We start from the raw sequence: 66,335 nt of genomic DNA, 5'->3' as shown, positions 1-66,335 counted from the left end.
AGGGAAAATGCTATCAAAACATCTAAAAGAACACAGCATGGGGCAAGTGTTCTGATGAGGTTAAAAGGATCATCTATTTCTGTTCTCCAGGTATCCCTCCCTGGGCAAACTCACAAAGGGCCAGTGTCAGATTTTGGAGAACAAGAGATCATCATGATAGTTCCCAGAGCCACACCCCCAAGAAGAGTCCAAAAAATGCAGCTGTGTTGATCCATTAATACACACACGCACACACCCAAAGAACGGAGATCCGTGACATAATAGTCATTTTATTTGAATCATGTGACTGCAGTCTTACACATAGAGACTCAGTGGTGCTTATTCCTGTGAACACACACTTTTAATTTGTAAAAAACAAAACAAAAACCCTGAGGTTTAATGAAAGATCTTCATCCAGCTAAAATGCAAGCTTTTGCTTTGAATTAGAATTGACTTCCTGGTCTATGTTTATCTGTTCATGAACAAATCTAAGCATCTCATCACCTTAGTCCAGAGCTTTCCAAACTTAGTATCGCGACACATTAGTTTGTCGGCTGCAGTGTATAGATGTGTCATGCAAATGCTCCCTGTGCTCCTCTCAGGGCTGGAAAGGGGTTAGTTTAACGTCTGGTTTGCTAGTAAAAGTGAATTACTGTATTCTGAAATGATGCATGTCTTAAAAGTGTGTCACCAACATGAAAAGTTTGGAAAGTTCTGCCTTCCTCACTTGCCACAGCAAGGATGCTCTGTCGGTTACCCTGCACTTCAGCTTTTGACACCATCACTGTTGCTCTGAAAAGTCCTGGAGCTGTGTTCTCCCTTGCACCCCTGTTCCACTACACCATTCCAGGCACCATCTAACTTGGGGCCATTGTCAGTTGGTCTGTCTCCAGCTCCTGCTAGCCAAGAGGGAGATAGCAACTGTTTGTGTAGTTTCCTTTTCATCATTATGCTGGAAAGCTGCCGGTGGACAAATCTACAGCACCAAGGTCTAGTTTTGCACGCTACTTTGGATATAGTTTTCTATCTAGAAACATGTCCCAGGTTCATTTCCCAACATCCTCAGGTAGGAGACCCTTCTCTGAAACCCTAGAGAGCTGCTGTCCATCAGTGTCAACAGCACTGAGCTAGTTACAGGTAGGTAGCCGTGTTGGTCTGCCATAGTCAAAACAAAATAAAAAAAAATTCCTTCCAGTAGAACCTTAGAGACCAACTAAGTTTGTTCTTGGTATGAGCTTTCGTGTGCATGCACACTTCTTCAGATACTGAGCTGGTTGATCCAATGGCCTGACCCAGTGAAAAGGAGATTCCTGGGGCCACCACTGCTGTGCTTCTGGTGGGCAATTCAGTAAGCTAACTATGTAGAGAAAGTCCTTTCGTTAGCCCATCCCCCGAACCTTATAGTAAGTGATTTGAACTGGGTGGCAAGTGTTGAACTACTGAATAAGTGGAAGTCGGGTGTGGGGTGTACATGCTTAGGAGGCCCTGCTGGATTTGATTGTGCAGGAGAAGCCTCCAAGATCTTGCACCTCCAATGTTTTCTTAACCACTTCCTCCATGCAATGCAAAAATAATAACCCTGGCCTACCTTATAAGACTATTGAAAGGAAGTTCACGTGTGTTTTAACCTGTCTTTATCTTATTGCTGACTTTTGTTATTTTTTAAATGTTTTGAATTATTTTTATTGATAGTTTTATTTTTATTTTTTCCTTTTTGTGAAGTGGTTTGAAGGATGGGGCTTTTCCCCAATCAAGTGATACGTAGATTATATTAAGGATGACTGCAAGACAGACATCCTCCCTGTTTTACACGCAATTGACTTGTGTGCAGCCGCATAGATGTGCAGCACCGGGAAATAAACAATTCAAACCTGGAAATGGCAGGAGATAGGTGGAAAGTCCTTGTGGCTTGTGAGGAGACTCTCCCCAGAGCCTGAAGTTGATGACACTGAGCCAAAAGTTTAGAAATAAAGGTTTTTTAAGACTTTTAAAAAATGTTGCTCTTGCTGCTGCCATGCTACCCTGCTCAATAGTTGTTGGGCGAGAAGCTGTATTGCAGTGGGCTCAGAGGCAATGTTCCCTGCCCTTTCTGGAGATCTGGAACTAAAGGTTAAGTATGGGTTGCTTTTTGTTATGTCGGGTTTGGAAGAGCTCTGACTTTTTTGTTGTAAAAGAAGGAGAAATCACCCTCATTCCCCACTCTGATGTGGCTCTCCACTTACACACATTTTGCTTGTGCGCACAGGAGCCTGGAACATAACCCCTGTGTAAGTGGGGAGTTGCCTGTAATGTGTACAAAAGAACATAAGGAGAGCCTGCTGGATCAGGCCAATGCCCATCTAGTCCAGCATCTTGTTCCACACAGCAACTGCCTGTGGGAAACCAACAAGGAGGAATCAAGCACAAGAGCCCTCGCTCCTCCTGTGGTTTCTAGAGCTGGTATTGAGAAGCATTACTGCTTCTGTCCATGGAGGCAGAGCCATCTAGTAACCATCAATATCCGTCTCCTCCACAAATGTACACAATCCTCTTTGGCAGCCATCACTGCCTCCTATGGGAGCGAGTTCCATAGTTTAACCATGCATGAAGATTTCCTTTCTTTTATCTGTCCCAAATCTTCTAACATTCAGCTTCATTGGATATCCACAAGTTCTAGTGTTCTAGTTCTAGTGCAACATTCTAAGAAGCCTTATTTACTCCTTTCCATCATCTCAGCGCCATCAACCATGTGTTTGTATAGAAGTGTGTGTGTGTGTTTGTGTGCGTGTGTGTGTGTGTGTGTGTGTGTGTGTGTGAGAGAGAGAGAGAGAGAGAGAGAGATGCAGATATTACACTTCATGTATCTGATGAAGTCAACTCTAATCCACAAAAGCTCATGCAAGACTCCTTGTTGATTTTGCTGCAGCAAATTTACGTGGCTTCATCTCTGGAAGCAATAGAAATTATTTTTACCAATGACAAGATGCACCGTCTTACTAAGGATTTCCACATACCAGTTTTTCTCTTTGGGACTGCTACTGTCTCCTCCCCCCACTATAAGGAGGGAATGCCGCCTTCTGCACTCAATGCAACCACATTAGTGGAAGCATGGTTGCTTAAAAGCATTGCTTCTTGCTGATCAATATTGCTAATGAGTTTTGTCTGGTGCCATTTAAAGCCTCCTGCTCTAGCCTGGAAATCACCCCACCAGCAGCAGACTGTTCCAGCAGCCATGGGTTGTGTCTGTACATGAACTCAGCTCTCCACAAAAGGCATGTTTGCTCCCTTATTTGGATGAATGGCGGGCATGTCATCCTTGCCAACGAGCATGCCAGTACCTGCAAAGACTCACCTATAAAATGTTTTGAGCTTGCAACTCAGCAACAGTTGAAGAAATTATGATGATGTGGCTGTAGTTTTGATCAGAAATATCCCTGAGCTGAGATGGGTGGGAGGCTCAGCCCTGCTGAAGAAAGCACCCCAAGCCAACCAGTGCTTCGTTCTTTACTGGTATTTGAAGAACTTGGATTTGGAGGGTAGGTCTGGCAAGGAGGAATGGAAGCATCAGTAACCCATGCTTCCTTTCCTTGTGGTTAGCATCTGCAGTGATAAATGAAATCATTGTCTCAGCAATAAGAGCCAACTGTATCTGTAACATTCACACAGTTATGCTCTCCCCTCCTCTCTGAGAAAATCCAAGGACTTTGTGGTTATCTGGCTTTTGTTTCCTTTGGAAGGAGGTCACTGGAGATTTACTGGCATTTTGTAATAGCTGTGTTTTATTTAGAAATATAGATGTTGAAAATAGACGGAGGCACAAAACTTACATCCTCCAACCTCCAACCTCCACTGCTTCTGCAGGGTGACAGCCAATACCTTTAAGATGCTTCCAGAGCCCTGAATTGGCCTCTCTATCCTTAGCCCTGCGCAGAATCCATTGGGATGACATCATCCCCAGCCAAGGAAAGGGGAAGGGTAAGCCTTGATTCACAAATGGAGCTTTCCTTCCAGAACTATGGTTTATGACTAATTATTTAGTTCCCATCTACATATCTCCTGAATTTGCCAAGCAAAGAAAGATGCTAGGTCAGACCTGGCCAACCGGTTAAGACTGCTTTAGCAGTCCTCTTCTCGTCTAGACCCCAATATAGCAACCATAAAATTGTAGAGTTAGAAAGGACTTGCGATCATCTAGTTCAGACCCTGAAGTTATTATAGTTACTAATTACTGCTTTATTCCAAAAGACTTTTGTTTTATGTGGCCCATAAAGTTTTATGTTTGGTTTTTACTGCTGATTGTGTCTCTTTGTGCAGTTGCTTTGTACTGCAGAGGTTTTTGTGTTTTTTTTAAATCAAGTTGTAATTTTAAATGTTGTAAATTGCACCGGGAATGTTGGATATTAAACTTTTAATAAATGACTAAAATAAATTCAAGACACTACATTGAAGCACAGAAAAGGACTTACATCCTGCACCATATTAAGGTGTGTCTGGCACCTTCATTGTATTGAGAGGTATATTTTTAGGACCCACCTTATTTCTGTGCTTGTAAGTTGTTTTAAACTGTTTTCTTCTACTGTTGTAACCTGCCTTGGGACCTTAGAGTAAAGGGCAGGTTAATAAAAATAAGTAAATCACTCAGAGTCTTGCTGCTTTATTGCTGGGGTGGAGATCGCAGCACGTTTGGCCATATTTGGATTCTGAGTTTTGTCAGTCTGCAAAGGATGGAAATAGTGGTGGGAGGAGGACACGACTGACCAAGGCAGAAAAAAGTGGAGAATAAAAACCAGCACCACATTCACTTAGAACAGTGGTGGCCAGGGTTGGCAAGATCCCTTATGAGCAGAGTTGTGGCAGAGCACCTGCTTGGCATGCAGAAGGCCTCATGTTCAATACGAAGTGGCATCTCCAGTTAGAAGAATCAAGTAGCAAGTGATAAAAGAGAGCCTTTTACTGACAAATATCCTCACCTATAAGGCAGCTAGCTGCTTATGTCCCTTAGGACATGAGGAGGGTCCTGCAGGATCAGGCCAGTGGCCCATATCATCCGCATCCTGTTCTCACAGTGACCAAACAGATGCCTGTAGCAAACCTGCAAGCAGGACCTGAGCACAAGAGCCCTCTTCCCCCCTGTAGCTTCCAGCAACTGGTATTCAGAAGTATTACTGCTTCTGAATATGGAGGCAGAGCATAGTCATCCGGGCTTGTAGCCTTCTCCTCCATTTATTTGTCCAATATTCTTTTAAAGCCATCCAGGTTAGTAGTCATCACTCCTATGGGCCTGAGTTCCATAGTTTAACTATGGCCAATATATCTAGCAGTGGATACAGGAGCTGTTTACAAGGGGAATAGGTGTGGCTCTCCTTGATTAACACAAGACACCTGTGATTGGTGAGGGAGCCAAAGTTGGCTGAGCAGGTAAATCACCTCACCTTCCATCCAGTTTCCCCTGGCAGGCAAGGTGCAAAAGCTTGTTCTGGCAGCACCTAAGCTGATCTGCAAAAACAAAACAAGCCTGCAGAGCTGTTGCCTAAAATCTGCACAAACTCAGGATGGAAAACGTGGCACTTTACCACCCCATCACTGCCATGAGTTAATTCTGGCCTTTGTCCCATGTGTCTGGTCTTCATGCATTGCAGATAGTTGTGGCTGCCAAATCACACCCCGCACTGCAGCTTTAAGTAGCAGCCCCACTTGTATATGTCTGCAATGGTTCTATACCAGTTTAACTGTCGTGGCCACCTCCAAAGCATCATGGGAACTGTAGCCTGGTGGAAGTGTAGAAGATTCTGCTAGCCTTTGCCCCAACCACAGAACTCTGCTTTCTCGGCAGAGCAATTAAATCAGATCAAATCTGAGTATGTCCACGGTTCAGCTTGCTGACTAAAACCTTCAAACCTTTGGGTAAGCAAAGAAATAATCATGCATGTTTGCAAAGGAGCTGAGCCAGTTTATTTAGAATAAAAGAAGCATATCCTTTTGAGAGATTTACTGTTGCATTTATTGTCTCCAGCAATCGTTTAATCTCCAGTTTGTTTTTTGCCTGGGCTGAGTTGGAGGGAGATCAGAATCTTTTATTTTCTTAGCAGTCACTACTGAACGTTCTGTCTACTATCCATTTGTTCATTCCTCATATGAAGGATCTCACTGAAAGGCAGCCGTTGGACCAAACTATTTGATTTGATTTGAGTTTTGCACTTTAGCACATTCCCCAAACATTTCATGAATGTTGTCTTTCCAGGGGCTTTGGTAAGGTGGAGATGAGTCTATATTTCCACCCCTCTGGCACAGACCAGCTGTTTACTCCAGCCTCCCAAATTGCCTATACAGAGTGAGTCATGACACTGGAAAATTATCTCAGGGAGAAACAATGGAACAGAGAACAATGTGACTGCTTCTCTGGAAAGGAAAATAAAACTCTGGCCGTTGACACCTTCCCCCACTCACACACCAGAGTCACTTTTCTGTGGATATTGGAGGCTTCTCCCATAACTCTCTGAGCCTGTGCAGGATCAGCCCTAAACTAGCCTCCTCCAACCTATCGCCCTCCAGGTCCCATCAGCCCCATGCAGCATGGCCAATGGGCAGGGAGAGTTGCAGCCCAGTGTTTTGCAGTGCATGAGGAGATCACTATTTGGTGGGCAATCTGTCTTTCTGGAAAGTTTGTCCACCATTATTGATCTCCTTATTGAAGAATGTTGGATAAGCTTCCTTGGAAACCACTCTATCGTGGGATTCTAGTTTTCCATACCATATTTTCTTCCCTGTTTCTCCTGTTATGTTCATTGGATGAGAAGACGCAATCCACGACGCTTTGCATAGCATCTGCAGGATGGCTTCTAACCCGAGTGTCATTCGTCTTTGGGACTCCATTGCATCTGTATTTATACATTTGAGAACTGCTTGTGATCATCTTCCATGCTGGTGGGAACTGCAATCCAGAATGTCCAGAGGGCACCAAGCTGGGAAGGCTGCCCTAGACCAACAAAGAGTGTCCATCCAAAGTGATGTGTGTCTCCATGGCCCAACTTTCAAAATTATAGATGCCACTTTCTTATATATGCTGCCCTGAAATCCATTTTTGAAGAAGGTGGGGTGCAGTTTATAAATTGTTTGAATCCGTAAATAAATTTCAACCTTCATCCAAAAACATGAAAGATGTATATATAATGAATAAAAGATGAAAGTACCCAGCCATCTGAAGATACAATGATTTTATATGCCTGTGCAAAATAAAAAGATCCAGTTACAGGTGGGTAGCCGTGTTGGTCTGCCATAGTCAAAACAAAATAAAATAAAAAATTCTTTCCAGTAGCACCTTAGAGACCAACTAAGTTTGTTCTTGGTATGAGCTTTCGTGTGCATGCACACTTCTTCAGATACACTGAGACAGAAGTAAAAGATGTTAAGCTGGTGCTGAGAAAAAGACAATGTCAGTGCCAGCAGTTCTTCTCGGGGGTGGGGGGGCATTCCACAGTTGGGGGGGCCAAAACAGAAAAGGTTCTCTCTTGTGCAAATGAAATTTGCACTTCTCTAGCAGATGGAACGTGAAGAAAGACTTCCTTTGGTGATCTTTATTTACATATGTTGCCCATTTCACAACTTTAATATATTGTTTGCATGCACAATTTTGCTCTGTCACACAAGGAGATAAATTTTCCTCACACGTTGAACTGATCCCAATTTATCTCATGCACACTGTTTGCTGAATGGGAACCAATACTGTACATTTCCTGTGAATGAAGCACAATAAATGTTGGCTGAATGCTGGCCATGCTGGTGAGTGTTACCAACTTTACATGTGAACAAACCTAGCTGAATGGCTAGCAGATGACAGGGACCTGCCAAACCCAGCATCTCAGATGATTTAGCTGTTCCTAAATTTGTTCCTGACTCTGCGAACTGTGAGCTGGAGTTATGGCTGGGCTTCAGGAGCTGCTAACACCTATTGCAAGAGTAGCACCAAAACAAGGTGCTGGAAGGGCCCTCAGCATTGGAACTCCTTCCACAGAATGTCTGCCAGATCCTTATCTCTGCTTTGTTTATGAGAGCAGTTTAAACTAAAATTAAGGGGTGGGTCAATTTAAGCTCCCAAGTATTACTACAGTGCTTGATAAAGAATTTTAAATCCAAATGCAAACACCCTTTCGCATCTTATACATGCCTACTCGAAAGTAAGAGCTGCAGTGGCACTTACTCCCAGTCCAGATAGGTTTGTAGATTGTAGCAATAGCTAATTTACTATCTGGATTTTAACTGATAAGTAATTAATGGATTAAGAATGCTGGATCAGGCCAATGGTGTACGTAATCCAGCAAGCTTTTCAGATACCTGTGGGAAGTTGGAAAGGGTGACCTGAGCCCAAGAGCCCTCTTCTTCCCACCCAGCAGATGGAATTCAAATCGTCCTGCCTCCAAGTGTGGAGGCAGGGCAAAGCCATCCTGGCTAGTAGCCACTGAAACACTTCTCCATGAATACCAAATATCTGTATATTGCATCTCTTAAAAGTTGGTTTTTTAAGGGTGAGGGATAAGGAGAGCTTTTCAAAATCATTAAGTCCTTAGTCTGCTGAAATTGTTGATTTCTGATCTTGCCTCCTGAGGTCTGTGCATTTGATCAAGTTTTTTAATGGTAAAACAAACAAAAGCAAGTGTAAAGTTGGGTTTACAAGTCGGGCTGACTCTGAAAACAGTTGAAGACGGCTGATTTTGTGGTCTTCACACATTCAGAAAATAACCTGGTTCCTTTTTGTTTTTTTCAAGTGCATCAGGAAATAAGCTTGGCCTACGCTCCGGATGCTGGGTCAATGTATATCCTGCGACTGTTTCATTGTCTTTGTTGACACACGTTTCATTCATGTAGTCAGCACTGTGTGGCTGGCAGGTGTGCTATTTATCTCTCTTTTGTGGGTGTTCCTAGGCAACCTCTAATGCTAATAGTACAGTAACTTGCATCTAATGTGGAATTTATTCTCTTTGCTAGGTGCCCAGAATTTTGGCTACATGCTCATGGTTTACCAAAGACATGAATGCTGCCTTTTCTGTGTTGGTCCCCAGATTGTGGAACTTCCACCACTCAGAGATGTGTGTTGCCTTCATGCCTCAGATGTTTAAATGTACTTTAAAAGCCCATATTTTTTTCGAAACACTTTAGAAAAGGAAAATGTTGTTTTCCAGGGAGCTCTGTTAGGTGCTACATCAGTTTCTGCTACATCTTTTTACTGGCCTATATTTTTTTTTTTTAAACTGTTAAATATTGCCTTTAGTTTGCTTGTATTTATTATACTTTTATGATATAGGGAGTTGCCTTGAGTGGACTATGTATAGGAAAGCAACCTATAAATAATGCTATAAATAAATTAAATAAAAGAAGTTGGAGTGTGTGTGTGTGCTTTTTTTTAAAAAAAGTATTTTGTCTCTTTTTTAAGTACGTAATGTAAAATATTTTCTAAAACATAAAAAATACCCAATAAGTCATGCTGTCAGGGCAGGTGTTGGGAGCAGGTCAGCAATAACTCACAAGGCATCAGTGAAGTTAACTCTTTATTCAAAGAAACAAAAAAGCTCAGGCCTAGTGAGCATTGCAACTCTTCCCAGTAGGTCTTGCCCCAACGAGGCAGTTGTGAGGACTGACGGTCTCCACCTTTCCACGGCTCTTTAAGTCTCCTCCTCCCCCAGGTCCTTCCCAAGCAATCTGAGACTCGAACACCTTGTCTCTGCTCTGCCCTCTTCATACCTCTGTGGGTTCTGGGAGACCAGTGGGGAGGGAAGCTGGTCACCGCAGGAAGAGGGGGGATCCCTGGCTTCTTCAGCAGCCTGACTCCACTCTGCCTCTTGGCCCCCACTCCTCCCCAGCTTCCACGGCTGCCTCTGATTTTGGGCTGCCCTCTGACAGCCTCTTCCTGATCACTAAACCCTGTTACCTCTTCAGCTTCTGACACCTCTTCCTCCCAGTCTGCTCCCTCTTCTCCCTCTGACCACTCATTGTCATCTCACCCCCACTCCCCGGGCTCTAAGCCTTCTTCCCTTGGGGGGTTCCCCAGCTGTCCAGTCCATGGCACATGCTGAGGTGAATTGGAGCTTAATGTGCATAGTAAATGGGGAATAGAACAGTAGCCTTAAACACCCCAAAGGAAGGAAGTCAAGAATTATTGTGACATCAAACATGAGGTTAATACAACTCTAGGACTTCCTGTTCAGGCACTAGGTGGGGACAAAAAGCATTAACGAAATGTGACATTCTTAGCATTTACTACAAACGGTTTGCCTCATCTTCACTAGGGGTGTGGAAGAGATTTGTATGAATTCTGCATCGAGAAGCAAACTGTCCTTACTTTGGGCAGATTCAAGGTTTTCCTGAGCTGAAGTGTGATCTCTCCCATGTGGCTAAACTGAAGCGAGGGCCTCCAAAGTCCATCGGGTGCTTCAGTAGTTCAAATGTAATAAAAAAAATGCCACAGGTACCATTTCTCCCCAAGATTGCCATGTTAAGGAAATATCATTGGGGGTGGGGTGGGGGGCCTCTTTGTGACTGACAGGCGTCTCTAATCAGAGGGAATTTACCCTGTCTTTCAAATCTCAGTGGTTTGCTGAAGGGCTGCTGAGGCTTCACCTTGTTGTCTGTTCTGGGCTCTTGTTTCTGCTAACAGCACTTGCTAGGAAAATGTTGGATATTCAAGTGCTTCTGCCTCTGGGCCATAAACCCCCAGCTTTGCAGTTTATTTAGAGTTTATTTAGAGTTTATTTAACTTTTGAAGCTGTTTTTTTATATAAAAAAAACACATTGTAACTCCCTAGCCCCTGCCCTCAACATTAGAAACTTCTCAGGTTAATTTTCTTGATGGACCTCTGTGATGTATGACATTTTTATAATAAAACCACCCACAAAACCACAAGCAGAGAAGCAAATCCCTTTCAGATCTCCCCTCCTCCTCCTTCCAAAAAAACAACAACCTTCAAAAGTGCCCAGTGCGAACTAGCCTGGACCTATTTTTCTACTGTCTTTTCAGTCCAGATCAGAATGTTCAGGAAGTGTTAAGGCCAGAGGACAACCCCTTTCCAGTACACACGCTCATCAGGAAGGTGTGGAACTGCATCAGAACTTGCATGGATCACATTCTCGATACATCCCTACCTCAGTTCACATATATGTGTGGCTTTCTTGTGCTTGACCTGGAACTGCAGTTACAGCAGAAGGCTGCGGTGTGATTGCTGGCAGGAGTGAGACCTTGTCAGCACACAACACCTGTGCTCAGAGATCTGCACTGGCTGCCAATTTGCTACTGGGCCAAGTTCAAGGTGTTGCTCTCAGGATATAAAGTCCTTAACAACTTGGGGCCAGCTTACCTGTGAGATTGCCTCACCATATACAACCACTTGACTCCTTCGATCTGTGGAACTGGCACTGCTACAGGTGCTACATATTACCTGCTCAGCACCTGAAAGAAATCCAATATTTTAGCATGGCAGCACTTGCACTTTGAAACTCCCTGCCTATTGACATTGTTTAGACCAGCCTCCCCAGATAGACTGGGTGCTGGTGTGTGTTTGTTTTGAGTTTCTTGCTGAATTAATTTGTTTTTTTAATGTTTTAAGTAGTTGTTTTCAACTGTTTTTACATTTTATAGTAATGTCTTCAAATACCGCTTTGAGCTGTTTTACAATCAAGCAGGGTATACAGTACATTTTATGAAAGAAAGAAAGAAAGAAAGAAAGAAAGAAAGAAAGAAAGAAAGAAAGAAAGAAAGAAAGAAAGTCACTGAAAGGCAACACTGTCTAGTGGAAGGCAGATGTAACACAAATGGACAGGAGGAAGGGAACTCTCAGCTGGAGCACAGGAAGATCTAGATATTGATTAGATGTAATGGGAACACTGTGGGTGTAGCTGAAAAAGTTTCCAGGGTGTATTTCATTTCCAGGCTCCGTGGAATAATTTACATCCCTTTGAGTACATTCTGAAGAAGCAAGGTGATGTTTACATGTCTTTTTTTAGATGGTTACAGAAACACGCACAGCTTGTTCAGCAAACCCAGAGAGCTGCCTCCTGTTGCATCAGAGCATTGAGCCATCTAGCTAAGTTACACTCTTCATCAACTGCCAGCAGCGCTCCAGGATCTCAGGGAAACGACTTTCCCCTACCTTGTCTGGAGGTGCCAGGGAATGAACCTGGGACCTTCTGCATGAAAAGCTGATGCTGTGCCACTGAGCTGTAGCTCTGGTGGTTGGCTCAGCCAATGGCTCTATTGCTCAGGCGCCTTAAGACACAAGTAGCTGCCATTAATGCCAAGAGAACACATTGAGCTGCAGTTTGTCACTTCAGTGGCTGTGAGTTAATCAGAGAAGTAATGGACTCTTGCTCCACACAGACAATACATAAATGGAATTAATTTGCTTACTAAAGAATAAGGTAGCAGTGTCATTTAACACCATTGCGATAGTGCTGTGATGTGCTCTATGTTGGTTGCCCTTTTAGTTGTTGTTGTTCAGTCGTTCAGTCGTGTCCGACTCTTCGTGACCTCATGGACCAGAGCACGCCAGGCACGCCTATCCTTCACTGCCTCTCGCAGTTTGGCCAAACTCATGTTAGTAGCTTCAAGAACACTGTCCAACCATCTCATCCTCTGTCGTCCCCTTCTCCTTGTGCCCTCCATCTTTCCCAACATCAGGGTCTTTTCCAGGGAGTCTTCTCTTCTCATGAGGTGGCCAAAGTACTGGAGCCTCAACTTCAGGATCTGTCCTTCCAGTGAGCACTCAGGGCTGATTTCTTTAAGGATGGATAGGTTTGATCTTCTTGCAGTCCATGGGACTCTCAAGAGTCTCCTCCAGCGCCATAATTCAAAAGCATCAATTCTTCGGCAATCAGCCTTCTTTATGGTCCAGCTCTCACTTCCGTACATTACTACTGGGAAAACCATAGCTTTAACTATAAGGACCTTTGTCAGCAAGGTGATGTCTCTGCTTTTTAAGATGCTGTCTAGGTTTGTCATTGCTTTCCTCCCAAGAAGCAGGCATCTTTTAATTTCGTGACTGCTGTCACCATCTTTTTAGTAGGGTTGCCATATTTCAAACAGTTGTTGAGTTGTTTTTAGTTTTGCCAAAAGTTGTTGAGCTTTTTTGGCAAATTCACAAAAAAAAATTCTGAGCTATCTTTAAGGAAAGTCACCAAAAACGACACTGCCGACAGCCATATGTCCGAATTTTCCTGGACATTTTAAAAAAGCGATTTCCATCCAGACACTACTTCCAACTGCAGTATTCCATATATGTTCAGGAAGCTCTGCATGTATGGCAACCAAAACACCATCTGGTGCACACATCAGCAACCAGGTGCTACCAGGCCACGTGGAAGGCTCTTGCGATGGTAAACAAAGCCCTGGACAACTTGGGTCCAGTATACCTCAGGGATGACCTGAGCCCTTAGACCCTACCTCAGTCACCCAAATAATCCAAATAATCCCGTGTGTCACAGAGGCCCAACTGACTTCAGCCAGAAGCCATTTAGCATTATTGGTCCCTTCAGAGATTTGGCAGGCATCCTCGCCTTTTTCACTTTCTTGAAGTCTTTTTCATGCCAACAGGCCTATTCAGCTGTTTAAACATTCAGCCAGTCACTAATTTTGATTAGTCACATTCTTGCTTTTCCAATGCAGTGCAGTGGTGAGAGTGTTGGACTCGGAGCTGGGAGACCAGGGTTCAAATCCCTGCTCCTTCAGGAACCTCCCTGGGTGATCTTGGGCCAGTCCCTGCCTCTCAGCCTTGCTTGCCTCACTTACCTCACAGGGTTGTTGCGGGAGGTGGGGACTATTATATACACTACCTTGAGCTCCTTGGAGAAAAATGGAATACAATAAATAATAATGGTTATTTTGTACTGCTTTTAATTGTGTTTTATATTTTATAATTGTACAGCATCCTGAAGTTTTATGATATTGTAATATATACCTTTTTATAAATAATTATTAAATTTGTTATGTGAAGTCATAATCATTTATCAATACTCGGAGTGCAAGCTTTCACTCAACTAAAGACTGAATTGATTAATTGGCGGGCAAGGAGTGTGAACTGAATTGTTGGTAATGAGATGTAAGAGCATATTTATTCATTTTGAGTTTGCTTTTTAGGCATCTTACTCTAACAGGAATTGAAACAATTAAACTGTTAAAGATGGCGCCAATTAAAAATTACTTAATTGTTCAGTAAGAGACTTCTTCTTCTTCTTCTTCTAAATCAGTGGTTAGAGACTCCAGGGGTGCCTGCACTCAGCCAGGGGTTGGTATCCTTGGAATGAAGGTGTAGACAGTGGTGTCTTTCGGATGCAAGCTTTTATTTACACACACATGTGACCTGAGCATAGGATGGAGGGGCTCACAGCAGATCTTGCTTCTCCACTAGGCTCGGGTGAAGCCTCAAATCCAGCACAAAGCAAGACCCTACAGCCTCCAGCATCAGCCAAAACTCCCATACCAGCTCTGGCTATTGTTGGTCTACCTTACAAGGTGGGGTCACTTCCAGCAGCTGAGAGGGGTAGGGGGATTCCCCCATTGTCTCTAAGGCAATAGGGCAAACTCTTCCTGAGGTAAATGGCTGGCTAAGGTCTTTACCTAACAAAGGAACTGGTTGGGCTGGTTTCCTCTTATAGATTCTATTCTCACCTATACAGGATCCCCAGCCACTCCAAAAAACTATAGCAATACTTTTAAAAGACAACTGGACTGTGTCCACTTGGGTCGTGGAACACAGTTTGATCTTCTCCCAGGAAAGGAGTTAGAAAATAGAATACAAACCATCCCAACGTTTTGTGCACCAATCAATTAAAAAATCACATTTCTAATTTTAATGTTGAATAATAAACCACTTTTCCATGCAAAACGCTCAAAGGGATGTGCAAGATCAAAAGAAATCACAACCCCAAAGCAATAAGCATCACCATAGAACACTTAAAGTATCAGCAAAGCACACGATAAATCAGATCCAAAATCCGTTTACACCAGCCTTGGCCAGCCTGGTCTCTCCAGATGCTTTAGGCCACAACTCACATCAGCCCCAGGCACCTGCTCAGAGTTATAGTCCAAAACCTCTGTAGGGCTGCAGGCTGGCCAAGGCTGATTTACACCAAGCTAGGTGGGGAAACTGCTGCATCTGAATCATCCTAAACTTTGAAAGAAGTAACTTCAAATCTCCGGTAGGCTGATGGTGGCGACTGAAATGGACAGTCTGGTTTCTGGCTATGTTGTTGCCACTCTCCCCTTAGGGTATGTTTAGCTGTGCAAAAGTGCAGCAGTTGTGTAACCACTGTAAACGGGAGTCATGAGTGATACCAGTAATATTCCAGAGCGCTTACGTAACTCCTGCTTACCGTGTGTGTCTATGAATGATATTCTCGGGCTGTGATCACGGTTAATTATACATTCCAATTGCTCGTCTTTATCTGGGACAGCCCTAACGTTCTGAAGGCTCCTCTTCCAATGTCCTTCCTTATGGTTTTGGGGTGGTTTTTTTTTGGGGGGGGGTAGGGTGGGGTGTTAAAAAAGATGTTTGGGTGAATGGCCAGAGGTGCCATTCTACGAATCTCAGCTCTGTTTTCGGGACTCAGTAACAAGGATGGGGAACCTGTGGCTCTCCAAATGTTGTTGGATTCCAACTCCTGCCAGCCTCAGCCAGCATGACCAGGAAAAGCCCCAGGAAGGCTCCCCATCCCTGTCCTTCAGAGTTCATCCCTATAGGGCAGGAAGAGGCAGTCCCTGGTCTCCAGCAGGGCACCACTGGCCAGGTGGTCACATTCTCCAGTTGATTAAGGTTCATCTTGAACTGTTGATAGTATATCATATGCTATTCTGCACACCGGGTGAGGCCAAGCTTTCATTGCTTATGGGGCATTACCCTTAACCTTGTCGCACAGCACAGCAGTGGGCTCCCCCATTTTTTAGCTGCAAATTGTTTTCCACAATGCACTGAATTGTGTCATTCCAGTGCATGAATGCTGGCATCTGTTTGTCTCGGGAGACAATGGTGGAGTGCACCTTTGGGGGGGTCAAACTGTTGGAGAGTAACAGCACCTGCTGTGGCTGAAGAGGTTGATACAGGAGAGACACATTTTGTTGCAGCTGGGGCAGATGCAGATGTCTGGTTGTGCTGCTGCAGATGCACCATGGCGTTTCTTCTCCCTCTGCTTCTCCTAGTGGTCATTCCCCCTCTGGTTCACTGCTATAGATGCACGACCTGTCTCCAGGTGCTGCGACCATCTGCAAGGGATCCCCACATGCCAGGATTGATGTTGCCAGCCTTCAGCCGTGTTTGCAGACATCTTTGAAATGCAGAGTTGGTCTGCCAATGGGCCTGGTTCCCCGTAGAGCAAGTCCTTAGATGGGCATGACAGGAAAAAATAAAATGGTGGCCACAACCAGATTTTGGCATGCAGGACTCAATGGTTTGGGAGTGGAAGAGGCTATGGACAGGCAAGAACCAGTGTACTGAACCCTGCCAAAAACAGGGGGCCTGACAGCTGCCTGAGGAAGCTGTATATGCTGATGCCTGATACAGTTGCCTCCAACTCCCAGCAAACCCATCCAGCATGGCTAGGGAGATTGTGGGAGTTGCAGCCGAGCAACATCTGCAAAGCCACTGGTCCCCCATCTTGTAGGAGGCCAGTCTTTGCCAATCTGGTGCTTTCCAGCTGCTTTAGATTACAACTCCCATCAGTCCTAGCCAGCAGGGTCCTGTTCCCATCAGTCCCAGAATTACCCAGTTGCACAGTCTGTGACTGATGGGAGTTTTAGTCCCATACAGCAGGCACGCACCAGGTTGATGAAAGCTTCAGCAGGTGGAATTGAGTCTTTAGTGATATGTCCATTAATGGACACTCAAGGAGCCTGGAAGTAATGTAGGAATTGAGTGTGGCAAGTATTCACTTGCCCTGTTTCCTTCCCTTGGTGTTCTAGAGAGAGATAAATATGCTTCAGACTAGGCCTAGACCACGTTTGCGTTTACACCCCAGAAGCACACTCAACTATGAAAATAAAACATTTGCAAGCAGTTTTTCCTCCCTCATGGGCAATGATGTTACTTTACAAAGGATTATGGAAAGCAAACAAAATTTTCCAAACGTGCATGCCGAGTGCTGGAATGCAGTGTGTGTGTGTGTGTGTGTGTGTGTGCGTACATGGAAGTCCAACAGCAAAGAAATCCTTGATGCCAAGGATTAGTTTGCTAGGTGGAGCACCTAACAAGATCTGCTCGGTCTGCTGGATAAAGAGCTGGCTGTGGTGTCCTCACATTTCCTGATGTTGCAAGACTTCTGGCATCTGATTCATGATGCAGGCAGCCCAGGCCTTTTCAGCTAAAGCTCTTCATTTTGCAAACTAAAGAGGGAAGGGAGAAAATATGAAGGTATTTACCAAGTAGCTTGGGGGTAGGGTGGAGGTGTCCACCGAACATTATCAACTGAGGGCCCAACCGATTCATCTCAGCAGGGCAGGGGGCATGGGCATAGCCAGGATTTTTGTTAGGGGGGCAGAACCGACATGGTTGGAAAGTTAGTTATGTATTTCTATTGTTTTACTTGATCGGGGGGGGGGGCAGCTGCCCCCTTCCCCCCGGCTACACCCATCCCAGGGGTGGGGGAGAAAGCACACAACTGCCACCCACCCACCCACCCTTTTCCAAATCAAGTTTTCTCCTTCTCACTTGCCACTCTTTTGGCTACTGGTGGAAAATATTGAATTTATATCCCTCCCCAAGGAGCCCAGGGCAGCAAGACAAGCAGAAGCTTGGGGGGGGGGGATTTTAATTGGAGGAAATGACACTGAGGAAATGATTAAGCATCCCCTTCCTTTCTGTCTCTGAACAAATTTCATACCCACCAATATTCCTCAGATAAAATAGGAACATTTTCATCTGAGGAATGTTGGAGAGTCTGCTGCCCCTTCAGCGTCTGCTGTTTCTCCCATCCCCAGGAGTTCTCACTCACCCCAACTGACCCTCCTCTATCACCCATTTTTTTGTCCCAACCCCTCAGAGCATTTCCTGTCAGAAGAAGGGCAAATGCCGCCACCATTACACCATTGGGACACAGCACACGCTGTCGTGAGAAAAGCCCTTAATTCCGATTTTTATTTTATTCTTTGGTGTATTTAAAAAGAAACCAATAAAAAAAATTAAGGGACAAGATTAGACTTGGAGGTGGATTTTTTGATTATTTTTTTTAAATGAAGACTCCTTGAGCTCCACTCCTCCTTTCCTCCCGCCCAGGGTGGTCCTGCCCTCTGCCCACATCTCAAGGCTGGCACATCACACGGGGCTGGGCCTCTGGGGTGGCGGCCTCTCTTCCTCCTTTCCCACTCTCCAGCAGTCATTACAAGCTGCCCAAGAGAGGAGGCCAACAGCAACGGCCATGGAGAGGTCATGAGTTGCTCTTTCGCAGCTACCACTGCCGCTGCTGCTCAGAGCAAGCACCGGCTCATCTTCTTCTCTGAGCTCAGAGGAGGTGAGGGAAATTGGGACATTCCAGGATCAAATCGGAAGTCAGAATGGCTTCTGTAATTCTGGGACCATCCCTGGAAAATAGGGACACTTGAAGGGTATGAGACCAGTTCGTTGCACTGGTTCTGAAATATAATATTACTTGTGCAGAGCTGGTTCCAAGGGTGTAGTTTGACCCTACCTGTTTTTGCATATATGCACCATCCCACTTTATATGAAAACCATTTCACATCCCACACAGATTCTGGCAGGGCCCACTAAGCAAAATATGCGGGTCACAGTACAGGGTTGGCGGCTGCAGGTCATGATAGCTACCCCTTGACAGTTCTACAGCACTTCCTTGACTGTTAACCTCAGATTAATTTGCGGGCAACTTTCCAAGGTTCTCTCACTCCAGCCACAGAAATGCTGGGCCAGGTTCCTCGTTAGTCATCTCTTGGCTCTGCCTTGTCCTTTGCTAAGCACATCTAGAAACAGTTCTCCTCACTCTGCTTAAAAAAACCAATCATTTAAATTGCTAGGCAAACTCTCTTAGAAGAAAAGGGCACTGAAAAAAGAAGAATGTTGTTGTTTTCTCTTGCTAGCATCAGGCAGCCAAATCCTGTGCACATCTGCTCAGAAGGAAGTGTTCTGTGGCACTTGCTCTCAGGTAAGTGTGTGCAGGACCACACCCTTTTAAGTCCAATGTAAATGTGCAGGGGACTGAATCCCTTAAAATGCAATATATCAATGTGCTTGGATTTACACTTTTCCCAACAACCAGGCGCACTGGTAGGTATGTAAGTGGTTCAGTACACAGGCTCAGGATACACATTTGCATAGAATTAGCATGTGCTAATTTATATGTATTGGTGCAAATTTACGGTGACTTTCAGAGTGGGTGGGTGGGGTGAACTCTTGCTGTTGGGACGTACCCTGAACCAGGGGCGCCATCTAGGAGGGGCTGAGGGGCCCCTTGAAAGTTTCAGGGAAGGGGCCGGGCCCCCTCAACATTCTGTGGTCTGCAGTGCGCCTTGCGGGGCCTACCTGCAGCTGTGGTGGGCCTCATGGCTTCCTCCCATCTTGTGATGTCACCTGTGTACTGGGCACCTCCAAAGTTGGGCGGGACCCGGCACCTGTGCCCTGAATCTGCTAACAGATTTTCTGGATCCAGGAAGGACACCACATGCAGGTGGTTTTCTTATTTATTTGTTCCGTGCATTCTGTCCTACCTTTTTTCCTCCAAGCTCATTTAATCCCCAGAACAACCCTTTAAGGTAGGTTAAGCTGAGAGGCAGGGACTGGTCATTTGGGCCACCCAGTGTTGGGATTTGAACCCTGGTCTCCCAGGTACACTGCAATGGTCCTCTGCCCCGCCTGCCACCAAGAACTGTTGCTTGTAAACAAATTACTGTAGAACTAAATCAGGGGCTGCTGGAAAAGTGAAGATGATATGTGCCTGAGGTTTCCCCAGCCCTATGCTTTGTCGCTTGTCCAATTGCTAGGGAAGAAAAATAATATGAGTTTTAAAAAGTAAGGTAAGGGGTAAGAAAAGGCCTGGCCCCCAAGCATTTTAGTGCAGTTTTTTAGTACACATTTTTGTATGCCACATCTGGCAAAACAACAAAAAAAACCCTACAGATTTTTGCATCTTGGCTGTGAGTCCTGGAAGATCTGTTCCTTGCCTTGCAGGCTAGTTGTTTTGGTTCACATATAGTTTCAGAACGTTTGAATTAGGTAAGTCCACATCTAAATGGGAACCCAGACAAAGTTTTCACCCATCCTTATGCCCCTAACAATACCTCTGGAAATGGAGAGTATTATACCTAAAATAAAAGCTTTGAAAAGTTTTGAAAGAAAACAGCTATATTGAGTCCCCCCGCCCCACAAATGGGTAGTATGTCAGTACTGGCAGGGATTATTATTTTTTTAGAATGCAAGAAGAGTCTGCCGGGGACCTTCTAGTCCAGCACCATGTTCTCATAGTGGCTGGCCAGATGCCTGTGACAAACCCCCAAACAGGATCTGAGCACAAGAGCCCCCTTCCCACCGGTGGTTCCAGCAACAGCTATCCAGAAACACTCCTGCCTCCAACCATCGTGGCTCGTAGCTGTTGATCGCCTTCTCCGCCATGAATTTGCCCAATCCTTGTTCAAAGGCATTCAGGTTGGTGGCCATCACTGCTTCCACAGTTTATCTATCTATCTATCTAGTCTAGTAGCACTTTAGAGACCAACTAAGTTTGTTCTTGTATGAGCTTTTGTGTGCATGCACACTTCTTCAGATAGTTTATCTATGTGATTTTTGACGGTAGGCCCTACAGAGTGCTGGCACCTCTTGTTTGGTTTTGCTGCCATTTTGTGCGGACATCCACGGCACTTCCATCAAGATATGAGTACCTGGGACTCCTTTTTTACCAAGATGACAAGACATTACCAACAATAATTTAAAACATTCAAAAAATCAACATCAACAGTAATCATAAGACAGATTAAAGCACGCATCAGCATGACATCTGGGTGGGCTCTGAGAGATTTCAGTTGGGATGTCCTTGCTTTGCTATAATTTAAAAATCAATTTAAAATGTTGCACTTTGGGGTTGTTAATAATGTAAAAAATAGTATTTTTTAAAAAACACTGAAACATTTATGGGGCGGAGGGAAGCTGTTTCAAAGCAGGACCGGGGTCGGGGCCCGCCCTCCGAGCTTCCCTTCCAGAGGCGAGGCTGAGTCAGAGGCGGCGGCGGGGCGGGGCGGGGCTCGGTTGGCGCGGGAGGGCGGCGCCTGCCCGCGGCCGGAGACGAGCGGGGACCCGCGGCTGGTACAAAAACCCCACCCCGGGCGCCTCTCGCTCGTGCTCAGCCGGACTCGGAGTGTGCCGCCGCCACCGCCTGCTCGGTAAGTCTCCGGGGGCGCAGGATCCGGAGCGGCTCCGCCTGCCGCGCGGCGTTCCCCGTAATCTGGATTGACTCCGAAGTGAGGCGGCAGGAGAATTGCACTGCCTTGGTGTGCTTACATGAGAAGTAAGTCCCGTTGAGTTCAGTGGGACTTACTCTCGCGTAAGCGCGCTCGACTCAGCCTCTCCTTTATACGGGGGTGGGGTGGGGTGCGTGTGTCTGCTGGGCAAAGGTTTGCCCTGCAAAGGAACTCGGGGAGGATTGGGGCCGGCGTCCCTTCTGCACTTACCCGGGAGTAAGCCCAATTGGAACCGGCGGGACTGACTTCGGAGGAGGGCTGCGACGGCTGGGAGTGACCCTCGGTGCGCTTCGGAGAAAATCTCCATAGGATCGGGCGTTTAGGCTGACGTCCTACCAATCCTGACTTGTAGGAGTACCATGCGTCCTGATTTTTCCGGACATTAACGGGATTTCAAAGGCATAATTGGCGTCCGGGTGGGAATTCCCGAAAGGTGGCGCTTCTTTGTCCTGGATCTTAGGCAAGTCAATCGCCTTCCTGAAAAAAAGCTCAAGAACTTTCGAGTGTCCTGGTTTTTACTTTTTGAATTATGGTAACCCTTTAATTTGGGAGTAAACCCAGAGCCACATGTGTGTGAAGTGTGCAGGGACACCAAGCTGTCAAAGCAGAAATGCAAAATGGAAAAGGTTTCTGGGCTGTTCAAAGTGGCAACAAGCTCCTTAAAAATAGCATATTCTAATCTACAAAAGGGAAAAACAAATTTTCATTCTGTTGGGGTGAAATGCAGGCTAGCAGAATGTGACAAACATTTTCTAGTGTTGTCTTTCTGCTTACTAATCTCTTGCAATACATTTAATTTTAATTTTTGCTAGTTCACATACCTGGCTGCATTCTCAGCCTTTTTCTGCATCTTCGCTCCCCAGGTCTTTGATGCCCAGCACCTGGCCTGTTGACTCCCCCAAGCAGAGTTGGGTCCTGTGTGTGGACTCTCTGCTTCTGTCCTTTCTTGGTGCTTTAGAATCCCAGAATGGTCGAGGTGGAAGGGACCCTGAGGGTCATCTAGTCCAACTCCCTGCAATGCAGGAATCAAGTTTTGCCCAAGGTGGGGCTCTGGCGAAGAGTTGCTTGCTCTAGCTGGTGAGGCAGCATCCAAAGGAACCTTTGGAATAAGGGGCCGTTGGAAAATACTAAAGCTTCTGAATGGTTAGACCAGGCTTTAAGCCTTCTGTGTGAGCTGTAGCCTTGCATGCTTTGGGGACAGCTGAAAGAGAACCGCCTTCTTTTCTGGGGTGTAGTGCTGCAATAACAGTAGGTGTCCCAGAGAGAGCAATGCAGTGTGCTCATTTATTCAACACCCCTCTTTTTGGCCCTCCAACTCCAGGAGGCAAGGATCGAGTATCCTGGCTTGAGAGCTTTCCTTTAAAAGTTTCTGGGCACAAAACACCCACCCACCCCATGCGTGGCTCCCTTCCCCCAAGGCTTGTGTAGGAGACTGCCCCACCCCTTGGTGCCCTCTCTGCCAGTGGCCCATTGCCAGCAAATCCCAAAGGGCAACCCAGGGGGCAAGGACTGGACCAGAGCCCATCCCGAGAGGACATAACTGGTCATGATGACTGCTGGTGCTGTGTTAATTTCCCTGCTGGCCTTTGCTAGCTGTGGAGATTCCCTCTCTCGGCTATTAGTTTCAGTCCAAGCCTTGGGTGTGTCCCCCTTCTCGCCCGAACGGCTCTCCTGTTACGTCATTCTGAGAAATATGCTCTTCTCGCCCCACACTCCCGAGCTTGGCATGTTGCAGCAAGTTGTGCAGTAAGTAAAGATTTACTGAGAAAGGGCCACACCCGCCCTGCATGCTCCGTTTGGGGGAATTATGGATGACTGCAGTAATAGGAGGTGGTTGCCCCTGAATGAAGTCCACAACCCCGCAACATCTCCCCAATTAGCCGCCCCCCAAAAATCTTCAAAAACCAGTTGCTACCTCTGGCCCAACAGTAATCTAACATCTGGATGATTGTATCATCTTTGCAAGCTTCTTGTGAAATGGTTGCGGCAGTGGGGTGGGGGTGGTCCTTCAGATATTTGCTTGTTTTGTGAACAGAGCTCACTGTCTCTCGACCTGAACCTACTTTGCATGGTTGTTGTGAGGCTAAAAGGGGGTCAGTTGTTTTTGTTTTGTAACATGTTACAGTAAAAGCATATTTGTAAATAATTTTAAGGCCAGAATCCTAATTCAATTGACCTGGGATGAAGCCTCATTTAATTCAGAAGTTAAGTCACTGAACCAAAATTCTGCAGTTGCTCAGAGAAATTAATAAAAGATTTAAACTAGCTGCATTTCTGAAGTATTTATCAATGCTTGTTGTGTCTGCAGTGGAACATGCCTCTTGTACAGTCAGATATATGGTGTTTTATAAATGTAGAAAATGGCTTCTGCATTTCTCCCCAGTTTCCTGACTTCTAGAATGTGCTTCTGACAAAGCAGGCTTGAGTCCAGCCCACTAAAACTCCTGCTGCAGTAAATCTGATGGTTGTAAAGGAGCCACACGACTCCTGGTGCCAACACTCAGCATATACTGGCCACCCTTCAGGAGTGCTGCAATATACCAGCCTTCCCCAACATGGTGCCCTCTTTTTTTGGACCACAGCTCCCATCTGGCTAATGCAAATTATGGCTCAACCTGGAGGACACCGAGTATATGTAACGCTAGTTAACAACAACATCTTTGGTGGCTTTGGGGACCATGACTCTTCCTTCCCTCCAGGTCCAGAAAGTCATCATAGTGTAGAGGGTAGAATATCAGGCTGGTTCAAATCTTGACTCTGTGGTCAACCGAATGACCCTGGCTCAGCTTAACCTCCCTTGCAGGGTGATCATAGAATGATAGAGACCCTCGGGGTCTTTTAGCCCAATCCCCTGCAAAGCAGGAGTCTTGACTAAAGCATCCATGACAGACGGCCACCCAGCCTCTGCTTAAAAACCTGCAATGGAGAATCCACCACAGTCTGTTCCACTGCCAAACAGTTCTTACCATTGGAAGGTTAAGATAAAAACGGGTTTGGCAAAACCATGCACACTACCCTGATCTCCTCGGAGGGAGAGAAATGTGGTAATTTTCTCTCTCTCCTTTGCCTCTAGAGTTGGGCAACTGACATTTGGCCCAGGGGTTTCCTGTTACTCCCTTCTGATGCGTATGCTCTTTGATTCTGTTGGATGCCTTTGTAAAGAAGCCATTGGCCAGTGTAGTCGTGTGAAGCTGCAAGCCACAGTTGACGTGAAATATGGGTGGGTGGGAGGGAGGTGAAATCTACCCCAGGCTGGCTCATGAGCAGAGCTCTCTTGACTTGTAGGTGCTGGCACAGCAACACAGCCTTGCCTCTCCTTGCAGCCAAATAACCAGCACTGCAAAAACTAGAAAAGTTCATTTTTAATAGTGCTTTCAAACACTGAGTAGGAGAGCTGGCTTCTCTTCCTGCCTCCTCCCTGCTTTGAACTTAATTAAGTTCTGCTGCAGAGTTTGGCATGATCTCATTCTGGCTTGCTGTCTTTGTGGGTTCCGTTTGCAGCAGTGACTGCCTGCCTTTTCCTGCAAAATACTTATCAAAACGAGAAAGCCTTCAGCAATCCTGTTTTGGTTGAGAGAAGGCCTCCCCCCCTTCTCACAGTTCCTGTGGAGGTAGACCTCTCTTGGGTGTGTCCTTTGGGGCAGCTCTGTGCCCCCCTCTCCAAGCCCCACATTCCTCCATGGCCACACCCAGCCTTCCTTGGAGACGTGGCTCACACAAACTCAGGGTTTCCATTCTCTCATTCTGAAGACTTCTGAAACTTGAGCAACACCTTGCTTTTCATTTTTCTGTTTTTTTGCCATCCACAGAGGGGCCACTCCCTTTCAGGCTAGCACAATGGCCCTGGCCATGCCTAGTGAGCAGTTGCCGGGAGCTCCCCTCCCCTTTCCTTGGACTTTATCTGTGCGTCCAAACAACACTCTGAAGGCTGGTTCAAGAACTTGGCTGGGACAGAAGGAAAGTGCTAAACACAAGACAGAGAGAGGATCAGGGCTTTTTTTTTTTTTAAAAAAAAAGAGTGGCAATGTTTAGTCAATTGATTGGTTACTTACTTATTTCATATACACCACTCAATTGTTAAAACCCAAAGTGGTTTCCAAAAAAAGTTGGAACAATAAAAGCATCAATAAGAAGGATTAACAACAATAATTTATGACTTTTCAAAAGTTAAAATAACAGTAAGCTGAAAACAGATTAAAATTTACACCAGCTTTCTAAACATCTAGGGTAGGCTTGTCTACACAATATTGTTTTTAGCAGGCACCAAAATGGGCACTGTGAAGGCGGCTGCCTGATATCAATTGGCAGGGAGTTCCAAAGTGGAGGTGGTGCCACACTAAGACATTGAGTTCTTTAAAAATTCAGAGCATGTATTATGTGGCCCCTGACCCAGGAGAAGGTGCCTCTTGCAAAGTAATCCAACTTGGATGGCTTTTTAAAAGGACTGGACAAATTCATGTAGGAGAAGGCTATCAATGGCTATGCCGTGTCTGCACCGTTGGCTTCTGCATCCCAGCTGCTGGAAGCCACAGGAGGGGAGAGTGTGCTTGTGCACAGACCCTGCTTGCAGGTGTCCCCCAGGCATCTACTTGCCCACTGTGGGAACAGGATGTGGACGATATGGGCCATTGGCCTGATCCAGCAGGCTCTCCTTGCATTCGTTTGAAAGTTCCTTCTAAGGATTCTCTGCAGAGTTCTCCTTTGTGAATTAAACTGTATGGCTTCCGGGGCAGGCAGCTTATTCTGTGCTGCCCCTATTCCTCATCTGCTTTAATGACACCAGGCTATTCCGGCATGCTCTGGTCAAGTTTTGAGCATGTGTAGATCTGAACTTGAATCCATGTCCAGCTGTGATGCCGCCTTGAAATAATAATTTTACCTATTAACATACATTTTAAAAACTCAAGGAGAAACAGAAAGGGCATGATGATTATGCCTCTGATATGTTTTGAGATTTAAGGGTTATGGTGAATTTTCTGGAATTAAGTAGCTCTAAGTTTCACATGGCATCCTTGGAGTGGGGTAAATGAAGGCACTGCGGCTTGGGTGGCTCCCCCCCCCCCCCCGATTCTCATTCTGTCCCATGGGATGCAGATTTCTTACTCTTCATCACAGCCTTTAGTTCCTTCTTCCATTAGGGGCCATGAGTTGTAATAAAGCTTGGGCAACTTTCATACCATTCATTTAAAGCATTACGATACCAACTTTAAACAGTCATGGCTTCCCCCACCCCAAAGAATTCTGGGAGCTGCAGTGCGTTAAGGGTTCTGAGAGTTGTTAGACTGTTCCCCTCACATGGCCTGAGTACTTCTCAGGGTCTACTCTGTGAAAACGTAGTTCCGGGGGGGGGGGGGCTGGGCTACGATGAACCCTCAGCCAGCCCCCAGCTGCTGACCTCCTTGCTTACAACCAGTCCAGGGGGTGGCATGGCCTGTCAGCTGCTTCCCCCTCCTTCATCTCTGTGTTAACCCACTTGGAACTCAGCAGGGCGAAGGATGGGTTTGGCTGCCATTGGCTCTTGGTCCCCCTCCCGTGGGTGGGGCTGCCCCCCTTCCTCCTTGCCAGCGTCAGCCGCCACTGCTTAGTTCAATACCACCGAATGGACGCTATGCCTTCTGCCGTACTTAGATTTTGGTACAGTACATCATTTGGTTGAAAACCGATTTGTGTCAATTTGCCTGCAGGCTTGCAATCTTGGTTTAGAGCTCTGTGTCGAATGAGAGCTTGTGTTCCTTCTATAATATGAAAGAGCAACCCCCTTGTGCACTTTTGTGTTTCCCATTTCTGAGCTGCTGATAGATGTGACAGGGTAAACCTCAGGGTAAGTGGCAGACCACTGTCCCTAATACCTGGATCAGACACAGCTCCCTTGAAGGGTGCACTGTTCTGTGCTTAAGAAAAAGCAATAATTTTTGGCAATTGGACTAAAGTGTACATTTTAGGCTATTCGGTTAGAATCAATTGAGTTCTGGGCAATTTTGGCTGGGTTTCCATGCTAAGCTAGACCCTTAATTTTTGTTGCAAGCTGCGACAGAATTATAGCCTCAATTACTTACTGGGCAGAGGAGATTGCGGGAATTGATGTGTATGCCCAGATGGGGACTCAGGGCTACAGCGGAAGAGGGAAGGCATTTCATAGTCTGATGTTTGCAAACACTTTGGGAACTCTGATGTAGGGTTTTTCTTGTGTCTGTGTTTTCCAAGTCTCTAGTGCAGGCAGGCGTGAAGAACCTGTATCTCTCCATTGCCCCCCCCCCCCCCGTCAGCCTGACCAGCAGTGGAGGATGATTGGAGAGGGGTGTTTCCCACCTCTTTCCTAATGGTTTGTCCATTTCCAGCTCTTCACTGCACTCATGAGGACTAGAAGCCTCCTGCCGCAGTTGAAAAATGCAAGAGTCTGCAGCAGCTCCCAGATCCTGTGTAGTTAGCAGTCCACACTTCACACCATAGCCACGCAGTTCAAGATCTGTGACCTCATTTGTCTTTTAACAAACTCATCTTTGCAGAATTCCCATCTTCCTGCTCGTTCTCTCTCTCTCTCTCCTCTTCCCCCATGACTGTGCTGCAATAACTTTTCTCTGACTGGCCTCCATTTACTACAGTGTTATGTGACAACTCAGCAGACATTCCAAGGGTGTGTCTCTGAATCACTGGACTTGGTTCTCCCCCCACTTTTTCTGCCTTGTCTCAACAAGCCTGCTTGGCTGTGGTTTTCATTCAGTTTTGCAACTGAGCTCTTTTAAAAATCAGTTTGTGCTCTGGCCAAGGCTATTTTTATTGCAATGATTTTCAACTCTTGGTGTAACTGCTGGGCTAGGCCAGACAGTGGCATTTCCTTTAAAATCATCATCATCATCATCATCATCATCATCAGTTAAATGGTGAAAGTTTAAGTGTGTCTCTGTGTGTGTGCCAGTGTGGTACAGTGTCCCTATTTTCCAGGGACAGTCCCAGATTTACAGATGTCGTCCCAGTTTCTGATTTGATCTCCGAATGTCCCACTTTTCCTTAAAGGTAAAGGGACCCCTGACCATTATGTCCAGTCGTTTCCGACTCTGGGGTTGCAGCGCTCATTTCTCGTTATTGGCCGAGGGAGCCGGCGTACAGCTTATGGGTCATGTGGCCAGCATGATAAAGCCACTTCTGGTGAACCAGAGCAGCGCACAGAAACACCCGCTGGAGCGGTACCTATTTATTTACTTGCACTTTTGACGTGCTTTCAAACTGCTAAGTGGGCAGAAGCAGGGACCGAGCAACGGGAGCTCACCCCGTTGCGGGGATTTGAACCACCGACCTTCTGATCAGCAAGCCCTAGGCTCTGTGGTTTAACCCACAGCGCCACCCGTGTCTCCCCCAATTTTCCTTAGGACAACCCTATTTTCATTGGAAAAATGTTGGAGGGGATGGAGTTTTGTGACCCTTAAGCCAAGGAGATAATTAACTATACCATCTTTATAAGACATCTGAAGGCAGTCCTGTAGAGGGAAGTTTCTTTAATGTTTTATATATATAGATATATATGTGGAAGCTTCACAGAGTGGCTGGGGCAACCCAGTCCGATGGGTGGGGTATAAATAATAAAAATATGATGATGATGATGGAATAGGACATCCCTATTTTCATCAGAGAAATGTTGGAGGATATGGGTTAGACTGTTGGATTAGGACCTGGGAGAGACCTGGATTCCAATCCAGACTTTGCCATGAAGTTCACCTGGGTGACTAGGTGCCAGGCACTGCCTCTCAACTCAATCCTACCTCAAAGGATCGTTGTGAGGATAAAATGCCGAAGGGGAGGAAGACCATGTGGGCCACCTTGAGCTCCTTGAAGAAAAAGGTGGGATGCAGATGCAATAAACATATGCAGGGCTTTTTTCAGTCGGAATTTGGCGGAACTCAGTTCTGGCACCATTGCCGTTATTAGAGAACAAGGGAGGCATTCATGGTGCGTTCCAGTCCTCTTTTTCCAGAAAAAATTGCACTGAATATATGAATGGTACCTTATAGCTTGATGAGCTTTGATTAATGAGTGAAACAGTGGGGGTACCAAATGTATCAGGGCACCATAGCTTGGGGCGCTCTGCATTACTTAGGTGGCTTCTAAAGGAGATTGGGGAGAGTCACAGAGGAAGGTGGATCCCAATAGGCCTTGGAAGCACAACTATTTATTTGAATTCTTTTAAAGCCACACCCTTTTTCCATTCTGGAGCACGAAGTGACTTAATGGGAGCAGAAGATTAAAGCAATAATGCAGTACAAAGAGTATCATAAAGTCACAAGACGGCAATAAAATGGCAGAGATTAAAATATTGATGGGACCACAACCCAGCAACAGTCTGCTCTGTAACCCAAATGCCTGGATTAACGGGAATGTCTTCAGCCTTAAAAGTTTGGGTTTTTTTTTTAACGGTGGAGGTGTACATTTAAAGCACATCCAGTGCACACATAAATTGCATTACTTTCCCCAAAGAACCCTGGGAACTATTGTTTGTTGGGGGGGGGCTGAGAATTGCAAAAGCTGCAGTTCCTGTGATTCTTTGGGTACTTTTTGTTGTTGTTGTTCAGTCGTTCAGTCGTGTCCGACTCTTCATGACCCCATGGACCAGAGTACGCCAGGCACGCCTATCCTTCACTGCCTCTCGCAGTTTGGCCAAACTCATGTTAGTAGCTTCAAGAACACTGTCCAACCATCTCATCCTCTGTCGTCCCCTTCTCCTTGTGCCCTCCATCTTTCCCAACATCAGGGTCTTTTCTAGGGAGTCTTCTCTTCTCATGAGGTGGCCAAAGTACTGGAGCCTCAACTTCAGGATCTGTCCTTCTAGTGAGTACTCAGGGCTGATTTCTTTGAGAATGGATAGGTTTGATCTTCTTGCAGTCCACGGGACTCTCAAGAGTCTCCTCCAGCACCATAATTCAAAAGCATCAATTCTACGGCGATCAGCCTTCTTGATGGTCCAGCTCTCACTTCCGTACATTACTACTGGGAAAACCATAGCTTTAACTATACGGACCTTTGTCGGCAAGGTGATGTCTTTGCTTTTTAAGATGCTGTCTAGGTTTGTCATTGCTTTTCTCCCAAGAAGCAGGCGTCTTCTGATTTCGTGACTGCTGTCACCATCTGCAGTGATCATGGAACCCAAGAAAGTGAAATCTCTCACTGCCTCCATTTCTTCCCCTTCTATTTGCCAGGAGGTGATGGGACCAGTGGCCATGATCTTAGTTTTTTTGATGTTGAGCTTCAGACCATATTTTGCGCTCTCCTCTTTCACCCTCATTAAAAGGCTCTTTAATTCTTCCTCACTTTCTGCCATCAAGGTTGTATCATCAGCATATCTGAGGTTGTTGATATTTTTTCCGGCAATCTTAATTCCGGTTGGGGATTCATCCAGTCCAGCCTTTCGCATGATGTATTCTGCATATAAGTTAAATAAGCAGGGAGACAATATACAGCCTTGTCGTACTCCTTTCCCAATTTTGAACCAATCAGTTGTTCCATATCCAGTTCTAACTGTAGCTTCTTGTCCCACATAGAGATTTCTCAGGAGGCAAATGAGGTGATCCGGCACTCCCATTTCTTTAAGAACTTGCCATAGTTTGCTGTGGTCGACACAGTCAAATGCTTTTGCATAATCAATGAAGCAGAAGTAGATGTTTTTCTGGAACTCTCTGGCTTTCTCCATAATCCAGCGCATGTTTGCAATTTGGTCTCTGGTTCCTCTGCCCCTTCGAAATCCAGCTTGCACTTCTGGGAGTTCTCGGTCCACATACTGCTTAAGCCTGCCTTGTAGAATTTTAAGCATAACCTTGCTAGCGTGTGAAATGAGTGCAATTGTGCGGTAGTTGGAGCATTCTTTGGCACTGCCCTTCTTTGGGATTGGGATGTAGACTGATCTTCTCCAATCCTCTGGCCACTGCTGAGTTTTCCAAACTTGCTGGCATATTGAGTGCAGCATCTTAACAGCATCCTCTTTTAAAATTTTAAATAGTTCAGCTGGAATATCATCACTTCCACTGGCCTTGTTGTTAGCAAGGCTTTCTAAGGCCCATTTGACTTCACTCTCCAGGATGTCTGGCTCAAGGTCAGCAGCCACATTTCCTGGGGTGTATGAGACCTCCATATCTTTCTGGTATAATTCCTCTGTGTATTCTTGCCACCTCTTCTTGATGTCTTCTGCTTCTGTTAGGTCCTTTCCACTTTTGTCCTTAATTGTGTTAATCTTTGTACGAAATGTTCCTTTCATATCTCCAATTTTCTTGAATAAATCTCTGGTTTTTCCCATTCTGTTATTTTCCTCTATTTCTTTGCATTGCTCGTTTAGAAAGGCCCTGGGTACTTTTTAATGTACTTTAAATGTGAATTTAATGTGCTTTAGATGTATGGCGTGGATCCGATGTCACCTTGGAGAGATATTCTAGGGCTATAAGGAGCCAGCAGGTTTGCATGCTATTTGCTACCCCCTTCATGCCTTGCATGTGGGCTTCCTGGAGGTATCTGCTTGTCTGCTGTAGGACAATAAATGCTGGACTATTATAGCCTGTTGGAGGCTGCAGTAGACCAATTCCCTCATCCTTCCCTCCTCCTGTTCCAATTTCAACACCCGCTCCTTCAAGTTGCAGAAGCTCACGGGTCCCTTTTGAAAGTTGTTGTGTTAAAAACAGCCTTTTCCATTTACAAAGTTCAATACTCCCATGTAACTAAAGTGTCCTCTGCTCAGCCGCCTGAGTTTTGCCATTAGATGGAATTGCACCCTCAGCCTCCTTTAAGAGTGATTAAGTGTAACCCCGATAACCAGTGGATCCCTAACAGTAGCAACAGTTACTGTTGCTAAGATGGCTCCCATCCTCTGAGATCGCTTGCGTTTCCTTCCTTGGACTCAGAGATCAAAGCACACACCCCCTGTAGGAAATTGCCCCCCCCTTTGTGTGTCGGGCTGCTCAGAACTACACACGCAGTCTTGAGGTTGGGGGGGGGGGAATAGGCAAGAGGCACACGATCTTAAGTTTGGTTTCCTCCATTTTCACATTGGGTTGTCCTAGTCATTTATATTTTTAGATGTCCCTACAAAAATCTGTACTCATTTTTCTGTTTATTTTCTCCAAGATGTTTGTTTAGTGAGAAATCATGATGAATTGGGGGGGGGGATTCTTTGCACAAATATAAAACCTTTATACTTTATTTTTGATTGTAATGGCGTAACACTTTCCCCAAACATGCACATTTTTGCAAGCACGTTTTGCTTGGAGAACGGTGTTGCAAAATCCGGAGACATGTGAGATCTGGGAGATTCCCTTGGCGCATTGCTTCTGGGACTTGGAAGTAGACCAGCTCTTCTAGGTTGTTCTGAGCGTGGGATATGGTGGTGGTTGGGGAGACCATGGGTTGGACTGGATGACCTTCTGGTAGGTAGCTGTTCAGAGCTGCTCACTTTCATGGCTGTGTGTTTCTATCAGGTCATCAGGGCTTGAGCAAGAGGAAGGTAGCTGCTTATTGTGCACACTCTCTCTCTCCTGTAACTGTTGCCCCTTCATAGGGTCACACAACAGACACACACACGCAGCCAGTCCTTGGTACATTTGAAAAGTGAGCACAGCTGCTGCACACAGTGTACCATTGTCAGATGCTGTTTGGCAGCTGAAATATTTGTCTAACCCGAGGAATTTGGGAGTTCTGTTCTCATGCCTGATTTCCAGGAATGCAATGGTGGGGCCTGCATTCTTCTCAGCAACACCTTTTGTACAACAACTGCATCTCCTTCCCAGATTTTTGAGCTCCTCCCAGCCCAACAGAGCTATTTGTCTTGGAAAGGCATTGAAGATACAGGGAGTTGAAAAAACTTGTCAGAAGAGAAGAAAGCAGGTTAAAACCAACACATTCCCCCCTGGCTTTGGCCTTTTCAACACCTTTGTTACTTCAAGTTGCCAGCTTTTGTACTTTTTTGTCTTTTTTTGTCTTTTTTTTTTAAGACTCTTCCAAATCTTCAAGTTACTAGTCCACAGATGCTTTTCTGCCCTGCCTGCCTGCTACTCATTTGTAGCCTATATTCTAATACTAACAAAGGTTCTAAAGTTTTGTTTCCTGTTGAGTCTACCTATTGACAGCCCCAAAAGTGGCTACTGTAAAATTTCAGTTAGTGTAGTAATTCCAGAACAGTGCTATGAGAGACCTGCTACTTTATTGCAAGAAGTAAATTGAATTAAATATTGTTATGAGTCTAAAGTATGAATAAAAATGCCTGACATGTCCTTGTAAGAATTTCCTGTTATTGGCTATCACTTGCAGGGGACAGAGCAAGGCTCTGTGCCAGGGGAAATTTAAATTACCCAATCACTCCTGAACCAAAGTTGGAGTGGAATTACTCATTGGAGGAGTCTTGTTGCATCTCTGTGTAATATGCTGCTCTCAGCTGGGCTCCATCCACCAAAGGCACACACACCCAGGCAGTGTTGAACTATAAGAGATGGGATCCTTACCCCTCTAGTTTCCAATAGTCAAGCTCCTTGGGGCAGGAGTGTGTTTCCAGTTTTATTCTGGAATGTGGTCTGTGTTTCTGTTACAGGTAGGTAGCCGTGTTGGTCTGCCATAGTCAAAACAAAATAAAATTAAAAAATTCCTTCCAGTAGCACCTTAGAGACCAACTAAGTTTGTTCTTGGTATGAGCTTTCATGTGCATGCACACTTCTTCAGATACTGTGTTTCTGTGTGTCATTTAACTGCTGGAAATTTCTGGAAATTTCCTTAAGATCAGTTTTGGTATTTAGGCATCTGATTTTTTTTTTTTTATGTCATGTGAGCGGAGAAGCCTTTATCTTGGCAGTTAGGTAGAGATAGTTTTGTTTTGTTTTCCTCCTTGACTAGGCTCAGCCTTGGTCTTCAAACCAAATACACATTTTGACACTGAGGCTGCTGCATTGGTCAAGTTCTAAGAAGCAAATGGCTAAGGGCACCTGTAGACATTCCCTATTTATGCTGGCCAAGGTCAATGGGAGCTGCAATCCAGAACTTCTGGAGCACACTGGGAGATGGGCAGGGGTCCTCTGAACCTGGCTCACTGCCCCTTCAGGTTATGATTTGCATTCGGTTGCTTTGTCCCCCTTTTCTTCTCTTCAAAATCCTGGAGCTCCTTTTTCTTTCACGGGGTTTCAGGATGGGGGAGAGAGGAGTGGAACCAGGAGCCTGTGAGTTTGGGCATTGGCCAAGCCTGTTCCTTGGCCAGGTCTCCTTCCCATGTTTCACTCGCTGCCACACCCTCAAGCCGCCTTGTTCTCTTCTCTTTGCCAGCTTTGTTAGCCGTTTCCTTGGTTGGGAGCGCTTTGTTCATTTATTTGTAAAAATCCTTAATGGCGTTCTGACATCAATCCCTGCATGCCAGTCCTTTCCCTGTTTAATTCATACTTCACAGCCATTTATGCAACTAGCCTTAACTTACCAGAATAAAAGAAAATATTTGATCCACTTCTGTGCTGCAGTCGGGTGCTGGTGATGTAGTGGTTTGTGTGTGGATCAACAAAAACATCTGGAGAGCACCTGGTTGGCGAATTTAAATGAAATAAAGAGCATGAAAATCTTGCAAATGGGAGAAAAATCTCCCATTGACCACATTCTTTCCTGGGATATTTGGAGAATTGAAAGGTTTTGAAGGAAGATCAGGGTGATGTTACAAATATCCTTCCTTCACTGCTGTCTAAAACATGTTTTCATTTGCAGCCTGACACCCTGTTGGAATGTTGCAACCGCATTCCCACTATGCCTTTAAAACACACCTGAACCACATTCTTTCCCTCAAAGAATACTGGGCGCTGTAGTTTACCCCTCACAGAATTACAGTTCTTAGAAACCCTTAACAAACCACAGTGCCCAGAATCCTTTGAGAGGAAGAATGGCTTTTGGATATGCCTTAAAGTGTGTTCTCAGCCTCTGTGCCTCTGCAGACCTTGGATGGTGAGCATGCTCAAGCAGATTGACTTGAAGTCTTCTTTCTTTCTTCCAGCCTTCTCTCAAGATGTCTACGGTCCACGAAATCTTATCCAAGCTCACCCTTGAGGGAGATGTAAGTATTGCTCCATTTACTCCTCCCGCTTCCCCCTGGCCCATCCCCGACTTCAAACACATCTGTGTGCATGTGGTGTATTTATTGGGGAATGCCTGTTTTGAATGGCACTCAAAAGTTCAAGCCATGCATCTCTCAGGCAGCAAGTGTTTTGAGTGTTCCCTCTGGATATGCTGGAGGTGTCTGGGGGAAGTGGACCAGAGGACAATGCCATGTGGTTAGAAATGCAGGCATTCCCCTGGACTGAGAATAGACTCTTTCAAAAGTTGTTGATTTTTACACTTGCACAGAAGACCTCTCCTCATTCCAGAGGGGAGGAGTTGCGGGCGGGGGCCGTTTCCCGCGCTTGCAGGGGGGCATGTTTGGCCCCCTGCCTTGTCCTCTCCTTCCGGCCGCGCCAAGCCCCATAGCCAGCCAATAGGGCTGGCTGGGGGGCGGGGTCTGGATTCAAACAGCCAGGGAAGCGCCACTTCCACCCATTCTGCCCCCTGCTTGCATCGGATCTCCCGCCCTCCCTCCCTTTAGGTCTTGCTATACTTCTGACCTTGCTAGGGACTTCGGTTGGTCGCCTTGGTTGCCCAGGGGGCCTGGTAGGAATTTTTATCCATTTGGCAAATTGGCACCGGCCTCTTGGTTTTTCGCCTACCTCGTAGCAACCTGTCACAATTTTATGGTATTGGCGGTTAGGCATTGGAATATTCAATAGGTGATGTAATATGTGTTGTGTGTTGGAGGTCAGGTTGTGCCCATCACCTACCTCCTAGAGGTATCCCTTTAAAGGGATCCGGCGGTCGTGGATCCTGTCCGATGCCCTGCTAGTGGCTAGGGCCATGGCACGACCCCCGGTGACGTCAGGGGGGGGGGTGCTTCCAGTTAAATTTGCATCAACAAGCTCCTCCCACTGGTTGTTAACCCTCTTGTCCAATGCCTAAGCCAATACCACTCATACGCCATAACCAATAAAGTTGCGGCCTTATTTTGCCCATTAACCTAAAATATTGTGTCCATGTGTTTTATTTACTCCCCGCGGGTGGCAGGCCATCGACCCGCAATAAACCTTTTGAGGTGCAAGAGTGTGCACCACTGTTTCTAACTCAGGGTTGGGGAGAGAGGTGGGAATGCTATGGTGCTGAGGTTTGGAAAATGCTCTTTAAAGAAATGTCCTCAGGCAGTCTTCTGAGTGAGATGCACCAGATCTGTTTTGTCTCGTGGGACCTGCCTGGCGGTGGGTGTGTAGCTACCTGATCCTTTGAACTGTAAGTGGAACAGATTGAGTTGAGGTCCTTCTCCAGGCCAGGCCTCTGCTCCACTGCTGAGCTATGAAACTCATCCCAGAAGTGTTCTGTTCGATGATAAGCAAAAGAATGTGATTTTATTCCGAGTGTTGTCAGCTTCTCCGTGGTGCAATTAAAGTTTTCCACTCGCTGCTTTTCTTGGCATCAGAAAGGAGCAGAATCTTCTGGAAAATCTGTGTATGGTGCACATAGGCCGGCAAAAGGCCAGCTTCTACCTTGGCTGAGGGAGGTGGGAATAGCCAAGAAGTGGTGCTTAGCTGTTCAGTTAAAAAAGGGGAGTGTTTACACCCTCCACCTGGAGTCCTACATTTTTAAAGGACAGCCTCATCTCAGCTGTGCTTGAATAACCTGTTTCACAAGCCTTGCTGGAGAGGAGGAATTATGGGTGGCAATTCTGTGTTTGAAGGTTGCTTTTATATTTGTTTGTTTGTTTTTTATTTATGGAATGTGTATACTGTCCTTCATCCGTAGTTCTCGGGGTGGTCCACAACATAAAAACACAAAATACCTAATAAGAACAAGAACAAACCCGCTTTCCTTTCACCCCATCTGATCATTGGCCCTTTTAGCTGCTTTTTCGCTGCAGCAAAGCTTGCAAAAGGAAAGGAACCTTCACTCGGGCCTCTTGGGGTGATGGCAGTTTCCTATTTTTGTGTTGCAATGCCTCATATTTTATTTTGTGCCATCCCTGGCAGGGTGCAAGTGGAAAAGAACATGGCTCACCTCTTGCAGGTCTTTCTGGCCTCATTGCACTGTTTCTGTTTTTGACTTTTAAAGAAGCAGAATTTATTTATTGCATGCATTTGTATGCAGCTTTTTTTTTTTAAGTGGCCCACAGATAACTATTTGGAATTCTTAGTTACCTTTAAGCTGCACATGAGAATATCACAAGACTCAAGGACAATAACCTGGTATTGATAATTAAAACAAATATTTTTCAAAAATGTTACTTCTCTCCCAACATCAATGAGAGCAATTTTTTTCCCAGGGAATGTGAATGAAACAACTCAAATTTGTACTTGATATGCGTATGTTTAATTTTTAGTTTTCATTTGGGTTTTTGTTGTTGTTTTAGTGTGTTGTTGAAGTGGGTGGTCTTGTTTAAATAAAAAAAAGTATTTTTTTTTAAAGACCCGTAAGACAGCTCATAGGTAAAGTTCTTATACACCAGGGATGAGGAGACGGACTCCTATCACCACCTCCATCTGCTTTCTGGAGCTGATGGGAGTTGGAGTCCAAGAAGCACCAGGAAGGCCTCTGGTCCCGTCTTGGTTTTATGTATTGGGTCTGTTCTGTGAGATACGAAAGTAGCACTGTCAGGTGAGAAGATGGTGCCATTTCCCCCATGGATGTTAGGGTGGCTTTCCTCTTGCAAGGACAGAGCTGTTGATTAATGGAGCCAGTTTGGAAGATCATTTCCCCCTCTCCTCTTCTCTCCTGCAGCATGCTCTCCCTCCAAGTGCCTACGCCACAGTCAAGGCATACGGGAACTTTGATGCGGACCGTGATGCTGCAGCCCTCGAAACCGCAATCAAGACCAAAGGTAAGGCTGGGCAGGGGAGACCCTCTGTCCTACATTCGCAGCTACCATTTCCTTGACTTGCCACCGTCAAGCATTACTTTATTATTATTGCTTGTTAACTTTGAATACCACCCTTCATCCGTAGATCTCAGGGCAGTTCACAACATCAACATACAATATAAAAAACACAAAATACACAATACAATTAAGAATGAAAACAAACCAATAAACTCCTCTCCCAAAACCCAGTTAAATGGGTATTAGATGTTAATCAGCCAAAGACCTGGTGGAAGAGGAATGTTTTTGCCTGGTGCCAAAAGGTGTATAACGAAGGATTCAGCTGAACCTATGCTACGGCCATATGGCTAATGCAATAAATTAATTGATTGATTGATGTTACATCCTTAAACGACTGGGTTGACGCCCGTTTCTTTCCCAAGGAAGGTATTCAGGAGCTCGAAAGCAGCATGAAAGCATCTCTTTCTGGTAGATAAGAAAAAAAATTGGTAGATAAGAAGTCATTCCTGCAACAACAAATGCTCTGCAGTGTTGAGGCTCATTGTCCCATGTTGCAAATTTTCTTTAACTGCCGGAATGGGGAACCTGTGGCCTTCCAGATGTTGTTGGACACCCAACCCACTCCAACTTCCTTGACCATGGGGTTGCTGGGAGTTGGAGCCCAACAATATTTGGGGCACCACAGGTTCCCCACCCCTGGTTTAGAGCCTGACCCCACCCAGAAGGAGCTCACTTTGGTAGCCAAACATTCTTCTGGCCTACAAGGTAAGTTGAGATGAAAAAGATTGGCATTGCTACTTTGCACCTGCCCCTTTCACCCAATGTACTCACGGCCATGCACAGCATCCCCGTTTTCCAGTCTGAGTCTGGGCATTGCCTTTAATGATGCCAGAACCCTTTCATCTCATCTCATAGTTTCATAGCTGTGCTGTTTTGTTCTTTTGCCTGTCAGTACATGCCAGACTTTGCAAAGGCAGTGCCTGTGGTGTGACTTTGGGCTGTGGAGCCTCATTCTGTATGCATTAGTATGGGGGGGGGGGCTGGACCCACATGTATCGAGTTTCAGATTGCAAGCTTCTTGGGGCAAAGACCTGCCTTCTTCTACTTTACAAAGCACCATGCATACAGGTAGTGGTTTAATACATACATATCAACAATATGTGGCAGGCAAAACCAGCAACAAAATCTTGCAGCTTCTTAGAACTCTCCACTGCATCCACCGTCCTAACCCCAAACAATGAGCCACTGTGTATACTCAGTCCTCATTGGGCTGTAGCTGGGGGTGTGTTCCAGGACTTTTTTGAACTCCGGCCAACTTTGGGATCCCTCATCATGTGTATGAGTGGCTTACTTATTACCGACTGCTACTGCAGTTACCTTTTATATTTGTGATGATGCTCCTGGCTTGGTATCCTGTGAATTGGGGGTGGCGTTGCAGAATTCGGTCCATTGCATTGCATCCTTGCTTGGCTTGAACAGGATTGGCCCTTAACTGATGGGCCTGTTTTCTGCAAAAGCAACAACAACTCGTTATTCTTCCATTTGTGGGGCAGAAGGGAGATAACAAATGTGCAAAAACGGAATCCACCTACCGGTAGTTTGGAGAAACGGGGGGGGGGGTGTCCTGTGGACACAGCGGTTACTTCATGGAACATCTGGATCTTTCTCAGAGCAGTGGTGAAAAGCTCTTGCACATCTCTTCATGTTACTGAGAGCAAAAGCCTGAAGCAAAATAACTATTGGAAACACTTTGACCAGCCTGGCATGATTGGCAGTTTTTAAAAATTGGAGAGAGATGGAGTAAATCAAAGATGTTGATGGAGTAAATCAAAGAGAGAGCACACCTGCTGTTCTCCCTACTGGGCTTTGTATGTACCATGCACCTGTCAAGCACTCTGAGATGCCTTAAATTTCATTTTAAAAAAAGAAAGCACATGCTTCTGGCCCTCAGTGTGGTGGAGGAAAAATACTCTTTGGACCCCACAGCCCTAATCTTCATCTATTTTTCTTCTCCTATTCCTTGCTTCATGTTCGTTTTATTTTTTAGTGAAAGAGAAAGTCTACAAACCTCCCTTTTTGTTCTTCTTTTGTTAGAGTATGGAGTTTGCTGTGGCATGCCCCTGGGTGTGGCAAGTGTAAGTTGCCCTTTTTGCATGTGAGATGTCAAACGGAAATATCTCCCATGTGAACCTTTTGATATAAAAGATAAATGGCCACGCAAGCAGCCACAAATGTGAGGCTCTGTTCCTCCCTGCTGGAGCAGGCTCCTCCTGAAGGCGGCACTGGAGGAGGAAGGGAGGGGTAAACCATCACTTTACAGGAGCTTGGCTAGTAGCTCATCTCACACCGGTGCAGCTCACAGCGGCAGGAGCTCTCCTCTTTGCAACTTTCCCTTTGCAGGCCAGCTTCAGGCTTCGGCTTCATGCCTTCTGTTAGGCTGTGGGCCTGCACAGTAATTCTCACTGGTTACTAACCACATGGCTGTGCTCTGCCGCCACAGTTGGAGGCAGCAATGCTTCCGAATACCAATGTCTGGAAGCCACAGGGAGGCAAGAGTGCCTTTGTGCTTGAATCCTGTTGTGGGCTTCCCACTGTAAGGTCACGATGCTGATCTTGGCCTGATCTAGTAGGACTCTTCTTACCCGGAAACCACAATGGACCACAGAGTAGCAAAGCAAGGCTTTTCTATAGCCATGTGGCTATAGCCTGTTAGCCAGTGGTCAAAAGTGTCTTTTCTGCTTGCCAGATTGATCAGAGCATTGCAGCAGGAGATTAAGAACGCCCTCCTTCCCTTAAGACAGAAAAAGAAGAACTCTGAGCTCTATTCTTCGCTGAACAGCTCACTGCCCCTCCCCTGTCTCAGCAGCTATGAGTCAGCATCCTGCTTCTAATTTTTCCAACCCTCACCTCCTGCTCCACGTAAGCCAGCAGAATGAACACAGCCTGTCCTGCTATCTCTGCAGACTTTGGAAGTGACACAATTCTGCATTCTTCCTTGGGAGTATGACTTTTCCTGTCCACCTGCTCTGCACTCCTCCTTAACTGCTTTTTGACAGTACTAAGCTGGGTCTCCTTGTCTGTGGTTTGGACATGGGTGAAACTGGAAAAAGTGCCCAGCACGATGCAGATCCATGAGTGAGTGAGAGGATCTGTATAGATACACGATGGGGCAGTGAAGAGTCTTCTGTGCACACAAGCATCTAACTACACTTGATAACGAGCAGTAGGACATGAGAAGGGATTCAGTTGCACCCTATCCTTTTGATGGCAGGCTCAAGCATTTTATTTTATTTTTACTGAAAATTACTTGGGCAGTTAAAATTGTCTAAGCTTTAGTTTTTTAATTGTTGTCTGTTATAATTTTTGTTGTTGCCTTGCATAAATTTATTATTTTATTGTTCATTGCCCTGGAATTGGATGAGAGGTGGTATATAAACTCTGTTAGTTTGCCATTTGGTGGTGTATTCACTCAGAGATAATCTTTTGCGGTCTCTTTGTAGCAGCATATGTGGGTACTTCTGTTTTCTAAGGCATCGGTGTTCGATCAATAAAAACAACCACCACCATTGACTTTCAAAAATGCCCCCAGTTTAAACTGGGGAGTAAACATTTAAAATACTTTCAATACAAGCACTTATGTGAAAGCTTCAGGTGCCCAGAGGCTTCCTCTTTTTCTCTTGCCCAGGAGGGAAGTTGTTTTTGTCTTAACCCTCCTATTTAAATGTAATTGAGCTAATGACCGTATGAGTTTTAATTGATTTATCAGCTCAGGTTTCTTTAACTGGATGGCAGTTCTTCTCCATGCACAACAGCTGAGAGTCTGTGGCTGGATGAACCCGCCTGACTACAAGGGGTTGCTCTGGCTGAAATCCAGTATTAGTCATCACTTTGTGTCTCTCACACTTATTTCTACTGCATCCCTTAAATGCTCAGTGAGTCATCTTTTTCCTCAATGATTCATATTCTGCCATTTGTGTGAAATGTCCCTGCAAGAACAGGCGGACCCTGTGAGCATCCACTGGCCACAGCCCTGCATGGACTGAAATCCAACACCAGGAAATGCCAGCTCATCAGTAAAGCCTGGCCCAAGATAGTATGCTGCCACAAGCAGCGAAGCCTGAATAACATCCATCCTCCATGAGTTAACATTTGCCATAAGACCCTCTGAAATGAATGGGAGCCACCAAGCTGCATGGTAGTAATCCTTCTGTAGAGTGTGAGGATATTTTTGGCTTAAAAAAAAGTTTTCTAGACCTCAACAGTGGAAGCAGCCATTTAGGAAGACTGTTGTGGTGGCATCACACAACTTCAGTTCCTTCCAGGGGGCTTTTGCAATGCAGCAATGTTTCCTGTTGGGTGGTGCTCCATGGTTCCATCTTTTTATCACTTTGTTCCCCTGTCTGGGATTTGGAAATATTCAATAAATCAAGGCAACTCTTCTCAGAAGTCTGGCAAATCTGGAAGTATACTTGATAATGCTAATATTCTTTACTTGGGCTTTATTATTTTAACCCATGCTCATTCTATATGCCTATTTTACAGGTTAACATCTCACTTTTTAATTTCCATCTGTTATTATAACTGTTCTCTCTGTTTTATACACATTATAAAATGAAATTTTTAAAAGTGCAAAAAGAAGAAAATATTCAATGAAGAGTGGGCTATAAATACAGTATTGCAAATCAATCAATCAATATGCATTGTTGCTTTTTTGTAATCTTCTGAAAGTTTTGAGGATTGGGACACTGTTTTTGAAAACCCAGCTTGGCCCTAAAAGGTAAATGTAAAGGACCCCCGACAGTTAAGTTCAGTCGCGAATGACTCTGGGGTTGCAGCGTTCATCTCGCTTTACTGGCCGAGGGAGCCGACGTTTGTCCGCAGACAGTTTCCCCAGGTCATGTGGCCAGCATGACTAAGCCGTTTCTGGAGAAACCAGAGCAGTGCATGGAAATGCCGTTTACCTTCCCACCGGAGTGGTACCTATTTGCACTATGACGTGCTTTTGAATTGCTAGATTGGCAGCAGCTGGGACCGAACAGTGGGAGCTCACCCCATCTTGGGGAATCTTTTAAACCTTTTAAATCTTTGCAGAAATGACAACATCCAGACCACCTGCCAATGACCTGTTTGCTCTCCCTTCTCTCTCCCTAATGCAGGTGTGGATGAAGTGACAATTGTCAACATCCTGACCAACCGCAGCAATGAGCAGCGTCAGGACATCGCCTTCGCTTACCAGAGGAGAACTAAGAAGGTACTGAAGGAGGCCAAAAGCTACACTATACAGCGAGAGGTAGACCTCTCCTTCTCCCATCAACTTGTCATATCCCCTTTTAAGGACCTCCGAGCCAGCGGCCATCACCCTATCTTGTTGCAATGAATTCTGTAAGCCACAATTTGGATGAGCTTGCCCAGAAAAGCGGCTTAAAAATACTGTCCAGTGAATAAAAGTAGATAGAATTTGAGCTTCCTTTTAAATGTGGTTTGGTGTGTTGTCACACAGAACTGAGCCCCACAGAAGATATCACTAAAATAGTGGCATTAGTGCATTCTCTCTGAGAACTGCTGTGTCCTGACTCAGTAGCTCATAAGAAGAGCCTGGCTGCTGGATCAGACCAAGAGGCCAATCTGTTCTGTCGTTCTGGTCCTGCAGTGATTAACCTGATGCCCACAGGAAGCCCACAAGCACCTCCCTCCCAGTGTTGCCCTGTGGGGACTGCTATCCAGTGGCACACTGCCTCTGGTACTGGAGAGCCTACAGCTGCCATGGCTTGTGGCCACTGTAGGGCTGTTATACATTTCAGTGAAAGACTTGCACGGGAGAACTTGGTTTCAGCTACGTTTAGAAAACGATCATTTCTGCTTTCACAGTTGTTAGCTGGTCTCTTGTGTTCCATCCTGGCTTTCCACAATTGGAGCCAAACCTCCAATTAAGCCAGAATGCCTAAATGCCAAAGGATTCTAAGAGACAGTGGAGGGATGGCAACAGGCTAGCATCCAATTCCTCAGTGGAAAAATATGAGTCAGGAGTAGAGGGAAAGGAAATGGATAGGAGATTACTTTTCCTGGATGAGTTTCCTGGGGAAGAAATGTTTCCGCTGGGTTTTCTTCACGACACTGCGAATGGCAAGTCAGTTAAAGTTCTTTGGGATCAAGAAGGTGGTCCTGTTTGTTTTGAAGGTTGGATGTTTCAAAAACAGAGCACCCTTTGAAACGAAGTGTTAGGTATCCAAGGACTCAGCTAGATTGATAAAGAAAAAGTGTTTTATATGTGTTGTATATGTGATACAACTGTGACTCCAGATGGCGCTGTGGAGTCCCGTCTTTCCCTACTGGATTTCCCTGTATGAGTTTACAAAGCGTTTAACTGAATCACTTCTTTGACGTGACTAGATCCAGCCCAAGTAGGGTGAGCTGCGTTTATACACAGTGTACACTCCCAGGTTTCTCCATTAAATCAGAACTCAGCAAACTTGAAGACATGCCTACCTGTGTTGGTAATTACACTGATGATTTTTGCACATAAGAACCATGATGGAACAATTCCAATGTCCATCTAACCCACCATACTCCCAGTTTTCAACAGTGGCAGCCAATGTGCCACTAGGAAGCTGCCATGCAGGCCACAGCCTTCCCCTGTTATTCATATCCAGCAATAATGTTCAAAGATATACTGCCTCCAGTTCAAAGATATACTGCCTGCAGGCATGGAGGTTCTATCTAGCTCTCATAGCAAACAGCCACTGATAGACCTTTGTCTATGAATATACTCAAGTCATCTTTAAGCAGTGACAAATTCCATAAAGGAACAATATGTTGTGTGAAGATGTCCTTCCTTTTTTTCTGTTCTGAATCTTGTGCCAACTTCATTGGATGATCTCAAGTTACAGTGCTATGAGAGGAGCAGAAAAGCTGTTCATGTGACTGCCCCCCCCCCTTAGTTCCCCACCTGAACTAAAAAGTCTCAAATGCTGTAACTCTTCCCTGTTGGAAAAATACTTCGATCCCTTTGATCGCACACACTCTCACCCCACTTTGTGAAATGCCCATGAATTTCACCCACAGTTAATTTTTGAGACTTGGGGATCTGCATTTTATGAGAGAGAGAGAAAAGCGAAAGAAATGTCCTACCACTTGAATCGTCTTTGCCCTTCACAGAATCTTTTGTCTCTTTTAAATCTGTCCATTGCATGCTGAATGAACACGTTCCTACTAGGTTTATGAGTGTGAATTTAATTTGTGTGTGTGCTCAAAATTACATGTTCTCTTGCACTTTTTTTTTTACACAAAACTCGTTTACCTTCTTGGATGGTAGAATATAACAAGGTATATTTTGATCACTGTGTCTCCCCTGCAAATCAATAGGGAAAAACAACAGATTTAAATACTTCAGTCACTCAGGGGAGCAAGAATCCAGAAATCTGAAATAGGTACTAACTTTGTCACCCTCTTTCCTGTCTTTAGGAGCTCTCTGCAGCTCTGAAGTCTGCTCTGTCTGGGCACCTGGAGACTACTATCCTAGGTCTGCTGAAGACACCGGCTCAGTATGATGCTTCTGAACTGAAAGGGTCCATGAAGGTATGTGAAATGAGGAACCCCCAAAAGGTTAATCTTTCATGCTTTGTCTCCATCACTGAAACCCTTCTCAATCTCTCAGTTCTCAGTGTCAAATATAACCTCCCTTTATTGAAGGGACCACAAGGGTCATCTAGTCCAACCCCCTTCGCAATGCAGGAATCTTTTGCCCAACGTGGGGCTCGAATCCACAACCCTGAGATTAAGAGCCCCATGCTCTACTGACTGAGCTCAGGATGCTGCCCACGTTTCAGCGCCTAGATTGCCCGTGTAATTCAGATCACTGAACAGGATCCAGGTGAGGAGCCTGGTGCCCATCAGATGTCACTGGGCTTCATGAGCATTTGTGGCCAGTTCTAAAGGATGATGGCAGTTGTACTTAAGCTGGAGAGCTGAAGGATCTCTGCCCCTTTGTTTTGATGGAGTGAGAGAAATCCAGTTTCTTTCCTGATCCATACTTAGCTGCGCTCAAGTGCCCTTGCAGAAAAGAGAGCCGACTTCCCCTTGCCAGCTCTTCCATTGTCCCCACAACAACATTTTTTTAAGTCCAGTAAGTCTCCACACCAGAGTTGGCTCCAGTTCCCATCCCTGCTCCAAAATGGCTCCAGATGCTGCAGCCTCCACAACAGTCAGCGTTGAAGTTGCTGTTGAAATTAGTGTTTGAAGTTTTAGTATTTGTTCATCATGTTTATATCCCGCCTTTCCCCAAGGAACTCAAGGGGGCATATGTGGTTTTCTTCTTCCCCACTTTATCCTCACAACAACCTTGCAAAGTGGGTTAGACATGAGAGATTTGTGACTTTCACGGCCAAGTGGGGATTTGAACCCTGGTCTCCCAGGTCCTAGTCCAACACTCAGTCTAACCGCCACAGCATGCTGGCTCTTTAAAGATCTGTTGTTTCCCCATCACCACTCAGCTGCCAATGCCAGTAGGGAGGAGGGGAGTGAGAGAGTTTTTGGTTCCCACCTAATTCACAGCTCCCAAACTAGTAACTGAACTGAAATGTTTCAAAATTCACACTTCTCCTAATTTTGTGATGCTGTTCTCCAACCCAAAAATGTGTATGTTTGGGGAAAGTGTGTGTTAGTGAAGGTGACAGGCAAAAACGGATTATGCAAGGGGAAATGACTTGCAAAAAGCCTGCGTATTGCACAAAAGTGTGCTCAAAATGGGTATCCTCAGAGAAATTATGCGGGAAAACATACATTTTTGTGCATACTTTTTTAAAAAGAAGATCTCAAAACTGATGCAGAAATGGGCCAAACGAAAATTAAACTTGGGGGAAATGAGAAACTGAAATGGAAGGGATTCCACCCCCACCCCACATTCAAGCCCATCATATCAGCTAGGCACTTTTGGTCCTGTACTAGATTATGCAAGCAATTCTGGAGCATTGGGTGGTACTCAGCCAAGTCCTATGCAGTGTAGACACATTGAAATTCATAGGCGTGACAAATGTAGGTTAATTAATTTCAGTGGCTCTGCTCTGAGCAGAACATAATTGAATGCCATCTTTTGTAAAGATCAACTCTTGAGCTCTCCAGCCTGCGATCTGTTTTGTGTAGGTCTCACAACATGGGCAGGACTTTGATTTTCCTGTCCCTTGACTTCACCCACACTCCTGGATTGCGCTAGTCAGTACATGGAGTTCTGTCTCCTCTTTTTCTTTATCCAATGCTGCCCTCTGCTGTCTCAGCTCAGCACTGTTGCCAAATGTCGCTTTTAACTTCTTTATTAATGGTTTGCCACACTGTTTTCTGCCGTAGCCTGCTGTGTCTCAAAGCTTTGTCCAAATGCTTCCTAGACTTTTTTTCTACACATTTATCGGGGCTGGCACTTCTCTTTACGTTGTGGAGCGACCACTGCACACCCTTCTCCTGTGCCTGGGACACGGTTTTCGGAAAGTCAACCCCTCCCATTTTATCCTCACAACAACCTTGTGGAGTCGGGCAGATTGGGAGATACTGACAGGCCCATGACCACCCAGTGATTTGAATCTGGGCCTCCTTATTCCTCATCCAGCACCCAAATCACCATGTACCACACCGACTTTCTATTTGAAAAAGCTTCTTGAGTTGGACTGGAGAGCAAACAATGTAAAACATGTTTTCTGAAAAACAAGAAGCCTTTGAAGTCTGCTGGGCTTCCGTGTCACAATTGCGGAAGCTATTGCCCTTCCTTACGGGCTAGAAAACTCCCAGTATTTGTTTTTTGTAACGCTGTCACAACATGCATTGCAGGGGGTTGGACTAGATGACCCTTTCGTGTCCTTCCAACTCCACAATACTATGATTCTCTGCATGGCACGTTGACACAAGCAAATGGGCAGATCTCTGTCCCATGGAGCTTACAGTTTAAACAGGGAGAACAATAGAATGGAGAACTAGCGTGTCAGGGGGAAGGCGGGGCAACAGTTTTTCTCCCCAACATCTACTTTCCTACATGCTAGAAATACATGTGCAGGAGAATTCTGTTGTTCATGCACCACCACCAATGGCGCTACAATCCAGCAACAGTTTGAACATGTGGCAAGCTCGGTTTCTACAAGGGATGCAGAACGTGTGGCCTCCTTGACATTGCTGGTTTCCCAATACTCCTGAACATCGGCTGTGACAGATGGGAGTTGGAGACCAACAGCATTGCGAGGGGCCACGTGGACTCCCCCAGTGTATGCTGCTCATCCTGGAGTTTGATTTTAAATATTTTGACACGGAAAAGTATCTTGCGCCCCATCATTTCTGAAGGGCGTTCCCCTCCCCTTTTCTATTTCATTGCTGTCTTAGTCCCTAGAGCCACGTTGCAGTAGAAAACCAAGGAAATTAAATGAGTAACATGGTTGAAAGCACTTCATTTATCAATTATGCATCTAATTCTGAAGTCAAAGGTTGAGTTATTCTTGTTTTTTGTTAAAGAGGCACATAAAATAAGTCTTTTTAATTATGCTCTTTTCCTAAAAGTTCTCCAACATCCTTGCAGCCAGAGCTGCTTTATAAATGATGCCTGATGGAACTGGAACGGAACAAAAATTAACGATCTTGTTTCCAGGCCTTTGGCGGGGATTGTTTTGACTGAACTGTACCAGGGAGGGTCATTGAGTTCCCAAAGAGTTTAATTAACACCTGATCCCATTTCATGTGGATTAGTAATTTTCTTATTGTATTAACAGCTTCATAATTGATTTACACTTTACTCCCAGTTAATTCAACTTTTAGTTCAAAGCCGTATTTTTGTATTCAGTTTTATATGTTCAGCATGCAAGGGAGAGAAACCTGCTGATTAAATCTTGAACTTTGATCATTAAAAAAAAACCCTCACACTTTGAAATTTATATTTTATAATATATGTCCCTTGAACTCACTCAGATTGTTCAAAATGTATGAAATCTGAATATTGGTCTGTCGTGCAAAACGTATTTCTGTTCTTTGCTATTAGCAGGGATAACAAAATGTCTTCGTCTATTTTTAAAAGGCTACCCCGTATATTGATTCCTGCTCCCCCCCTCTTTTTTTGTAAAAACAATTTTGAGATGCAGTGTGTCTGGGCACTGTGCTTGTTATAGAGTGAAAATCTTTCCCATTCATTTCTGCTTGTAATCCCAAGTTGTATGGGATCCATTTCAACCTGTTATCTACAAGGATGTGGACAGGCTGCTTGGACAAGTGAAACCGACCACCTGTCTCATAAAAGTGATCCTGCAATGGGCTTTGTGGGGTGGTGAATGTTTCCCTCTGTGAGTGAGTCTTCCCAGACCCCCTTAAAAAAGCAGTTATTAAACTGCTTCTTAAAAAAACCATCGTTGGACCCAGTCATTTTGGCCAATTATTGTCCAGTTTCAGAGCTTTCATTCCTGGGCAAGGCGATTGGATGGTTGCTGAACAACTCCAGGCATGTCTGGAGGATGCGGACCATTTGGCTCCCTTCCAGTCAGGATTCAGGTCCCATCATGGGACTGAAACCACCTTGGTCGGACTGGTCAATGATCTCTGGCAGTCTAGTGACACAGCTGAAAGCTGTTTCCTAGTTCTGCTGGATCCCACAGCGACTTTTGATACCATCAACCATGACATTCTTCTGGACCGTCTAGAGGGGATGGGAGCTGGGGGCACTGTTATACAGTGGTTCCGCTCCTTCCTCCTGGGCCATGACCAGAAAGTGGTGATGGGGGATGAGTGTTCAGACCCCTGGGCTCTCATTTGTGGGGTGTCTGAGTTCTGTCCTCCCCCCATGCTTTTTAACATCTATATGAAGCTGCTGGGGGAGATCATCAGGGGGCTTGGGCTGGGTGTTCACCAGTTTGCGGATGATACCCAGCTCTACTTCTCCTTTAAATTGGAACCAGTGAAGGCCCTGTGTGAGTGCTGTCCTTCAGAATTTATTTTCAGCCTTGGAATAGATTTTTGTTGGTCTGTCTGAACAGGACACAATTCTGCAATGAAGGCAGCAAACAAGAACCGTATTCTGAAACTGACTGTTAATAGCAGTTCGAGTAGGATATTTTCCTCACACAGGACCCTACCTTTAGGCAGAGTGAGGCAACTGCCTCAGGCAGTGTATATTGGGGGACCAGTGTTCCCCTAAGCTAGCCTTGTGCCCTCAGATGCTGTGGAGAATGCTATATCATGGTCGATGTGGCAGTAACTGTCAACTGCCTCAGTCTAGCTGGCTTCTGTATGTGGAATGAGGGGAAGGTGCCATCTTGCAATTTGCCTCAGGCAGCAAAATGCCTTGAGCTGGCCCTACTCCCTCATAACATTTTTATTTTGATAACAAGCGGAAGCCACACTTTTTTTTTTTTGTTAAAATGTCATCTCACTGAGTATGTGTACCTATCAAGATTTCCATTTCCGCTTGCGTTTCAGGGTCTGGGAACTGACGAAGACACGCTCATTGAGATAATCTGTTCACGGACAAACCAGGAACTGAACTCAATCAACAGAGCCTACAGGGAAAGTAAGTTGACCAGGAGCGATTGGGGGGGGGGGTGTGAGTTTATCCTTTGGGGGCAGATCCACATCATAGATTTTAAAGCACATTCAGCAGACATTTAAAGCACATGATTTCCCCCAAAGAATCCTGGGAACTGTAGTTTGGTAAGGATGCTGGGAATTCTAGCTCTTTGGGGGGGGGGGTTACTATACTTTTCCATGATTCTTTGGGGGAAGTCATGTGCTTTGGCTGTTATGGTGTGGATCTGCCCTTAGATAAATTGCCCTCAGAATGATTTGAGGATTGACCTGATGATACCTTGATTGATGGGTCCAGCAACACCAAGCATTTTGTGGTAATAGGTTCAGAAGCTCATTTGCAGTCACAGAGGTGCAGTCAGGGGGGTCCCAGGGTGAGTACTCGGGGCACGTGAGGCTACTCCCTTGCTGAAGCAAAGTGTCTGGTCAGTTCCTTGGATGGGTGACCTCCTGGGAACCAGGTGTATGCTGCCTTAGGTTCTGTGACAGAAGAAATGTACGGTGTAAATTTCAGAAAACAGAGCGGGGTAACTTATTTTTCAGGCCTAAAAGTGAGGTGTAAAATGTCCCAAAGTATTTCAGTTTTCGCACCAGATGCAGTGGTAGGGAAAGAGTGCCTACGGTAATTTGCTGGGCCCTTCTTAGATCTCATAAAAGTCCTTCCTTGTTTTAACGAAGCAAGAGTTAGGAGGAGGTGAGATTGTGCAAAGCTGGTGGTGGCTGCATTAATTGGCTTTTAAAATAAATATTTATGTGATGTTGCTTCATAATGAGTAGTGCTTGGGGCTTTTAATGTCTTAGGAAATGGGTGGGACACAAGTGAGTTGATGAAAGTTCTGTAGGCCACTGCTTCTTTAGTTGCGAGGACTGTGAACCCCACACAGTTCTAGGGTCAGGAGGGTCCTGTGGAGATGGGGAGTCCGGTGGGTGGTGGACACAAGAAGCCACTGGAAGGGACAGAGAGGTATATGTGCTACAGAAGCATTGGATCACAGGATGCCCTCTTCAGTTTCTGAGACCTTCGCAGACATGACCTGAGTACAACCCCCCCCCCCCCACGACAATCACGAGTGCTAGACACTTGGCTTTCGTTTTATACAAAGACTGACTTCCACACAGGGCCAAATTCTGCACTGGGATCTAGGATGAAGAAAACATACACATAGGTCTTAAGCCCAACTTTTCCTTTTGACAACTTGGCTTGAGCTTCCAGAGGATAAGTACAGGTGAAACTCGAAAAATTAGAATATCGTGGAAAGGTTCATTTCTTTCAGTAATTCAACTTAAAAAAGGTGAAACTAATATATGAGATAGACTCATGACATGGAAAGCGAGATATGTCAAGCCTTTATTTGTTATAATTGTGATGATTATGGCGTACAGCTGATGAGAACCCAAATTAACAATCTCAACTTTGGGTTTTCATCACCTGTATGCCATAATTATCACAATTATAACAAACAAAGGCTTGACATAGACTCATGACATGCAAAGTGAGATATCTGATATAGTAAACTCCAGTAGCTAATGAAAACAATCGCTTACATAAATGGACTTTCCCACGATATTCTAATTTTTCGAGTTTCACGTGTAACTGGGACTTGCTTCTGAGTGGATCTGGACAGGATTGCTCTGCCAGTTAGAAGCAACAAAAGCAGCCAGGGGTTCGTGTGCTACCTTTTGGGCTCTTAGTCTTTAGGCTACTATGAGACTTTTTGCTGTCCTTTATTTTTGGTTGAGGGTTCCTTACTTCACGCTCTTCGAAAATGAAGCCCCTTGCAAATGTCTCTTGCTGCCCCGCTTTCCAAGACCCTTACCATCCTTTCACGACCAGACATCTCTGCTTAGCAAGTCTCAGCACCTTAGAAAAAGGAAACAGAATCATCTCTTTGAAAACAATTAGAGAACAAAAATGAAAATTCTGGGTCAGTCACAGTGATAAACCTGGTTTGTCACTGCAAAAACAAGCCTGTGTGGGTACCCAGCTTGCGTGATCTCTCACAGCCTGATTCTGCTTTAACAATTGAGACAAGCCACAGTTTCCAGAGTTCATATGTAATGAGTTACTGTGGTTTGAAAGCAGAGGTTTTGCAGTTTCTTCCTATCCTGTGTGAAGGGCGAGAATTTCTGGTTTAATTTTTGAACTGCAGTTTCCTGTTTTGCCTGAACTCAGGAAACCTTTCTTCTAACTGTGGATAGCTAAAAAACTAGGATTGGGCTTGTTTTTGTAACAGCAGATCATGATTTTTCATTATGGCTGAACTGGGCTTCAGAAATGTTAGTAATAGAGCCTGCTTTGCCAATCTTCCTTGATTTCTTTTTTTAGTGTACAAGACTGAATTGGAAAAAGACATCATCTCGGATACATCTGGCGATTTCCGCAAGTTGATGGTGGCTTTAGCCAAGGTAAGACTCTTCTGGTCCAGTTGCCCTTTTCCTCTGGTTATTTTAACTTAACTGTTTGCTTCAAGTCATGGTAAGAACTCGATATTTTAGTTTGGCAGCACTTGCACTTTGGAACTCCCTGCCTATTGACACCTGACAGGCACTTTCACTGTACCTTTTTCAGCACCTGCTTAAAAATATTTTTGTTTAAAGAAGCCTGGCCAGAGTGTTGGTGGTTGGTGTTGTTGTTGTTGTTGTTGCATGTTTTAATCTGTTTTTAGCTTATAATTGATTTTAGTTATTTTTTGAATGTTTTAAATAGCTGCTTTTAAATGTCTTCATATTGTATTGTTTTATGAACCAACCCAGACCCTGCAATCACCATCCAAGTCCCTTCTTCATGGGCCTCCTCTGCAAGAGGTCTGGAGAGTAACAAGCTGAGAACGGGCCTTCTCTGTGGTGGCTCCCCACTTGTGGAATGCTCTCCCCAGGGAGGCTTGCCTGGCACCTTCATTACCCATCTTTAGTTACCAAGCAAAAACATTCCTCTTCTCTCAGGGCTTTGGCTAATTAAACAATCTATGGCCTTTTAAACTGTGAGGAGTGTATGTGTGTTACTGTTTCAGTAACAAACAAAAACAGTAACACACACACACACACACACACACACAGTTTAAAAGGCCGTAGATTGTTTAATTAGCCAAAGGCCTGGGAGAAAAGGAATGTTTTTGCCTGGCACCTAAAGATATGTAATGTTATGTATTTTATTATTGTAAACCTCCCTGTGATCCTTGGATGAAGGGCAGTGTAGAATTATTATTATTATTATTACAAACCACTTTGAGGTTTTTCTTACAATCGAATGGCATATGAATTTCATAAAATAAATAAATTCTGTGTGGCCTAAATGTGTAAGGGGTGCCACACAGAATTTGAAATTAGCTCTTACAGCCAGATATTAAGGATCCACTTCACCCTTGAGAGCCAATAACCGTAACGTCAACCCCCACCCCACCCTCCTCCCCACCGACCAACCACTGCTAACATTATATTACCACAGTACGTGCTCTGAGAAACAAGCTCCAGTGATCTGCAACAAATGGTACAAAAGTTGAAACACTGAAAATACAGGTGCTCCCAGATGTCCACAGCTCATAACTAGATGTATCAAAGGCTGTAGTCCTCATGACTGTAAAGCTGTCCCCAGTCCATAAATCCAGGCAAGAGAGTTGGTGGTATTCTGCGTACTTCTCTTCTCAATGAATCCTGGAGCAAGAAGTGTTCAGTGGTTGTATATCTGAAACATGCGTTTGTTTTTCTTCTTTAAAAGGGAAGGAGAAATGAGGATGCTTCCGTGATTGATTACGAGCTGATTGACCAAGATGCCAGGGTAAGTAATGCTGAATACTGACCTCTTTTCATCTCGTATGAGGGCCTGTTGAAAAGCTGCCTCCGGCCTCCCCATGTGTCCAAAGTGTCAACTGTTCCACAGCATCTGAGCAGACAAATGCACTTCAGCTGTTACCAGCTCACAACAGGCTCAGTCTGTCGCAGTGCTCACACGTTCCAGAAGTATTTGACCTGCTGCGAGCCCTTGCGGATAGCCAGCTTATAGATCAGGCTTCCTCAACCTTGGCCCTCCAGATGTTTTTGGCCTACAACTCCCAGCTAGCAGGACCAGTGATCAGGGATGATGGGAACTGTAGTCTCAAAACATCTGGAGGGCCGAGGTTGAGGAAGCCTGTTATAGATCCAACACCACCCCAGCAATATTCTCAATACAATAAAGTGAAACTATCCGTAAGTGGGTGGGGTGCTTTGGAGGGAAAGTGCTGGGAGTCTTGTAACTCTGCTGCCACGGCAGTGGCCAGGTATCTGACACAAAACTTTTTCATCCCAACTGCAGGACTTGTATGACGCTGGTGTGAAGAGAAAGGGAACAGACGTGCCCAAGTGGATCAACATCATGACTGAAAGGAGTATCCCCCACCTCCAGAAAGGTAACATGCAACTCCAGGCTGCTGCAGAGGTGTGGGTGGGTGGGTGGGTGGGTGGGTGAAGCCCTCACATGTTCAGGTCTGATGATAGAGGCTCCTTTTCACTCGGTTGTGGCTCTCTGCTGGCCAGGTAACGACTGGAAGGAGAAGCAAGGATTTGCTCCACTACTTATCCTTGGTTTCATAATTGCACCCGTAGCTCAGAGGTGGAACATAGGCTTTGCATACAGATTAAGAACACACGAGAAGCCTGCTGGATCAGGCCAAAGGGGCCAATCTGGTCCAGCATCCTGTTCTCACAGAGGCCAACTAGATCCTTGTAAGAAACCCGCAAGCAGGATCTGAGCTCAAGAGTCACTCTCTCTCCTGTGGTTTCCAGCAACTGGTATTCAGAAGCATGACTGCTTCTGAATGTGGAGGCAGAGCATGTCCATCCTGGTTTGTAGTCTTCTCCTGCATGAATGTGTCCAATCTTCTTCAGTCATGGAGGCAGCATAGCTGTCATAGCTAGCAGCCATTTATAGCTCTGTTCTCCACAAGTTCATCCAGTCCTCTCTCAATGCCATCCCAGTTGGTGGCCCTTGTTGCCTCCTGTGGGAGTGAGTTCCACAGTTTAATTCTGCACTGCGTGACTTTCTTTCCTTTCTCCTGACCCTTCTGCTTCCATTGGCTAAACTTTGCAGTGTTTGAAAGGTACAAGAGCTACAGCCCTTATGATATGCTGGAGAGCATCAAGAAGGAAGTGAAAGGAGACCTGGAAAATGCCTTCATTAATCTTGGTGAGTACATGGACACAGGCAAGAGGCAAGGATGTTGAGGAAGGTCAGGAGTTTGGTGCTTCTGGTTTGCCCTGGACAGAGGTGTCTCTAGGGTCCCTTGTGCCCTTGGCAAGGAGCTGTATTGGTGCCCCACCCCCCAGAACACCTGAGGTTGCCTGGACAGGAGGAACGCACCTCCTCAGGGCTGGACAGGGTGCCCATACCACTCTCTGCCTGGAAGCTGCTCTGAGAACCCCTTTCCGTTCCCCTCCTCCAGCAGCTTTTTAAAAAAGGACTGGGAAAGGGAGGGAAGAGGAAAAATTCAGGCACTAATTCTTAAATAGTAGGGATGTGTGTTTATGTGTATACCAGCTAGGGCTATTTTCTGTTAGGTTAGGAACTTAAGAGGAACATGTTCATATCCATTAGTTAAATCAATGTTGATTGGCTGACACTGCAGTGTTTAAAAACTGGAGATATTTTTTTTTTTAGCAAAAGAATCCTTTGAACAGGGGGGAGCAGAAATGTGTTTGGCGGTGGGGGGAGGGGCTATCTACTTTTAAACTTTTAATAGTTTGATTACAGGTGTGTATTTTAACCCCATGTCCATCTTTTTCCCCCACAGTCCAATGCATTCAGAACAAGCAGCTGTATTTTGCGGACCGATTGTACGACTCAATGAAGGTAAAATATCTGAACACACGTCAGGGGCACGATTCACCAAAGCACCCTCCTGTGCAATCACCATTGAGATGAATTCTGTTCACAAGCTCTCCTGCTCAGTGATCCTGTGCGCCTCATCTGAGTGGGATTTCTCTTGGAGCACCCCAGAGACCTGAGTCTGCTTCCTGCATCAAACGTCCATAACATTGTTGTCATATCATTAGATCACTCCCAGAAACCAGGCCTATTTTCATTCTGGGTTCTGAGATGGGTCAGGACTCAAGTGGGGCTTGATCATTCCATTTGTAACTTAAGGGTTAATTCATTTGTCAGTAAGCATGGAAGTGTTGCTTAGCAACTAAGGAGGATGCATGATCCTTGGTGAGGATGCATATGCTCTGGCTGTGTAGCTGTGAGAGAATTTCTCCCTGGGTGTTAAGTTGAACCTAACCCTGCTTTTAACAAGGCCTGCCCTTAAAAAAGAAAGAAAGATCTATGCTTTTTTTCTCCTCAAATTATATGTTGCTTTGTTCCATTTTCCTCAGTAAAGTGTTATCAGGATTTCTTTTCTCTCTGCACTCCATCTGTGTTATTTTACTGACTGCTAACATTCCCCCCCCCACACACAAAATGCATTGCAAACAATAAAGTCTGATTTAAACAATAAAGTTTAATTGTGGATTTATTTATTTTTTAGGGCAAAGGAACCCGAGACAAGGTCCTCATCAGAATTATGGTCTCCCGCAGCGAGGTGGACATGCTGAAAATTAAGAGTGAATTCAAGAGGAAATATGGGAAGTCCCTGTATTACTTCATCCAGGTGAGTGGCCATGTTGCAGCAGATCTGCTGTCAGTCGCAGCAGAGCAGACAGTATCAGATCACCCCATGGAGAGCTCAGTTGTGTTGAGCCTAGTGCTGATAATGCCAAGGTTGCAGGTTTGATTCCTGTAAGGGGCAGCTGCATATTCCTGCATTGCAGGGGGTTGGACTAGATGATCCTTGGGTCCCTTCCAACTCTACGATTCTATGCTGGCCATGTGGTGTGTTTCTACTCAGGATCTCAGTCACTCCATTTCTCCCACTCCCGCAAAACTCCCCATTTCTCTCCCCCTTGTCCCAAGCCCAGGCTTCTGTGACCCCTGAGCATACTCCGTCTTCATTCTGCTGTTTTGGGTAATCCACCCCCACAAAACATTTTTTTTTTCCTTTTGTACATTGCAAGCCTTGGGATCCCTCCCCTACCCCAGCTTGCTGGCATGCCCTGAAATTCTTGGCATGGGGCAAGAACACACACATGGGGAATTTTGAAAAACACAGCAGGACAATTTATGGCTGCCTGTGTGGGGAATCTGATGACCCTGACGGTGTAAGGAGAGTCAGGGCCAGGCTGACCCTGAGGAGAGTTTTGGCTCAATGTCTTTCCCCCTCTGTTCCCCTTGCAGCAAGACACAAAGGGCGATTACCAGCGGGCACTCCTGAACCTGTGCGGAGGAGAAGATTGAAAACTGTGATGGGAATGGAAGAGAGTTCCAGCCCCGAGTTATGCTCCCCCCCTTTCCTTTTATTCCGCTTCAGCCCCGCCCTGATCTCCTTTGCAGAACTAGAGCCATTGGCGCAATAGCCTTTGCTAACTCGCCTTCCCTATCCCGTCTACTCCAGGCGGATGCTGTTGGTTGCCTTTGTATCATTCCCTCCCTTGGCTCAGGCTTTGCTTGGCTTTTACCCAAGTAGCTAATCTCAGCAGAAGTAATCAGGCCAAAGGAGTTAACATTCCAAAGAGAGGGAGAAGGAGAGGGAGGCAATCCTTACATGCACAGTGGAAGAAGATTCTGCCTCTCTTTGCGTGCAATGTTTTTGTTGGAAAGCCAAATAAAATGGAATTTTTACTTTAAGAAAAACACAGTTTGCTCTTGTGCATTCTTCCAGAGGAGGAAAGTGTTGGCTTCCTGGTGTAACAGCAATTACCTTGTGGGATTCAGACCCCCCCCCTTCTGCCTATATATATTGCTTCACATCCCTCCCTTTTGGTGTAGCCTCCCATCTCACAGTAACAGGCAGTAAGAGCTGTTTGACAGTGGACTGGACAACCTCGGAAGGTGGTGTCCTTCATTGGACGTTTTTGAACAGAGGTTGGATGGCCATCTGTCAGGGATTCTTCAGCTGTGATTCCTGCATTGCAGGGGGTTGGACTAGATGACCCTTGGGTGTCATTTCCAACTCTGTGATTCTAAGGAACTAATCCAAACCACTCCTGCTTTGCTTTATTTAATTTAGGGTAGACTAGTGGGGAGTGACTGGTGCTGCCCAGAAATTTGTAGAAACCCCCAAAATACATTTTTTAAATGGGTGGTGAATTTGTGAGTTTGGACTTGTCATGTAAATGACTGGGTAGCTCAGTTGGTTATTGTGTGGTGCTGATAACGCCAAGGTCACAGGTTCAATCCCCATATGGGACAGCTGCATATTCCTGAATCGTAGGAGGTGGAACTAGATGATCCCCAGGGTTACTTCCAATTCTACAATTCTATGATTCTATGACAAACATTGGGTGAAATCATGTTTTGGTCTGCCATCTGGATTCAGCATGGTGCCTGGTACTCAAACACCCCCTTCTCAGGAACCCCCATGCCAAGTTTGATGAAGATACCTGGACAGGCAACGAACCCTATGCCCCCAGACAGGTGGAATCAGGCAAATGTGACATTTTAGTCCACCATCTTGATTCAAAATGGTGCCCAGCATCCAAATGGCAATGAGGCACTCCACCCCCACCTCAGGAACCCTTGTGCAGAGTTTGGCAATGATAACACAAGAGACATCTGAACCTGTGCCCCCAAATGGGCATAGCCATGCCAAACTCACATTTCGATCCGTTATCTTCGTTAAAAATGGCAGCCAGCTTCCAATTGCCAATAAAAACTGCTGCTCTGCTCCCATATTGGGAACCCTCTTGCCAAGTTTGGTAAGGGTATCTCAAGATGTTTCCAAACCTATGGACCAGCTCAGTAGCCTTTATGGCAGCGGGGGCGAGGAACCTCAAACCCAGTGGGCCGAATAGGACCCATCAGCCCTTCTTAGCCTGTCAGTCAGGGCTCTTCCCTTGTCCACACCTCTCACTGGCCTTGCCCTCGTACCCTCTTTGGGGGTGCATTTGCCTGGCTTGAACTTGGGTGATGCTACTTGCTTGCCTGGATGGAGGGATGGGGGCAGTGCTTTTTATATATAGAAAAAATGGTGCTGGCACTCACCATGAAGTTGTTACAGTAAGCATCACGCTTCTAGCATGGGGTGGGTGGTGGAGTGCTGGCACTGCATACCCTTCAGTACCCCCAGAAAAAGCACTGGGGGTGGGGTAGCAGTCTTTGGCTTTCCCATGGCTGGGCTGCCACCCAGAGGGAAGAGCTGCATTCATGGCTCCACCCACTTTTGTCTCTGCCCTCAGTTTCTCCCCTTCCCCAGCTTTGCAATGGAATATAATAATCTATAAAACTCTACATGTTTCTCATGCCAGCCTTGCTCACCACCATCTGCTTTTGGGTTAGGGTGCAACACTAGCAAATATTGTATTGAAAGTAGACCCATTCATTCATTCATTCATTCATTTCCATAGGTCTAGTCTAACATTGAACACAACACTGTAAATAAAAGTACGTCCAGCTTCAGCACTTACCCTGGTAACTGAAACCACAAAACAGCCTACAGATTTCTAGCAATAAAACTACCTAAAATCTAACAACCTACAGATGGCTGGGTGAACATGCAAGTTTTTTAGCAGGCACTGAAGTAATGAAAGAATCGCCAACCAACATATCTCAAAGGTGGTTTGCAGGAGGGGGGGTAGTCATTTGTCTTCTGACATTACTCTGTATCCAGTTAACTTTGAAAACAAGGAAAACGGAGGAAAGAAATGCAGCAAGGACTTGGATGTTCTGGTTACAGGTAGGTAGCCGTGTTGGTCTGCCGTAGTCGAAACAAAATAAAAAAAAATTCCTTCCAGTAGCACCTTAGAGAACTCATACCAATAACAAACTTAGTTGGTCTCTAAGGTGCTACTGGAAGGAATTTTTATTTTATTTTGGATGTTCTGATGATCAACCCTCCAGTCAGAATGGGCATTAGGAGCAGGTCAGCAATAACTCACAAGGCATCAGTGAAGTTAACTCTTTATTCAAAGAAACAAAGGAGCTCAGGCCTAGTGGGCACAACAACTCTGCCCAGTAGGTCTTGCCCCCGTGAGGCAGTTGCAAGGCCTTCCTCCAGCTCTCTAAGTCTCCTGCTCCCCCTGGTCCTTCCCAAGCAATCTGAGACTCCGACACCTTGTCTCTGCCCTGCCCTCTTCATACCTCTGCAGGTTCAGGCAGACCAGTGGGGAGGGAAGCTGGTCACTGCAGGAAGGGGGGGATCCCTGGCTTCTTCAGCAGCCTGACTCCACTCTGCCTCTTGGCCCCCACTCCTCTCCAGCTTCCATGGATGCGTCTGTTTCTGGGCTGCCCTCTGACAGCCTCTTCCTGATCACTAAACCCTGTTACCTCTTCAGCTTCTGACACCTCCGCCTCCTCCCAGTCTACTTCCTCTTCTCCCTCTGAACACTCCTCGTCATCCCACTCCCTGGGCTCTAAGCCTTCTTCCCTTGCGGTGGGGGGGGGGGTTTCCTCAGCTGGTTCCTCCCACCACTCCTCCACATCCAGCCCGTCCATGACACCAGCAGCCTGTCCACATTCCTTTCCCGGCACCAAACAGAGCCCTCCTTCAAATTGCACCTAAGAACTTAAGAAGAGAGTCAGCTGGATCAGGCCAATGGCTAATTTCGCCCCACATCCTGTTCCTATAGTGGTCAGCCTGGTGACTGTGGGAAACCAGCAGAGCACAAGAGCCCCCTCCCCTCCTGTGGCTTCCAACAACTGGTATTAAGAAGCATTACTGCTTCCAACTGTGGAAACAAAAAAAAAAAAAAAAAAAAAAAATTCCTTCCAGTAGCACCTTAGAGACCAACTAAGTTTGTTCTTGGTATGAGCTTTCGTGTGCATGCACACTTCTTCCAACTGTGGAGTCAGAGTATAACCATCATGGCTAATGACAGATAGCCCTCTCCTCCATGAATCTGTCTAATCCTCTTTGGAAGCTGTTCAGGTTGGTGGCTGTCACTCTCTCCTGTGGGAGTGAGTTCCATAGTTTAACAAAACACGCTCCCCCCCCCCCCCCGCTTCTTGGCCAAAAAGGGCCCCAGCAATCTCTCTCTTGAGGAGCTCTGAGAAGGGGGCAAAACAACCCTGTCTCTCTGCTCTAGCCATCTCTCTCTCTCTCTCTCTCTCTGTGTGTGTGTGTGTGTGTGTGTGCCTGCCTGCCTGCCTGCCTGCCTGTCTCTCCATCCAGCTTCAGCTTAGTTAGGGTCCCCTTTCTAACAGGGGAAACACCTTCTGGATGTTTCTCCCCTGCTCCCAAATAGGTCTGAAACTAGGGGTGTAGCATGGGGGCTGAGGGGGCCATGGCCCCAGGCCAGGTGTGTTTTTTTAAGGGGGCATGACAAGACGCCCCACAACTGGCTCCCTCATTGGAGCCTGGCTCCAGCACATGAGGGAGTTGCAGAGACAGGCAGCTTCCTCACGCCCAACGCCACCAGCCGCTACTCCATTCCCGGGTCAAGCCTGACAAAGGAGGCAGAGAAAGGAGATGGGTGGCAACGGGGCAGAGAGAAGCTGAGGCATGCACACATTGAGCTGCACACTTTGAAAGTCATTCACATGTGATGTTCAAGCAGTGTTCAGCCTGCCCACACATTACGCAGCTGACTTAAATGCCCATTTCCTCACCACTTTCACCCCAGCTGCCGGGACCGGCCCATTCAAGAGTCAAAGTGAGGCAACTGCCTCAGGCAGCAGGATCTAGAGAGGCAGCAAATCCCAGTGTCAATATATCTTTTCCCTTTGTTCCTGATGTACATCTCCCTTCATCCTTTTTTTCCTGGTAGGGTAGGGTCTGCCTCAGGTTCCAAAATGTCTTTGCCAGCTGCCATCTCCCGTCTCCATCTCCCGTTCATCTCACCTCTGCCAAATATAAAAATGGAAATCTCTCTGGGCAGGGAGCTCCTTCATTCTTTGCACCAGGTTAGAGGGATGGTGCAAGAATAACCCTAGTATCCATAATAAATAGTAACACCATGTATGTGAGCAGCCAGCTTCTCAATAGCTCCAAAACTGCATGAGCAAAAACCTTGGTTCATAAAGTGTGGGCTGATTTTATTCATTTATCCCTGCTTTTGTGCATTGCAGGGGGTTGGACTAGCTGATCCTTTGGGTCTCTTCCACCTCTACGATTCTGATTCTATTATTCCCCCCGAGGACTGATGCTTATAAATTCAGCAGCTAAATAAATAAAAACAAGTTTGCTGGCATGCATTTCTAGACACTTCCTTACACCCATAGAAAGAGAAATTGTTGGGGAAAGCTCTCAGCTTCTTGCCAAACAATTTATTTGCTTATTTATTTACTAGCAGCATTTCACCCGAAGGTTGCAGACAAGTCACAACATAATACAAAATTTTGCAGGTGGTAACTGTTTTCTAATAAAACAGCAGGCACAAAGTGCACAAAGTGCAGTTCCCCATTAGAGGGTGCTCAAAGAGAGCCTTACTGCTTTTCCACGGACTGAATTGTTCGTATTCTTCTTGACAAACATTTACGTTTTCCTGTTCCAGTCTGGACTGAATTTTTCTGAAGAATTATATTGGAAAGCCTTTGCGTGGTCTATAGATAGACAGTTGCACACATGCTCCGTGCATCTGAGATTGTGTTGCCACCCACCTTGGTCACCCCATAAAGCCAACATCAACGCAGGTCATGGGAGAGGTGGGGCTGCTTTACGGTTTGCTTAAGAAACATAATAAGCTCTGCAAAGTTCCTTTAAGCAGCAGGAAAATGAGGGCAAATGCTAGAAGAAACTATTACATGCCCTCCAAAATTTCTCAGATGAAAATAGGAACACCCTATTTCTCCCGCATTTGATCTCCTCGCTCACATGGAGGTCATATACACATCGTCATCAGTCACCTCCAGCCAATTGCAACCTCTCCGCCTCACCTACTTCACAAGATTGTTGTAAAGAAAAAATGTGTGGGGGAAGGAATTGGGTGCAAAACTTTCCACAGATAAATGGGATAAAACAAAATTTTAGCTGTAAGCTGCCTTGAGTCTCTGTCAGGGAAAAAGGCAGGAGAGGAGGAGGAGGAGGATAGAAACTGTGAGAATGATAGGAACATAAAGGTAAAGGTACCCCTGGGGTTGCGGCACTCATCTCACTCTATAGACCTTCCCGCCAGAGTGGTACCTATTTATCTACTTGCACTTTTTGGGCGTGCTTTCGAACTGCTAGGTTGGCAGGAGCTGGGACCATCATGGGGATTCGAACCACCAACCTTCTGATCACAAGCCCTAGGCTCTGTGGTTTAACCCACAATGCCACCTGCGTCAGGAACATACCAGAGAGTAAATCCTAGTGAACTCAGTGGGACACTGCTTAAGATTGCAGTGTAAGGCTACCCAGGCTTTACCCAGTTACCTGAGACTAAACTCCATTGAATACAGTGGGACTTACTTCTGAGTAGAAATGTAAAGGCTTGCTTTACAACAAAGGAATAAACACTCCACGTGTTTTCTTTTAAAAAAAAAAGTTGCTGGCTATTGCATTGCAATTAAAGGATTTAAAGTGGATTGTTGACATTTTCCCTTCAAAATTATAGGAAGGGCTTTGGATGCCAGCTTCATTATTTCCTTCATTTGCTGCGGGTATTTTATTTTCAGTATAAACAGGCAGTGCTTTTTTCTTTAAAATGTATAGGTGTACTCTCATTTTGACTAAAAAAAAATCACCATTTTATAGTACAAAAAGGGAAAAATAGATACAGTAAATGGACAAAAGTACAAAGATTCACAAAATGTTTAGGGGTATGCATCCCACTGCATCCCCCCTAGAAAAAACACTGTAATCAGGACTCCATTTTTGCACACACACATGAGACATGAAGGGGAAGAAAAAGGAAAACCGGGACATTCTGAGACAGTCCCTGGAAAATTGTGACACTTGGAGAGTATGCTATTATTCCCCCAACCCCCAGCCACCACAACCCCTGCAGCAATTTGGTGGAGCAGTGGTGTTCCAAGTTACTTTGTCAGCAGTTTAACACAGTGTTTTTCAACCTTTTTTGGGCAAGGGCACACTTGTTTTATGAAAAAAAAAAATCACGAGGCACACCACCATTAGAAAATGTTAAAAAATTTAACTCTGTGCCTATATTGACTATATATAAAGTAATTATCTTGAATGGGAATCAAATAAACACAATTTTTCCCACGGCACACCAGGCAACATCTCGCGGCACACTAGTGTGCCGCGGAACAGTGGTTGAAAAACACTGGTTTAACACAGGACCAATCCAGCCGGGTGTTTGCCTGAACGAGCCCCAGGGTTTATTTTCAGTGGGAACTCGGCAGAACTCAGTTCAGGCACCTCTCAAGTCGGCACCATTGCCATTCTAAGAGGATGAGGGAGGTGTTCATGGTGAGTTCCCGCACCTCTTTTCTAGAAAAATGAACAGGGGGTGAACAAGAACAATGCTTTTCATTACAGTGAGGTTTCTGCTAGAAAGCACCCTGGCAGAGTTGTGCTCCACGGCAGATTTGTGTTTCATGGCACCCTGAAAGATTTGTGCTTTCTAGCAGCCTTAATGGCACCCAACAGCTATCTCACAAGAATATCAGAAGTTGCCTTATATTGGGTCAGACCATCTAGTGCAGTACTATCAACACCAGCAGTGGGAACCTGTGACTCTCCAGATGTTGTTGGACGCTCATCAGCCCCAGCCAACATGGCCAATGGTCAGGAATGATGGGATTTGTAGTCTGGCAAGATCTAGAGGGTGACAAGATTCCCCATTCCCAGTGTACAGTTACAGCTCTCCTGGATTTCAGACAGGAGATTCACCCCAAGCCCTTCTTGGAGATGTCATTGGGGACTGAACCTGGGACCTTCCGCATACAAAGCAGGCGCTCTAACCACTGAGCCTCTCTGTCCCTTTCCTGTCTCCTTGCTTTGTGGAACAGGTGTGCATCATGGGCATAGTCGGGGGGCAGCTGCCCCCCAATCAAGTAAATAAATAAATGAAAATACTTAATTAACTGACCAATTGCATTGCAAATAACTCTGTTCTCCCTGCCCCCCAACATAAAGCCTGCCCCCTATAAAACAAATCCTGGCTACACCCATGGTGCATGTGATTTCTGGAATACCTTGCCACTTTTGTACTAGAAAATGTTCCTGCCACTAAGTGTTAAAATAAATACAGCCAGGACTTAATCACAAACGGTTAAATATGCCTTGCTTTTTTGAGAATATTTCTTTACCAATAGAAGAAGAATTAGAATAATTTATGGAGCCATGCGTTATGAAAGTGGCTTGGCTAAAGGAAAGATTTTCCAATTATTTGTAGGCAATAGGGTTTCCTTTCTTCCCTTTCAAAATGACTTGTTTACACTCGGGGAGCACTTCTAAATTTTTAATAGACAGAAAGAATTCATTTAATTAGGTCGAGTGACTTGTTTATGTCCAGATTTGGCAATTTTAGTGTCGGGAGGCCTCACCCAGCGAAGGCCACCAGCTCCCCTTTGCTGTGGCTTCTTTCCTGTAATTGCATTAAATGCTTTCAAGCAAAGTCATTCGTATTTGACCACGT

At 45.5% G+C, this 66,335-nt stretch overlaps 1 protein-coding gene across 2 annotated transcripts; it reads left to right on the top strand.

Moving 5' to 3' along the window:
* The first annotated feature begins 21,215 nt into the window (after nucleotides 1-21,215).
* Nucleotides 21,216-58,402, top strand: ANXA2 (annexin A2). 2 transcript variants are annotated; one of them, XM_033167135.1, is made up of 13 exons: nucleotides 21,216-21,310; nucleotides 35,376-35,435; nucleotides 38,174-38,273; nucleotides 43,427-43,560; nucleotides 45,732-45,845; nucleotides 50,703-50,793; nucleotides 53,134-53,213; nucleotides 54,523-54,582; nucleotides 55,099-55,192; nucleotides 55,873-55,968; nucleotides 56,573-56,631; nucleotides 57,308-57,430; nucleotides 58,054-58,402. In XM_033167135.1, exons 2-13 carry the CDS (start codon nucleotides 35,388-35,390, stop codon nucleotides 58,111-58,113), a joined length of 1,059 nt encoding a protein of 352 aa, XP_033023026.1. In that variant the 5' UTR covers nucleotides 21,216-21,310; nucleotides 35,376-35,387; the 3' UTR covers nucleotides 58,114-58,402. The 2 variants fall into 2 exon arrangements, with proteins under 2 accessions (XP_033023026.1, XP_033023027.1); XM_033167136.1 differs by having other exon boundaries at nucleotides 21,217-21,310; nucleotides 43,427-43,521.
* Nucleotides 58,403-66,335: the final 7,933 nt, after the last annotated feature.

The sequence above is a fragment of the Lacerta agilis genome, chromosome 13 (assembly GCF_009819535.1).
Source record: "Lacerta agilis isolate rLacAgi1 chromosome 13, rLacAgi1.pri, whole genome shotgun sequence".
Taxonomy (NCBI): domain Eukaryota; kingdom Metazoa; phylum Chordata; class Lepidosauria; order Squamata; family Lacertidae; genus Lacerta; species Lacerta agilis.
The sequence above is the reverse complement of the archived record's forward strand: the minus strand, read 5'-3'. Positions and strand labels throughout refer to the sequence as shown.

Bases quoted from the DNA above. Each gene is read 5' to 3' on its own strand.
- ANXA2 (XM_033167135.1), top strand. From the start codon at position 35,388: ATGTCTACGGTCCACGAAATCTTATCCAAGCTCACCCTTGAGGGAGAT. The intron at 38,274-43,426 runs GTAAGGCTGGGC...TCCCTAATGCAG, and splicing joins AACCGCAATCAAGACCAAAG to GTGTGGATGAAGTGACAATT. The intron at 53,214-54,522 runs GTAAGACTCTTC...CTTCTTTAAAAG, and splicing joins TGATGGTGGCTTTAGCCAAG to GGAAGGAGAAATGAGGATGC.